Source organism: Dermacentor andersoni, chromosome 8 (genome assembly GCF_023375885.2).
Source record: "Dermacentor andersoni chromosome 8, qqDerAnde1_hic_scaffold, whole genome shotgun sequence".
In the NCBI taxonomy this organism is placed as follows: Eukaryota; Metazoa; Arthropoda; class Arachnida; order Ixodida; family Ixodidae; genus Dermacentor; species Dermacentor andersoni.
In genome coordinates, this window is record NC_092821.1 from 131,538,948 (window position 1) to 131,610,880 (window position 71,933).

The 71,933-nt window shown below is 47.7% G+C and overlaps 2 protein-coding genes and 1 long non-coding RNA gene across 4 annotated transcripts; 2 read left to right on the forward strand and 1 right to left on the reverse strand.

Annotated features, from left to right (window-relative positions):
* Window positions 1–14,041: 14,041 nt before the first annotated feature.
* On the reverse strand, window positions 14,042–15,631 carry LOC129383261 (uncharacterized). 2 transcript variants are annotated; one of them, XR_008611139.2, is made up of 3 exons: window positions 15,370–15,631; window positions 15,058–15,256; window positions 14,042–14,399 (listed from the first exon to the last, which is right to left on the reverse strand). It is a non-coding gene; the product is annotated as an uncharacterized lncRNA (long non-coding RNA). The 2 variants fall into 2 exon arrangements; XR_008611138.2 differs by having other exon boundaries at window positions 15,058–15,631.
* A 12,796-nt stretch (window positions 15,632–28,427) lies between these two features.
* Window positions 28,428–36,423, forward strand: LOC126525679 (uncharacterized). The gene is made up of 3 exons (XM_050173591.3): window positions 28,428–29,266; window positions 32,339–33,245; window positions 35,865–36,423. The coding sequence occupies exons 1-3, from the start codon at window positions 28,428–28,430 to the stop codon at window positions 36,273–36,275; spliced, it is 2,157 nt and encodes a 718-aa protein (XP_050029548.2). The 3' UTR covers window positions 36,276–36,423.
* A 7,162-nt stretch (window positions 36,424–43,585) lies between these two features.
* Window positions 43,586–59,179, forward strand: LOC129383262 (uncharacterized). Its single transcript, XM_055067638.1, has 4 exons — window positions 43,586–43,674; window positions 52,231–53,208; window positions 54,878–55,787; window positions 58,492–59,179. Exons 2-4 carry the CDS (start codon window positions 52,370–52,372, stop codon window positions 58,528–58,530), a joined length of 1,788 nt encoding a protein of 595 aa, XP_054923613.1. The 5' UTR covers window positions 43,586–43,674; window positions 52,231–52,369; the 3' UTR covers window positions 58,531–59,179.
* The last annotated feature ends 12,754 nt before the right edge of the window (window positions 59,180–71,933 follow it).

The window sequence follows — 71,933 nt, forward strand, 5'->3', positions numbered from 1 at the left end:
CCCACAAACCCGGATGTTTAGTGAAGGTACCCGGTCATGGCGGCTGCTTATTCCTAAAGTGTGAGCGGCGATGATGAGCGACGTCAGTGAATATTTGTATACTTTCCTGGGTATTCTCTCTCTGCGGGGCCTGACTTATGAAGAAAATATCGCAGAGTGTTCCATCAACTTTTCGAAGATAAGTCCTCGTAATATACGTCCGGCGAGTCCTAGTGAGGCACAACCTGGAAGTGTTGATTCTGAATAGCTAGAAAAGGTGCCATGTTTGATCAATCTCAAGAAGTGAAGCGGTAATCATTCTCTTGACATATTTTATTGTACTATTTCTCTAAAAAGTAGAAAATATAACGACGCCATTGTCCGTACATAAAAATACCTTCATTCCTCGGTTAGTGCACGCATGCGGGGATTGTTGTATAGGCACGCGCGCTTCCGCAACTTAGCCAAAGGCAGCACTGCTTCCAAGAAGATTGGTCGGTATGGGTAGCCAGTGGCGTAGTCAAAATTTTTCTCGGGGGATGCGGATGGGGAGGGAATGGGGTAATGGGCAAATCTTTACATTAAAACAGATTTCACGCAGGCTCACATGCCCGGTGGGCCAGTCGCGGACTTAGACACTGCGTGGAATAGCAACGTGTGTTATCTTCAGGTATGCGCGTACGCGGAGCCAGCAGTCTGCCGGCAAGTCCGAGAGGTGGGCCCTTTTGGGGCCGGGGTCAAGGCGCTCCACTTTCTCCTCGACCAAGCCGGTGAGCCTCATGTAGTCGGGAAGGCTGCAGTCCCGCACCCTCTCCATGGCTCGCTGGGCCGTGGCCTGGGCCTCGGCGTCGGTGACCGATGCTCGTTCCCGCACCAGTTTCAGCAACCGAGGATGGTTGTGCAGGGGTTCGACGACTCTTGAACCTTTGCAGACGTCCTCGCCCAAGACGAACCTGGCCGCCACACTTATACGAGCGGCGTTCTTGCGCGTGATTTGTTGCATATTCTGCGAGCGTTCAAAATTTTGTAGAGAAAGAGCAATGTACCTGAGGGCGAATAGCTTGCGTGAACAACGCCCCTCGCTTGGAAGGCTACCTCAATATTAACGGAGGCTGATCGCCAAAAAATATACTGTTGACGTACGCCTTGAAAGACATACGGCACAACATAGGACCATATTAACATGGATGTCATTACGCTATAACTATTCTTAAGAACATCGGCCAGCTGGCCGATGCCTTTACTTACATCATAACATATATATATGTCCAACATCACCACTAGTTGCGATGTTGGACATATATATGCGATCAGCAAGAAGAATGGCTCATGCCAAACTGCTCTTACTAACGAAGAGCTTTGCGCATTTCGGTTCTAGCTGCTCAGACACGCCCGCCATGACGTCAGTGGCCGCTTTCTTCCAGTGCACTGCAGTGTGGGGACATGGTTTTCTAGATAGAAGAAATTATCCTCTCGCACGAATTGGTTTACAGTAGCATTGCCTGGTGCCAAGGGAAAACGACAGACAAGACAGTAAGCTAGCTCTTCCATTGTTTGTTTCTGCAGGTGAATCCCAACGGTAAAGAATTTGTGTTCTTAGAGAGCACAGCTGGTATGTGCCCTGTGGATAGAATCTAAAAACATTTTTCAACTTGAAAAGCAAGCGCAATCTAGTGGCGATGTAGCGCGCCTCACACATCTGCATGAGGGATGTAAATGTGCAGACGCGTCCATACTTGCCTTCAATCTGATGCGGCCGAGACATAATATGTAGCAGCCAGATTACTACTGTTCTGTAATTATAACCGATGTGAGAGAGAGAGAGAGAGAGAGAGAGAGAGAGAGAGAGAGAGAGAGGAAAGGCAGGGAGGTCAACCAGACGAGCGTCCGGTTTGCTACCCATGACCGAGGTGAAATTGCACATTCAAGCTAAGAGCTGGAATTGACAGTAGAAAAATATTTTAATTTCCGGCGAATTGAGGCCTGTCACTATATTTTCGAGGATTCGGAGCTTCAAGACGTCTATATAACGCAAGTAAAGAGAGTAGTCCAAGATATACGGCATGTAAGTAGTCCGTTAAGCAGGTAAATTCTTGGGAAGTAGCTAATCGTATAGACACTAGTCTTGCCGAGTTGGAAAGTTGTACTTTTGCAATACCACAAACGTCAGCGTTTCAACCAGCAAAGCATCGGTAAGCCAAGAAAAAAAAAAGGTAAAATAATTAGAGACTACGGAAAAGTGCTCTCACTTGCTCCTCACGACGGGATGCTTTGCAGCAGAGTTTCCCACAAAACTCGCTAGAGCGAAGCTTTGTTGTCCAGCTGCCACGCAATTACGGGTCCAATTGTCTAATTACGGATAATTAGCCTAATCTATGTTCGTGGCTTCAGGCGTTCTTATGACTTGACTATCGTGCCTAATATTTATACATTTGCAAGCAGTTATAGCTTTTTAAACAAAGGCAAGTAATGCCTCTGCACGCATGAATAATCATTACGAATTGTTGCTTTGAGCGCGCACTATTTTCCGAAAATAATAAAATATATCACACGGCTGAGTGAAGCGAGACGGACCGAAACTAGTGCAAACCCACGCATTATACGCATCAGTCTCACGCCGACCGAACCAACGCGTCTGCAGCTTCCATGGACGCTACAGTCGGCGACACCCGAAGGATGCAGCCCAAGCTACACTCACGAAAGCGCAGAGTACCTGCCCCAGAAACAGAGCCCAGCCAGCTGGAGTCCACTCACTGCTTAGATTACTTTGCTCTGGTTATGTGGATGCTTGGCTAACCAGGCAATAAAAGCTGGTTGTTTCGAGCTGCAACATTGCTTTTCTGTGTGCCGATATCAATATCAACCACAAAGTTGGGCAACACATTCAGGTTTCATCCTAACATCAGTGATCCTAAGACTAATCCGTAGGCAGAAAATAATCGTTTTAAGCACGGGGAACAGGCCGACGTCACCAAAGTTAGCGAACATTGCTGGCTATCATTGCAAACTGAGCTTGAACTGGACAGCGTACCTTCTCCGGTTCTCACAGGCCATATATCGGCAGAATTCTCACTCGTAATTTTTGCAGGAAACAGCGTTTGGCGAGGTCTCCAAGAATGGCGACGCTCGTGTACCGTCACTACCGTTTCTATATACTGGCAATTCCATCATGGGAACATTCGCATATGTTTGCATTGCTTAATTTATTTCCCCGCGAAATAGATGGAGCCACACTGGTTGCTCCTTCCATGCCTGAGCCCTTGCACTCGGGACTGTTGCTGTGGCGCAGGCGTGTGAGGAGGCTTCGAACATTTGTTGTCACAATAAATAACATCGAAGAACGCGGTGGATCTTACCCTCATGGCGACCACGTAGGACTCCACGTCGCTCGTACTGCTGCCTGGGTCGATGTCCCTGCAAGTTGGAGCCAGGCTGATCCCGACGAGGTTCCGATGAGTGCAGGCGCAGTCAACGAGCATGTAGAGGTGCTTCGAGTTTACCTTGATACCAGCCAAGCTTACTCTAGCAATGTTGGCGTTACACGACAGCGCCCAGACCACCCAGTCGTACATGCGGACGCAGTCACCACAATAACTCGCTGTAACTGCGTCATCACAGGCGACAACTTCCACGTGCGTCAGTGTGGACTCCTTGGCTATCCAATTCAACAAGATGTCGAACGTGGGCTGATAAATAAACTTGCAAGAGACCTCGAGTTGAGGTGCCGCGGCGAGAGAGTGCCTCGCAAGATGCCTTCAAAAGATCCGGGTCCTGTTGGACACTGAAGTCGAAGCGGAGGTTCTTGAAGTTCAAGGTGGAAAGCCCCGCGGATGCCAGTATGTTGGGCTCGTTGTCAAATGTCACGAAAAGATGCAAGGCAAACGTGGTCGCCGAGCTTTAATTCCTGGATAATTTGGGAGAGGGCCGTCAGATGGGTGCTGCCTCCGCTATTCACTATCAGCGACACTTCCTGGAGTACCAAGTGCTTAAGTGTCTCGTTTTCAGCGACAGCTTGTAATAGAGTGCGACACTGCGGTTCTTCCATGCCCGGCAAATAGATGCCCAGCTCGTGCAACGTGGAAGTCGTTCTAAGTACCCAATTCCAGGGTACCAGCCACTGCGCCACGTTATATCCTCGCACTTCGTAGCGATTCAGAACTGGGCGCGGTAAGGTTGTGCTGGCCAAGGTAGCAGGATGTGTCGTAGGGTAGGGCAGCGAAGAACGACTTCCGCGAAGAGAGCGGTCACTTCAGTGCTGAAAAAACACCCATGAAAAGCGAAGCTTTAGAAGTTTGTGTGAACGCAAATCGAGTACCCTGTTGGCTTATGAACAAGGGAACATGAATTATACCGCTTACAGATTAGCTGTCATTTAGACGTCGGCTGAATAGATTCGCTTAGAAAGGCAAGCTCAACATGACTAGAAACTATTCAAGTAACTTTTGCAGATAGCTTCCAACGGGGCACTCATATTTGGCTGTATGGAAAGTGGTCATGATGTGCACCGTAGACAAACGCAAACTTAATTTCTCAACCATTTTGTGATGAAGTGCGCATGCAATTGCATGTCATTTTCATGTGCGCTTTAGAGTCGTAAGTAAAAGGGCGCGCTACTATGAATGAAGCTGCAAATTGCCCAAACCAGTGTCGCAGCCCGATGCTCCAACCGCAAAACTCGGGCAAAAGAGTTAGCATGAAGGCCTAGGGGGGGGGGGGGGGAGAGGGGGGAACGCACGGGGCAGGCTGTCCCGGGAACTATCCCTATACTCCATTCGTTCCATCGCTCGGGCCATATGCTTATATCAACACTCATCGTCAACGGTTTCTGCTTCTCCTCGTGCATACCAAATTGCTGCCCACCGCGTGGCTTCCGAGTGTCGGCTACGTTTTATAGATTCCGCCTTGTTTGTTTTGTTCCCGAAAAGCGCTAATCGATTCCGTGCTTGTTTAATTGCTTTGCATGTTTGAAGTTCACGTGCATTCAGAATAATACCAACCGCAGCTTCGATTTTACTCACTTACTTCAATAAACAGCGGTAATGTCGTATGCTATGCCACAAGTCTTCGCTCGTGGGTAAACGATTTGAAGTGCGGTAGAGCAACGCCCTTGTTTGGGAAGTGCCTCTTGTCCCTCCGCTATACATTTCTACCTACGCCCTCTCTGGACTCGCGCGTTAGTAGAAAGCTTAGCGTTGCAGTTGCTGCAGTGTTTTTGAAAGAGGTCACGAATAATTACAGCTGTCAAGAGGCTAATGTGGCGACGCCCAGTGAGCTCCGTAGCGCATTGTGCACATTTGAGGTGGACGGGCGGAGAGCCCGAATTGTGAGGAATGCTGTATTCCTTAGACGATAGAACACCTCTTGTGCTTCTGCCCGCGATTTGATGCACAGAGAAAATCCTTGACAGTCTTCGTGTCAAAATTTGCCGTTGGAACAATAACCGAAAACATTCTATTCGGACCTTCGCCTGATCATTGTCATAAGCCTCTCATAAGCCTCCATTGTCATCTGAAGGCTCCAAAAAAATTTTTTTTTTATGAGAGCGGACTGGACAAGAGGCTTTGAAGCGTCTTGGAGCGCACAAGATTCTCACCGTCATCTTCATAATCAACGTCTTCTCTATTCTTTCTACACCCTTGGCCTTTCCCCAACGCCGAGTAGCAGGCCAGGACATTGATTCACGCCGACCTTTCGCTTTTTGTATTATAATAAATACCTCCGATTCTCTCAACGCGGTTGAATTAAAACGAGTTTCTCGCGTCGCTTTTCTTCTGACTCGCTCCTGTCATGTATACACAAGCTTTGAACCACCCCCGACACAGTGTGCCAGACAGCAGCAGCCACAGCACCAGCAGTGGGGAAGTCGAAGAAAGAGGCCAAGAAAGTTTCGCTTTAAAAAAGCCGAGTGGTTACTTACAAGATTTCGCATCCGATGGACACGTCCAGAGTCAGTTCTTCCAATGCGGTCACTCTGCAGAGTGCCGCTATCAGCGTCTTCCAGAGAACTTGGTTATCGCAAATGGAGTGGTCGCTCAGCGTTAGCTTCTTCAGGGTGGCGGCACGCTTGGTTAGATAACAGGCAAATAGTTGCCCTGGTGCGCCGTCATCAAAAACAGCTCTGAACACGCAGCCTCCTACAGCTAGGTTGACTATGGTAGAATCTACTATGAGCCGACAGAAAAGTTCAGGCACATACTGGGGGTTCAGTTTCAGACCCCTCACATCAAGCGTCGCGAGATTTCTGTGAAATCCTGACAGAAGCACGCTGTAGAGAAATTGAACCCCTCACATCAAGCGTCGTGAGATTTCTGTGAAATCCTGACAGAAGCACGCTGTAGAGAAATTGAACCAGCGGGTTGGGCGGATCGCCCTCGGTTCTGAAGACGAGCTCTTCTAAAGATGTTAGAGACTTGATGAGTTTGCCGATGTCAGCGTGATTGTTATCCTGGCGAGAGGTGTGATTTAGGAAGTAGATAGTCAAGCTCTTCAAGTCGGGACAATTACTGAGTGCCTCTCGCACGTGGCGGGTGCAGCAAGCGGCAGAGTAGACTTTGAAAGAAGTAAAACAATGATGACAAGTGAGGAGATCAGTCGTGAGCTTGCACGCCGCGCTTTTCACCGGGTCGTCCGGTTGAGCACAGTGTTGGTAGTTGCAGGCGGAAACCTGAACCAGTGCGAGGCGGGCGCCACCGGCCTGTCGCATATCCTCGCAGAGTTCTAAGGCGGCACCAAGGAGCACTTTGTTGATGGCTTTTTGGTGCTCGAGCAAGTGGCATCTGACGTCGCCGTTCTTGGTGCAGGGGACACACTGGCTGCTGCGCGCCGTTCTCGTTTTGTCGTAGCGCGTGCAGATTTTTGTTCACGTAGAGCTTGTAGGTTGAACACTTGCCGCGTGAGGACGTCGTTGAAATCTTTAATCAGTGTCTCCTGCGCCGGAGAGAGAAAAAAGATTAACGGGTAAATTAACAGAGGGCAGTAAGAGCCTGTATTGTTTCAATTATGTCAGACCTAAAAGTTTTTACTCGGGCGGCCGCGCGCGCTATATGTCTTGAAATCATCTGCGACGAGGACAGAGTCCGCCGTGCGCTGTGGTTTCATGACTTTGTTCGCGTTGATGCGAGACCCAGCGGGAAGGTGAATTAGCTCACTGCAGGCGCGATTCCCCACTCCAGCGTTTTGAGAGCAAGTTTGTTGTCAACGAGCGAGAGGATTTCATACTTAGTTGTGCGCGCGTGATAGCATGCTCGTTAATTTAGACGGTATTCCCGTGTTTTCAAGCTCACAGGGCTAATAAAACAATTATGCTTACTTCATATGGCTGCCCACTAATTTGCTACTACAATCGATGCGTCGCCTTGCGGGCGCAGCTGCAACTTTATTTATAGAAACAAGTTGACGAACATTCCAACTATTACGAAGTACAGTTATTCACTATACAGTTTGAACCATTATCGATGAAGCGTTGCCACCTGGGTAGGCAATCGGATTACTCGCCCTGCTGACGTCAGATGGGCTACACGCGTCAGTTGATGTGGGGCGGCTGAAAACGGGGTAGCGGCTCCGCCCCGATTGGTAGATGTGCATTTGTAAGACCTGTGGGGTTGCGCGACCCTCGCGCCTCCCCTGATGTATTTCCCGCATAGCGCGTCTCCTGTAGTGCGGCTTCGCCGCACACGCGGCGGTCCGAGTGGTACAGGCGCAGTCCGAGAGATTGCGCTAGTGTTGCGCGGCTGCGGGGTTACCCTCGGCGGGAGAGACAAGGCGCGCTCTCTGGGGTTGGAGACAGCAAGCAGCATGGACGTGCCGTGCCGCGGGTGGAGCGACCCTTTTTCCCGGCGGGTCGGCGCGCGGCGGAGGACGTCTCCCGCGAGCGCGCGGCGACCGATGCATCTGCGAGACCGCCTCGCGTGGCCGCCTTGGAACGCGCCACGATTCGCGTGACTATACACGCGAACGACCAGGCGTTGGGATCCAGCATGGAGCGAACATATTCGCTCGCGAGGACGCGGTGAGTCGGACTTCTAGATTTGTCGCGCGCCTATCGGCATGTTTTGGGGATAGGAACTCGGCTAGCAGGCATTGATCTATGAAAGGTGCAATAAATGCCCTTGTGACTGTTTGCACTAATGTGTTGTCGTTCCTTTGTCCCCAAGAGTACGGAGGAGGAGAACCCCGTATCTCCCACAGACCTTATAACAAAATTACACGCTCTACGCGGAACAGTTAAACTCGTCTCTTAAGAGGAAGCTTTAGCGCGGGTGCTCTAAATACATGTAAAAGGAGAATTCGTTTTTCTTGGCAACCACTGCACCAGATTTTTGATTTAGGTTGTCAATATTTGAATAAAAATTTGTAAAGATCAAACCTTTTCAAAAAATGAAACTATCAAGTTTATAACCATGTAGCTCGACAAAAAAATGATAATGGACTTCCGCGAATTGCACCTAACAGTACATCTAAAGCGCACAAAATTGATATGTCACACATGAACATAAAAAAATTCAGCAATATGGAAATACAGCGTCTGCAGAACCCTTAGAAACGACGTAATAAATTCACGTAAGATATAAAATGACGTATGGAATTTGTCCGCTTTGAATGATCTAATGGATGCCGTTTACAGAACCGCGATATCTGTTCGTGATGCAGAACTATGAATTTCTAAACTTCACGCTTCTATTTTTTTTTTCAAACCGTCGAATATTTGAATATATCTTCAACAAAATTCAGGCCGTAAATCGAAATACCGCTTCCAACAGTCACTAGAATTTAACTTTATCGCTCAAATCCAACAAATTTCATTAAAATTGGTCCAGCGGTTATCCCAGAAATACGTTTTTGCGTTTTACATGTATTTGAATAGGCCGCGTCGGAGTTGGGCCCGAGCTAAAGCTTCCTCTTAATGATCACAAGGACCTATCATAACGACTAAGTACGTTTGTGCAATATCGACAAAATCGTTTCAGGCTTTTTCGCAATGCACATAAAACCCCTTTATAATTTCGAAGTAGCGACACTATTCCCTCGGCACTTTCCTCCTCTATCCTCCTCGCCCGCCGGCTGCGCACGGCACGCTTTTGCTCCTGGGCTCCCGTGTACGGGCCGCAGCATTCTATGGAGGCGCGTTATTTTGGGCAGTTGCGCACTCCAATGGTGTCGAAAATTTTTTTGAAATACTGACGGCAGCGTCGATAATGCTGAAGGCAACGTTTATGAAAAGGTTGATGTTTTCTTAAAGCCGTATGAACGGGATACGCTGATGTATTCGGGTAATGCTCGAATCATAGTCGTAGTTGCCAGAGGTGATTCTAGCTGTCCTATTCTGAAAGGCTTCCAATATACGGATTAGATAATCTTGATATGGTGGCCATGTGGATGAAGCGTATTCTAGTCATGGGCTACGCAAGTTTCTACGCCGGTAGCCGGGATTGAGAAGCTTTGTGGGAGACATTTGCTACAGGCGTTGTCCAGGATAAGTTCGATTAAAGGTAAACGCCGAGATATCGGTACGATGGGGCAGTCAAAACTACGGTATTATTAAACCAATAGCGAAACACTGAGTCAGTGCGCTTTCGACTCAACGAGATTAACTTGTATTTGGAGGCGTTAAGGGACAGTTGATGTGATCAATGCCAAATGAAGTAGAAGCTGATTCGTGACTTTGGCAGTGGTGGTGATTGGAGCCACGAAAGGGAAAGGTTGTTCAGGAACAAATGACACATCGGAACAATATTCCTGTGTGAAAACAGAGTCAAAAGATGCATTGAAAGCAACCGCAGAATCATCAGAAATTGTTTTGAATTGTGTATTGTAATGCGACTACTAGCCTTATTTTGCTAGACTTTTTTCAGGATTTTCGAATAAGTGAGGGTAAGTCCTGCTAATGTTTCTTCTTGGCTGCGCTTAATGCTTTACAGTAAACTGGTAAGCAATTCTTGTATTTATCACAGTAGGATGCCGAATTCTTACATTTCGCAGTATTGTAGAAACGTTTTTTTATTTCGTAATGTTCGAAGTTTAGTAAACTAAAGGTCAGTTTTATCGTTGGATTTAGAGATTATAGGGACATACTTGTCAACTATTTCGATATTTGTTGCTCATAAATACCCCAATTCTCATTCGCGGTCCGTGAGGCAGACGACGGCAGAAATGGTTCATTATAAAAATGTTCTAGCTCGATGCCGAGTCTATAGTAATTACCACGGTTAAATCCTGAATAGTTTTAGCCACTGAACCTGTAAAAGTTAAATGTAGAATAATTATAAAATTAAGAAGTTTGTGGTCGCTAAATCCTATGCAAGAAATCGGAGGAGTAGTCTCTCGTGCAGTCCTTAAAACCAGGTCGAATATGTTGGTACCGCGGGTGAACTGGTTAACAACTTGTGTTCAGTTGTAGTGAAGAGGCAAATCGAGAAAAACTGATGAGGCGCGACATGCGGTAGACATGGAAGATCAATCAATGAGCGGACAATTGAAATTGCCAATAAGGTATATTATGTCAGCTGAATATAGTTGTGTAGCTCGCCATATGTTATCGCGTAGTTCCCTAGAAAAAGAAGAGTCCGCGCCCGGTGGGCGATAACATGATCCTAAAAGGATTTTAGCGTGAGATGTGATGCCTACAGCTCAAGTAAGTTATTGCTACTGTAGGGTTATAATCGAGGGGAAACGATAAGAGTGTCTTTTTCACCGCTAATAACACGCCTATATACTCCTCCTCTAACAGCACGGTTTCTAACAGACACGCTTTTAACAGCATGGTTTAACAGCACACTGCGTTTTTCACCACTTTTAGAACACGCCGTCTCCTCTTTTGCCAACACGGCCACACCGATATATGTTACAGTTGCCCTTGTCTCAGAAGAGTTCATTAGTTACGTCTGGATAGAGCCAGGTCTCCGACAGCATTAATATGTCAGCATCACTATTATCTAAATAACACAACTCCTCCCTCTTGGGCAGTAGACTTGGAATGTTACGAAAAGACAGATAAGGATGGAGACTTTAAACGGCTCCGCTTACGCGTGTTAGCCTCCAGCTATCTCGTAGACAGCCCAACTACGTTGCTAGAATGATCAAAAACCTAGGTATTAGTATCAATGTGAAGCTTATCCACGGATAGCTTGAACGGTTTATTTTGGGCCTTATCGTATGCCAGAAGCTTGCGGCGCGCTTGTCGCGTTTTCGTAAAAAAACCTTCGCGTATGCAAAAAAGTGGACCCCTTAAGCTTACGTGCATTTGACAAAATTTTTTCTTTGTCCTTGAAAAAGGTAAACTTGGCAATGACAGGCCTATATTTATCCTTGATAAATCTGTCCAGCCTGTGCACTCGCTCTAATTGCGAACTTGTTACGGAAATGCCGAGGTGATGGGAACCCCTTGGGGTGATCATCTAGGCCAAAAAAGAAGGTTAGAGCGATGCAACCTCTGTGACGCATCATCGCATCTATTCGTAATTTTGGACAGCTGGTTCGTCACATCACGCAGAACATCAACCGAACCATAGTGCGGTCACAGACAAAGAAGCATTGGATTCTTCCAGGGAATTCAGCTCGGTACTTAAACTTCTAATTTCGTTGTCAGCCGCTTTCAATTTGTCAGACATGACACGAAGGGCGTCAGTATCCGCAGCAGCCCCGTCTGCAAGACGTGCAACATCGGCTTTGTCAAGCATTTCTACTTTGCGCTTCAGCCGTTTAATTTCGATCTCGGCGGAACCATGTTTAGAAAGTAAAGCTTCGCCACTTTTCTCGAGATCACGTATTTCACTAAGGGCAAGAGCTAATGCGTCGGCCTCCGACATTCGTAGGACCAAGATTCGACTCCGCAGCACCCGCTAGCATGAATAAAAGTTCGCGCATGGTACTACATACATACGCACAACACAAGACCCGCTGCAATGAATCCCTAAGCTCTGGCGGGCACGGCACCGCATGGTCGCTACCTCTTACACAAGAAGCATTATTCAAATGACCAACCTGAAAGAGCAAAGGCCGTAAACGTGGCATCCTTCCCGCGATGTCGACTCCGAACCGGCTAGTGACAGACTGGCACTTATACCCGGTACTGCGCAGGCCCTCTATCGTGACGGGAGAGGCATGTTGCCAGATGAGAAGCTTTAAAGTTTTAAAAAACAGCGGAAGGACAGCAGAGAGGACAGAAGCGTATCGGATCCCCCTTTCTTGTGGTAAATATTACGTCGGACAGACGGGCCACTGCATTAATGAAAGAGTGAAAGAGCACATGTACAATGTTGACAGCTTTAAACAGGGTTGGCTTTCTGCCCACTGCTGCACGTGCGGATGTAAGCCAAGATACAAAAAAAATGTAGCATCATTGCAAAACACAGTGATCGTGTCACGCGGGAGATAATCGAAGCGGGAAAAATTCTGTTTCAAAGATGGGTGGGTCAGCACCCGTTTTGTCGCGCTAACTGACAAGGAGGTCAGATACCTCGGACTGTCGATGTCACGTTGAATTTTGTATAGCTTTGTCACGGTGTTCTGCGCAAGGTTGGCATGCCAATGTGTGGATATAAAATTGCTATGCTTTCTGAAAAGAAAATAAACTGTTGGAAATAAGCGCTTCGTTCCCTCTTCTCTCCTCTTTGCTGTGTTTGCGCTATTTTTTCAAACTTTAAAGCATGTTTTACCAACAAGCCCAATCCCACACACTTCTTAATCAGATGAGGAGGTAATTTCCATCCAAGACTGAAATACCACTGGACGATAGACGCCCGCGTCTCGGTCGCGCGGGCATTGCTGAAGTGATTGCAAATAATTTCAACTTCCGTCTGTTGAGCACTGTTAAAAAATGGCCAAGCTATTTACATTGCTGCCTCTATTATATATAGTAGGGGACGTACTAGTAAAGTTGTGTGTGCATGTCGTGTTTGTGCTATGCGGTGATATATTTTATTTCCGCACAGTGTCGATGGAAGTCCGTTGTCACCAACAGAGACAACACGGATTTGTATCTAACATATTGTGGGAAACTGCAAAAAATGACATTAGCTAACACGCATCGTATGTGCGACGATTTTTTCCGGCGTCACATACGATGTCGTTTCCAATTACCTGCTCAGTGTCGCTTACATGGCTAGGCAGACGCTGCCCTTTCACCGCATTGCAGCCATGAAAATAATCGTCAAACTAAAGGAAAATAGAAGCGTGTACATTGTCCTTCAAATAAAACGTCCACGTAGGCACACACCGCGCGCGGTACGAAACGTGCCCAAACACGCGCAGTGCAAGAGGCAATCAAGGAGGCGTGAACGAGAGATGGGAGAGGCGTACACCCGCTAGTTGAATTTTGCCCCGCATGCGGCGCTCTTACGCCCGCGCGACAGCGCCGCTCGGCGGTGCCGTTCTTGTTTTTACACCGTTTTTTCATGGGTGCCACCCAAGGAGGATATATAAAACTTGCTGGAGTGGAAGCCGCCTATACGCGCCTATGGGCAAGGGTGAAGCCGCGCCGAACGGCCGGCGGCCATCTTACCAGAGGCAAAAGGCAACGGCGCAACCGCGCCTGTCCGCGCTTCTACTTTTTCGCGCTGCTCATGAAGGCGCTAGCATTCAGAAACCAATGAAAACAAGTGCTTCTGGTTGTAAACGGTTATCTCCCATCAACTGTAGCAGCCAACTGGCGTGAAGAAGGCTATTTAACTGCGGAAATATTAAGGAGAAAAGCATAGCGCAGCCGCGCTTTTTCGCGTTTACAAAGCAACGCTAACGAGCGGTTCTAGTATTAAACGTCTATTTTTCTTCAACCAGAGGGAAACTGGCATGTACAAGGCAGTTTGCCAGTTCAAATATTAAGCAGAAAAGCTTAGCACTGCCGCGCTTATGCTTTTCCGCGCTGCGGATGACGTTGCTCGCATTTACAGAGCAACAAAAACGAGTGGTTCTAGTTATATCCATTTATTTTCCATCAGCTAGCAGAACTGGCATGTAAAAGGCAGTGTAACTGTACAAATATTAAGGAGAAAAGCGTAATGCAGCTGCGCTCGCGCTTTTTCGCTTTGCTGATGCAGCTGCTCCCATTTAGAAAGGAATGCAAATCTGTGGTTCTAGTTGTAGTCGTTTATTTACCATCAACCAGCAGCCAACTGATACGCAGAAGGAAGTTCAAATGAGCAGATATTAAGGAGAAAGTCTCACTTAGAGTCAAGAACACCATGACAAACACCCTACTGGTGATTGAAAATAATCACCCTCGACAAAAGTGGTCTCACTTTGTTTTTGATCAGTTCACAGTTTCGTTCTTTCGTCATGTGGTGTATTCTCACTTTTATATATTCTTCAGCGATTTTCTTGCAAAAAATATAAATGTGGTTATCAAGTGGATCAAGATCAAGGATGTGGTCCTCCAGTTTCTGGAACCAGTCTTCATGCTTGCGGCCTGGACGCTTCCATTTCACCTGAAATAGACGCCATATGTACATCTGATATGAGTCTCAAGTCAGAGAAAAATAAGAGCAGTAGTAAAGCTATGCCTCGTTTGCTACCAAAACTTACTGCTTCATAAAGGTGGATGTATGTTATTTTCAAATTTTGCTTAAGCATCTTTTCAAATCATTAGCCTGTTTATTTTGTTTAGCATCTGAGCTTGCATATTAATTAATCTCTTTACGTCACCACCGACGCGCGCTTACTGAACAGATTTGCAGACTGGAGCCGCATCTGCAGCCTACGGTTATGAGTAGCAGTTTTCGTACTTTTTATCCTATGAAAATGAAAAAAAAAATTGAAGCTGTGCAAAATCTAGGCGCAATAGCGGTCTCTATCCAATGTCATGGTTACAGCTTAGCTGAGGCGACCCTGCCAGACGGCAAATTTGGTGTAATTTTCATAGAATGTCATTCAAAGGTAATATTAGCTGTGACAATGGTAAATTTAATGACATTAGTTGAAAACGACATCCGCGGTCTAATGAGCTCGAGAAACTCAGTCGCATTTCTCGCTTTTGCAGCTGGCAGGGCACACAGTGTTGATTTTTATCCGACTTATCACGGTCACTTCTTCTCAACGAAAACGAGACCGCCACAAATACATCGCGCGACGTTCTAACATACTCACGGGCTTCTGTAGATGCTCCGGAAACGCAGGGAACACAGAAGGAACACTACCCGCACGCAGTCGTGTTGTCTGTCCGGTGCGGTCGAAGCACTCCGGCGCGAAATGCACACAGCAAAGGCGATCTCCATCTTTCGCATGCCACCTTTCACGGCGAACAGCCCCCTCCCACAGGCTCCGCAGCTCCGGATCTTTTGGAAACCTGTCGGCAATTCCAGGACTATTAGTCGTTGCGCACACACACACAACTTATCAGTTGACATCCATCGGCAACGCGAGCGTAGTGGCTCAATGAACGTGTTCTCGTGTACTTACAGGTGAAACGTGAGGCCACAACGCTTCTTCAGCCTGTTCGCACATCCGTAGGCAACGCAAGAGGCAACCATAATCAAATCGATGGTGTTTACATGCCCCTCACATCAAATTGCACTGCATACCAACTCACGAAAACAGCAGCGAGAGCCGGTGCCGCCGGCGCCGAGCGCGCTTTCTGCCTCTGGTAAGATGGCGGACGGAGGCTTCAGTCGGAGCGCGCTCTCTCCACTCCAGCAATTTTTATATATCCTCCTTGGTGCCACCATATTGCTACGCAGTGGCGCCATCTATGGGCAGTCGGCATACTGACTTGGGCGAGCGTTCCGTTTTACCTTGCAGGTATACGTTCGGCGATAGTATCTGGTGTTTGTTTTTCGCGCTCGCATGATCTATTTAGCATGGCGTGCGTCTTCTACGCGCTAAATGGCTCTTTTAGACGTACTGAAGTGGGTTAAGTCGGTATGGCCGGACTTTCTGCTGGCGCTGAGGTGGACGGAGCACGTAGCGCGATGTGTGCGCGCACATATTTGAGCCCACAATCAGCCTCGGAGATGAATTGTGTATTTCTGAATGTTCTATCCCCTGATGTGACCTTATTGCAGTATTATCCACCAGTTCTGAGCTGCGGTTTAGGAGAAATGAAACATACGCGACGATCAAAACAGCGTGGGTACCGTTCTGCTACGATAGGAGCTGTGCTGTTATACTTTCACAAGCGTCCAAACTGTTCGCTGGAGGTTACATTGCGTGACTATACTTGGTTCGATGGATTAGGTTTCCACCAATTCATAAAATAGTTTGGGCTAGTAATAGCCACATGCCTTACAGTCTGAATTAAGCGTGTTCAGCAAAGCGACCGTTTACGAACTGCCCGAGCGTCCTAAGCAGTGGTAGGTGCTGGATTACCGATATCTTTGTTCTAAATAGCGCATGGCCCAAGCATAAGGCATCAAAGGTTATATATCGTTATATATATCAGTGGTCATAATAATAAACGTAGTGTGGCATGACTATGTGAGATCGTATTGCGGCGTTAGCCCGTTTACTCTTGCTTTTTTGAGAAAAAGGATGATAATCGAATTTTTTTTGCGATTGTGTTCTTTCCGTTCTCTACGACGCACTCACACGTATTACGAAAATTTTGTCCTCAAAAATAGCCATCACATTCTTTTTATACGAACCCTCTCATATATTAATGCTGTATAAAAGCCAAAAAGACAATTCCAAAGCACACAGCTTATATGTGTATCATGCTGGTTCACCAACCGCAGTGATCGCTGTGTTGAGCAGCGCCGTAGGCCTCATGCAAGAAGTCATAGTAATTTCAAACCTACTAGACTTGAAATGCGTGAGAATGATGCCAGTGTATCACAAATATTTGATAGCGCCTGCCGCTTAGATGTTTCGTAGTTGCCTCAGGCTGGCCGTGCACGATAATGCGCTCTTATGTTTTGTGTTTTACTCCCTACGCCAAGCTATCAGACAGTGAGCTGATTTACCAGTTAATGCTGGTAACACAGAGACACTGGTTTTCTTTGTTGAATTGAAATCGATATAAGCAAAATAGTTCACAACATATAGACACACCGCGACTGACAATGCGCGTACAGCGCGGCTGATTATGCGCGTCACATTTTTGCGCCCCCAACACATATTTGTGCCTACTGTAGTTACCCATGCACCGAAAGGCATCCCTGACGACTTTATATTAACGGACATGGCGTAAATTTCACAAAGTACGGTCTAAAACATTCTGAAATCGTTCCGCAGCACGCGGTAGCAATACTTTTAAGCAGCGCCGCGCGGGATCGCAGAAGTAAGAGAGGAGGAAAGGCTCGCCGCGCGCCCTATTCTCCTCGCCCGATGAAAAGGTCTATAGTGCCAAGAATTCTGCTCCAATTTTCTGGGGGGGGGGGGGGGGGGGTCACGGTTAACTACTCCATCAAGTGTACAGTGAGGCGACGCCAGGGATCTCTAGAGGGCATTGAGCGCATTCGACTCAGTGCAAAGGTCCAAACGAGTTTATCGCGTCACCTATCCTCTCTGCCGCGCACCTGGAATGCATGTGCATGCTCTGACTCCTCGCCCCGCCCCCACATGACGCGGCGTGCAAGGAAGCAGTGTGTCCCCTGTGAAGGAGGCGAAATTTCCGAGCAAACTGCCCCTATTTTCACTAGTGTGAATATTGCCATTACACAAAACAGGCTCTCTGTACTATTTTGCTCCCCGCTTTGGGTTTTCTTCAATTATGTTCCCACCTCGTTTCACCGTGCCTTCTTTCTGGCCGATGTTCTGGTGACAGCCATGGCAATGCGCTGACAGCGGAATTCTCTCTTTTTTTTTCTTTCTTTCTTTGGACAAGCACGAACGTAGTCGATTTTTTTTATCCGGGTCAGACGCCAGACATATAAAACGAACACTCCAAGTAGAAAGTCACGACTAAAGCGTAGCCCTTACGCATCCCTGCGCAGTCTCAACGACCTGTAGCCAAAGCTTCCTTGTAGGAATACGCAACATCCGCCCGACCCACCCCCACCATGGTTAGCATACGCACCACATGTGTCGACGAAAATTCCAAAGCCCTCTCAGTGTCGTAGTTAAGGTTAATGACTAATAATGGGAGGTGTTTAGTTAAGTTCTAGGTCGCGCCCAGTTCTGATGCCGCCTATTCAAATACACGTGAAACACAGAAGTGCTTTCCTCCGATAACCCTTGGGCCAATTTTAATGAAATTTATTGCACACTTGCGACGCACTTGGCGCCCGCGTCCCGTGCCAATTTCTGGACTCCTTTCCTCGTCAGAGCTCGTGCTTTGGGACGCTGCGTATGACGTCATATATTCGGGATCGGACCACGTTCCCCAGTACTTTAACCGTAGAAGGCAGCGCTACGTAGAAACAGTGCAACGGTGCTCGTAGTTCATTAACGGCCCATGTTAATCATGCCTCGACATTTCTTCGACGCGGTAACAATGTCGTCGTCGTACTCACATAGGCCACATGACATTACCTATAGTGCAATTGCGATTGTATAACACTTAGTCGCAGATCGCGTCACAATTCATGTTTTTCTTGCGGAAGCCCGGTTTAGTACCTGTGTAGAGCCCAACGATCGGCAGGTGTCCAGAGGGCCCCAGTAAAATTGAAGCCATCGTCTTCAAGGCTGTCGTCGGCGTACTGCCTTTTTCTCACACAGGAGCGCTGGCATCGCACAAACAACTAATCAATCTACACAAACGCATTAGTTCACCCGGTAACGCTTGGCGCAGCTCCAAATAATGCTGGATAGCAGGGTATCTACAGACTAACATTGATTCTGAAAATATATTCGAATAACATGACACCGATTCCCGCAGTGCGTTGGATCAGTGCAATTATTTATATTTTTCCGACCACCTTACACGTGTTTTTCTTTCGGCGTGTAGGAATCTTCATTTTTCTTTATTTGGTAGTTAGCAGAGGCCGGCTCCATGGTGCGGTCATTTCTTGGAATGACTGGCGCTAGTTATGCTACGCGTGTCTTCATTTCCACTTCGAACACTCTTTGTTCAGTGCCAGTATGTGTGTTCGACGCGTCTCCGAGTTTTGTCGGCTGCACTCGACGACATGTCTGCGAAACATTCCTGGCGTTCAGTTGTCTAGTTGCCTGCGCGGTGAGTCATCGCCCGTGACAAATACATCAGCACTCGACAAGGTCTAGGAGGCGACTTTAGATACATAGCTAAAAAGGAAATCTGCAGATGGGCTCCTCTCCCAACACCACGGAAAGGGGGACTATCGGAGCCGGAAGAGCATGCAGGCCACGTGACTATACGCCATGACGTCGGCCTGATTGGCACCGGTCGGTCACTCGCGCTGCCTCTGGGTGTGTGGTGGACCACTGGAGAGACCTGATTGCTACTCGCGGACATGACATTCTACCAGAAGGTGAGTGTTGAAATTTATTCTTCATTCTCTTTTTTACGTTGGATAAGAGATTATAAACGTTTATGTTGCATTTTATTGCGCTAGAAATAAAAAAATGAAATTGGATACCATGATTTATTTCCAGGCGACATATATCATCGTTCCCCAAACTGAGCTTCCATGCCAGGATTTTCTGTGCCAGAAGAATAATAATTCATTAGCTTTCTTTCTGTTTTGTTGACATCATTGATTGATATACTGATGCGAACTAATATGCTATACTCCAGAAGTAGGGCAACAAAGCTAGAGAGCGCAATGCGTACGTGATGCATTGTGCGCATTAACTTAAGAGCCACGTGTAGTTTTCATTACGACAATCAATTACAACGTTAGTAGCGCCTTCGCCACTGTTAGCGTTATGTAGATGATTTACCCTTCATGCTACGTCAGGCAAACGGCTTTCAGGGAAGTTCTTGCACCTTTAGACGAGCAAATGCACTTCCTTTACAGATGGGAGGAATCCATATCACTTGAATTTGAGCAGTGAAATATATTTTTCCTCTGGAACAGATGTATGAAACCATATTACAGTTCTTTTCGTGGAGCCAAAGCGGGGAACTGACCTCAATATCCTTTAGCAGAACTGATAGTTGGGCGAGTTGGTACGTATTCATAGTAAAATATTTTTGCGCGCACAATTGACAAGGACAAGTGTGTCCCCCTTCACTGTGTCCTTGTCAATTGTGCGCGCAAAAATATTTTACTATCAATATCCTTTAATTGTACATGTGTCAGTATTGGGCGTTATGGTATCTGAGGTCAGATCGGACGACACCCAAGAAGCGAACTTCGCTTCAGGGCCGAAGGCGTGCCCTTAGATACGATGACCGCGACGATAGCCGCACCACTACGCATCCCACCAATTTCCCTCTCGTGATATGGTTACTTCGATACGATGCGTGACTGAGCGTCGACGTTGAACAAAGAAAGCTAGAACTAGATTAAGATGGCATCAGTAAAACGGCCCCTGGCCCATCCTCTGACAAAGCCTAGATAGCCAAAAAACGAAATCAACAGCCTCGCAAGCGATTCCCAGATTTATTTTGTGGTGAGAAGATTTGCTCGTTTTCTCACTTGCGCTGTCTGCTGTGCTGTCTGCTGCGCTGTCTGCTTCACACTTGAGGGGCGATTCTGTTGCTTTTCCACCCACGCTCCAACCAGCCGCCGGTTACAAAGGACCATGGCTTCAAGATCAGCGGAGATCAATGCTAGTACAGAAACTTCCGGGAGTGGGCGGGTCGTTGACCTCGGTGATGGGGCGTGGTTTGGACTGTCGTGCGATACAACCCTTATCTCCTTTGCCGCATCAGCGTATATATTATGTTGAACAAGGAGTTTCAAGTGCGACATGTTACCGTGATGTTGCGAACGATTGTTCAGGAGAATGCCATACCGCAGGGCTGCATTTTACCTGCGACACTTCTTGTTGTGAAAATGAAATGATGGACTATGATCTCCTTGGTCTGCGGCGTACGACAGTCGACGAATGTTTGTACCTCAGCGGTAAAACATTCTTTGAGATTTGTCACCTTTTCCTTTCTTAGTTCTTCCCCTCCTTTCAACCTTCCATTTGCATGTTTCTGTCTCCTACTTCCTGAAGAACAAGCAGGCGCCGTGCCCCTTCAGGTGGCGGTTGCCAAACTGCTCCTCGCTTACTTTTTCCTGTCTAGTGTATATATATTTTCAAGACAAATAATAAGATTATGCAGATCCCACGAACTGTGGGAATTGGTGTGAACGATGATTTCCGTACTGGATGCTTTGATTGACGATAACTAGCTGTTGCGTTGGCGACAAAAGCTTAGTTTCTTCAACGTTTTGTCAAACACGAAAGTGGTGAGTTGATTTTAAACGTCACCTTGCGTGCACCGCTGCTGTTTGTCTGCGTAGTGCACAGAACACAGAGGGAGAAGTGTTTGCCTGGGGTGTTCTTGTGCGCCATAGTTCATAAGCCCCGAGAGGGTTGAGCGTCATCATTGCCTCACATTTGACATCGCATTGTGGTAGCAGTATTAAACTTGACTTCGATCATGGGACTGTACGTGTCAAACCCCCAATCGGATTATGAGGCACGCCATAGTGGCGATCTCCGGATTAATTTTGACACCACGGTGTCCTTCCATCATCTTTATCATCAGCTTATTTTATGTCTACTGCAGAACGAAGGTCTCTACCTGCGATCACCAATTACCCCTGTCCGGCGCCTACCGATTCCAACTAGCGCCTGCAAGTTTCCTAATTTCATCACCCCACCGAGCCTTCTGCCATTCTCGGTTGCGTTTCCCTTCTCTTGGCACCCATTTTGTAGCCCTAATGGTCCACTGGTTATCTAACCTACGAATTACATCACCTGCCAAGCTCCATTTCGTGCTCTTAATGTCAATTAGAATATCCGCTATCCCTGTTTGCTCCCTGATCCATACCGCTCTCTTCCTGTCTCTCAACGTTCTGCTTAACATTGTTCGTTTCATCGTTCTTCGCACAGTCCTTAACTTGTTCTCGAGCGTCTTAGTCGCTTTCCAGGTTTCTGCCCACTATGTCAGCACTGGCAGAATGCATTGACTGTACACCTTTCTTTTTAATTACAGTGGTAAGCTTCCAGTCACGATCTGAAAATGTCTGCCGAATGCGCTCCAACCCATTTTTATTTTTCTGTAAGTTTCCTTGTTATGATCAGGGTCCCCTGTGAGTAATCGACCTAGGTAAACGTACTCCTTCACAGACTGTAGAGGCTGACTGTTAGAGGCTGTAGAAGTGTTAGTGTGGGAGGTGTTGGTGGGTGAGGCTTTGGGGCATTGCCAGATAATATGATCGAGGTCAGCGCGGGCCTCGCACGCTTTGCAGAGTGGGGAGTATGCATCGGGGTAAATGCGGTTGTAAAGCACGGGGTTCGGAAAAGTTCGTGTCTGAAGGAGTCGCCAAGTGGTGGATTGGGATTTATTCAGTGTTTTGTGTGATGGGGGGTAGCGTAACCGCTCTCTGCGATAGTGCAGGAGAATTTCTCTGAACGTGACCATTCGCTCACGCGCGTGACCGCGATGCAGAACAGAGGGCTGGCCGGGATCGGAAGACTAACGTGAACTTTGTTTTTGTACGGCGCCGTTGTTTGTCCTTTCCTTGCTTTTCTTTCATCAATCTTCCAATCGCGTCTTACCAGTGGCGTAGCCAGAAATTTCCATATTGGGGGGGGGGGGGGGCGCACGCTGCATCTCGGCCTCCTCCTGATAGAATTTGTCCAAGAGTCAAATACAGGAATAATAACTGCATTGCCCTTCCGAAAGATGCTGCAAACGAATTCTTGAACGCTACGCACTGTCAAGACAGGTAAAATACGTATTTTTTCATAAAAGAATACACTCATATGTTCCAAAAATTGTGTCCGAAATAACTGACATCAGTGCTTGCATATTTTTTGTATATTTAGTAAGTCAAGAGAATATCACACGTACTTTGGAACTATATCAGTTCGAAATCAGCAAAGCAGTGTATGCCGCTGATAAGAAAAATGTAAAGGCCGTGACATGAACAAGTTGAGGACATACGTTTTAATGAACGTTCGTCAGTCAAGAACCTGGTCTACATTCTTGTACATATACAACGTCCAGGGGAAAATTTCAATGATGCTGTGATTTGTTCCAATGTATCGCTCAGGAGAAGCTGTAAGCGGTCGCGTATTTTGAGTAATTGCACCGAAATTATAGTCACAACAGAAAGCACATATAAAAAGCAGGAGTTCTGCAAAATATACGAGGGTGCGAGTCAAATAAAAATGAGGCAATGCGAATATATGACAAACGGGGTACTTTATGTAGAAGTAGTCTCCGTGAGCATTTAGACATTTGTCACACTGACTAACGAGTCGCGTGATTCCCGTCTCATAAAACTTCTTGGGCTGCTGCTTCAAAAAGTCCGTAACTGACTCTTTCACGTCATCGTCCGACACGAATCTGGTTCCCTTGAGCTGTATTTTCATTTGCACCAAAATGAGGAAGTCGCCAAGCGACAGGTCTGGGCTGTATGGCGAATGTTGCAGCGTACTCCCGCTCGAATTTTGTCAGTTTTGCTTTAACCACATCACCGACGTGGGCACGGGCAGTGTCGTGGGGCAAGATGAGCCCATTCGTCAATTTTCCACGTTGTTCGATCTTGACTGAGACACGCAGCCGATCTGGCTTTTCAAAATATCGGAAAAGAATGATAGTCGCTCTAGGTTTAGCAAATTTTATCACTATAGGACCCTGACAATCGAAAAAAAAAAAAGTCAACAACACCATTCCGGTGGAAATGACGGCCTTTGCTTTCTTTGGGGGTGGTGAATTCGAATGTTTCCACTGTAAGCTTTGCCGTCGTGCTTCAGGCTCCTAGTAGTGGCGCCATGGTTCGTTCCCGGTCACAATTGCAGACAAAAAGTCGTCACCCGTCCTTCACCCTCGTTGTGGTACCGGATCAGATGTGTCAAGGCAGCACCGAACCTCTCCGTGTTCTGGTGGCGATTCAAAAGTTTGGGCATCCACTGCGCACACAAGAGCCGATAGCCGAGATGTTAAGGAATTATGGTGTGAACCGAACCATGACTCATGTTCACACGCTCTGCCAGTTCATCGATGCTTATTCTCCGTTATTGTCTAATCATCGCATCAATATTTGCAATTGTGTTGGTGGTGATTGTACGGTGGCTTTCACCCGGCCTTGAGTCATTTTTGCAATTTCACGCCCTTGTTTGAAGCGCTTGCTCCAACGCTTCACAGTGGCCAATGAAATGCAATGTTCAACGTACACGGCAGCCATACGGCGACTAAATTCTTTATCGGAAGGACCTTCAGCTGTCAAAAACCTCACGACACCAGGCTGTTAAACTTTTGGTCACATTTGAGCATGGTCACGCAACCATGCTCAACCCAGCGTATTAGAGCATTAAAGACCTTCATCCTCACACCTGGGTGTCACTTTTGTAAATGCAAGATGTCTGTCTGCTACACGCATGCTTCGCAGCAACGTGAACAAAACCATCATTGCGCGGGGTTGGTTGGCTCGCTTTCACTTGACTCGTCCTCGTACATTAGAAATGCGAAGCTACAATGGAACATACAAATGCAAACAAACAGCTTGATAAAGGGCAGAAAAGTGTCACTGTCAACAAAATTCACTGCACATATACATAAACACTCGCTATAAGATATTGAAATATACGTATAAGTCTGCAATAAATGTACGTATCTAAGGAAAAGTCACGGCATATAATGCGTCAAACAAGGCAAATAAGCATGTTGCGTAATCGCAGATTCACAGATCACAGAAGCCAGAAGGCGTTCAAAACTCTCCTATAGGGGAAAATCCACTCGCCCAGAGAAAAAGGAACGCTCACCGAAGTGCGCCGCGCGGGGGTCGGGGCAACACGAGAAAAACACGCGCTGTGGCTGACTCTGGCAGTCCGCGGGTAGCGACAAGAAAATTGAAGAAGCTCAATGTGTTCTCGCTAATAAAAGTCATTGCACAAGAATAAATAACAACGTAGTTACCTTTGCTGGCTTCAGTGTCTTAGCATGAATGCTTTGGTGCAGGTGAAAAAATTTTGATGGTTTTTTTCGTGATATGACCACACAGATGTACCACCACAACGCTTCCTCTCATCGGACCTCGCTGCGTACTTTGTCAACTTCTCTGATAGTGTGTTGATTTCGCTTGTCTCGTTGTATGTTCCCATGTACGACTTTCGGAAAGTGACTGCACCTTTGGCGTCGAATGTTTATAACAACATTAAGGCCACAAATTTCCGAAATTTAAAATCTATAGCACGACTTTAGAACTGTCAATGTACCTTTCGCATCAAAAGTTTGAGAACTTTATACCCATGAAGTTTCGGAATTGAAATCCATGCGCTCCGTAGATTCCGCGGCCTCCGCGAGATGCAGCGACGAGCCCGCTCGCCATCGATGCGCCCTTGAAACTTTGTGCTTGGATGGGGCTCTTTGCGTTATGCGACTCCCGGTGCATGGGCGTTGCCGCAAAATTCAGCCTGAGTTCGCAATGTACGCGCTGAGATGTCTTTTCGAGCATGAAAAAGACATTTTAAACAAAATCCAGAATGATTTCCGGCGCCGGGTGTTGTTTTGGTCGGTAGTGCATAGACAGTACGAAAAAAATTCGTGCGGGGGGGGGGGGGAGGGGGGGGTCTTTCGGGGGTTTATTAATCAGCCTAACGGGAACCTCGTCTAGTCCTATGGCTGTGGGCTTCGGAATTTTCTGTTCGGCTTTCTTCCAGTTGAAATTTCTCAGCACCGGCTCCTTTTCCAACTGGTTCTCTTTCATGATCTTTTTTTATTCTGAACTACAATCTCGTCATTGCCTTAAAAAGATTCGGCTGTTATTTTTTTGATGTAATTTAATGCCACGTTCCCTTCAAGTTTTTTTTTTACATCTTTGTCTAGGATATGTTGTGTTGTTCCAGACTTCCTGCCTAATAATTTCATGTGGTTCCAAAATATTCTAGGTGCGGCCTTCTTTTTCTCACGTATTTCGGACAACCAACGTTCACTTTCACCTTTTATCTTTGCTTTCACAAGTATTTGAACGATAGATGTTTTCTCCCGCTGTATCTCCACTTTTCTGGCTACTTCATCCTGCGGCAACAGCGCTTTTTCTTTTTTTCGCCTGATACGGTTATAGTCACTCCCTATGCTGCTATACACTTCCTCGTCAATGACCATTTCTCTCAACTTATCATGAATTCCCTCTGTCATCAAACAGTAATCAATGGTCGATTGCCGGTTTCCCACTTCCCATGTGATCTGCAGTTAACACTTAAGCCATGTATTCAGGATAACGAGGTTATGTTGATCACAAAGATCTAGCATTGACTTCCCGTTGTTGTCGGTATAACCATCTATATCCTGTATGTGGGCATTCATGCCACCTGACAGGATAGTTTCGGCCTCATTCCCGAAACCCTTAATATCAGCACTTAGGCATTCCACTAAATCGTGATTCTTCTCTTTGCTATTATTCCTGGTCCACAAATACGTTACGCCCAGCCCAGTTGTCTTTCCACTCAATGGAAAGAATAACCAAAGATGATCTTGACATTTTGAATTCACTCTTTTCCATTTGGCTTCCTGATTGACGGGCACTCCGACTCCCCCTTCCTTTCTTTCCGATTTAGTTCTGTTGCACCCTTCCCAAACGTAATTCTCAATCACCGGAGGCACTTCCGAGTCTCCAAGGCGCGTTTCTGTAGCCGCATTTGCCCCTATTTGTTCTCTATTTAACTGCTCCTCTATCTCTACCCACTTTTCCTTTCTTCAGCCACCCTCCATGTTCATGCTGATTATTGCATGGCGAGCTCTCTTCCTTGCTTTTCCTCCTTTTTCTGTTTCCTGTTTTATGCTACAACCCATCGCCTAACACTGCCGACTCGCGGCACGCGGAGCAGTTCACCTCCTAGATAAATTTAAGATCACGAACAGCAGGTTGCCATTATCCCTCAAGAGAAAAGCTTATACCAGCTGTGTCTTATCCGTACTCACGTACGGGGCAGAAACCTGGAGGCTTACGAAAAGGGTTCTACTTAAATTGAGGACGACGCAGCGAGCTATGGAAAGAAGAATGATAGGTGTAACGCTAAGGGATAAGAAAAGAGCAGAATGGGTGAGCGAACAAACGCGAGTTAATGATATCTTAGTTGAAATCAAGAAAAAGAAATGGGCTTGGGCAGGACACGTAATGAGGAGGGAAGATAACCGATGGTCATTAAGAGTTACTGAATGGATTCCAAGGGAAGGAAAGAGTAGCAGAGGGCGGCAGAAAGTTAGGTGGGCGGATGAGATTAAGAAGTTTGCAGGCACGACATGGCCACAATTAGTACATGACCGGGGTAGTTGGAGAAGTGTGGGAGAGGCCTTTGCCCTGCAGTGGGCGTAACCAGGCTGATGATGATGACTGGACGCGCCGAACGGTGGATCGGCGCGTCCATTACGACCGCGTCCAGCGTGACCTACTGGTGGATCTAAAAGCACGAAAAGTAGAGAGAATGTGGCCGCCCGTTTGTTGGTAAGACACAGAGCTTGGAACCCATAATTCGATTGAGATGTTAGCCGAAATTCCACATGTCGCCATTCATATTTCAGGTCGCTACGGGCCTCTGAAATTCGCCAATTTGGCGAAAAGTAGCCACCAGTGGCAACCCTGCGCCGCGGCGCGACCGTCTGTGCGCATTGTGAATAACCCCGAAACGATTTTGTACGAATGTACCAGGTAGTTTTGGTAGGTACTTGTGATTATTAAGTGACGCGTTTAAGCCTTCAGAGTAAAGCGTGTAATTTTGCCATTCGCAGCGGCGTTACATCCCTTAAGTCTTCAGCAGCCCCACATCAATTAACTGATGCTTGCTGACCATCTGAAGTCAGCGAGGCGAGCTTTTTGATTGGCTACCCGGGTAGCAACACGTCATCGATAATGTTTCCAATTGCATGGTGAACAAATGTTGTTCGTAATAGTTGGAATGTTGGTTAATTCGTTTCTATAAATGAAGTCGCAGTATCGCCCGAAACGCGAAGCATCGATTGTAATAGCAAATTCGTGGGCAGCCATATGAAGTAAGCATAGTAGCTTTATTAGCCCTACGAGCTTGTAAGCACTGGAACACTGTCTAAGTTAACAAGCATGCTGCCACGCGCTGAGATGTAAACATGAAAACATCTCCCTTTGTTCAAAACGCTGGTGTGAGTAAGCGCGGCCACGGCGAGCTAATTTACCTTCCTGCTGCGTCTCGCATCAACGCGAACTAAGTCATGAAACCACAGCGCACGGCGGACTCTGTCCTCGTCGCAGATGGCTTTCAAGGCATAGCGACTCGGGTGAGCGCGCGGTTAAGCCTAACGTAAGTTAGGCCTAACGTAAGTGAAACAATACACCCTTTTAGTGCCCTCTCTTAATTTATTCATTAATCTTTTCTTCTCTCTCCGGCGCAGAAGACATCGATTCAAGATTTCAACCACGTCCTCGGGCGGGAAGCGCGGCCATCACGGCCTGCGTGTTTAGCTTCCACCTACAAGCTCTACGTGAACGAAAATCCGCAAGCACTACCACGAAACGAAAATGGCGCGCAGCAGCCAGTGTGTCCCCTGCACCAAGAACGGCGACGTCACATGCCACTTGCTCGAGCACCGAGAAGCCATCAACAAAGTGCTCCTTGGTGCCGGTTTAGAACTCTGCGAGGACACGCGACAGGCCGGTGGCGCCCGCCTCGCACTGGTTCAGGTTTCCGCCTGCAACTACCAACACTGTGCTCAACCAGACGACCCGGTCAAGAGTGCGGCGTTCAAGCTCACCACTGATCTCCTCACCTGTCATCATTGTTTTACTTCTTTGGAAATATACTCTGCCGCTTTCTGCACCCGCCACGTGCGAGAGGCACTCAGTAATTGTCCCGACTTGAAGAGCTTGACTATCTACTTCCTAAATCACACCTCTCGCCAAGATAACAATCACGCTGACATCGGCAGACTCATCAACTCCCTAACATCTTTAGAAGAGCTCGTCTTCAAAACAGAGAGCGGTCCGCCCTACCCGGCGGTTGAACTTGTCGATTGTTGGTTTCTAGCGCGAACTCTCAGAAATCTCACGACGCTTGATGTGAGAAATCTGAAACTGAATCCACAATATGTGCAACAGTTTGTCTGGGCGCTCACAGCAAACCGCACCATAGCCAACCTAGCTGTAGGAGGCTGCGTGTACAGTGCTGATCTCCACGGCCTACATGGACAATTATTTGCCTATTACCTGATGAAGCGTGCCGCCACCCTGAAGAAGCTAACGCTGAGCGACCACTACGTTTGCCATAACCAAGTTCTCTGGAAGAGGCTGATCTCAGCGTTCTGTCAAATGACGGCATTGGAAGAACTGACTTTGGATGTGTGCATCGGATTCAACATCTTGTAAGTAACGTTCCATTCCGCTTTATTACGCTTGACATTTACTTTAGAAGAGTCAACTGGTGGGCTAGTTGGTAATCTGACATAATCAACGAGCTTTGCAGCAACACCACACGCACAAGAAGGGAGGCAGCACCGGCGCTTTGTTGTTGACAACAGTAGCGCCCGTGTTGTCTCCTTTCTTGCGTGTGTGGTCATAGCGCAAAACTAGTTGAATACGTTTATTAACATTTACTGAATACCTGCTCTTTCATAGAACCCATCTCTCTGGACTGCCTATATTTCATCCTATATACTTCACAGCGTTTTCGCGGCTCTTTTTATGCGTCCTACCTTGCGGCTGTGGACGCAGAGCCCCCTATAGGCCCGAATGACCAGTGGGCTCTTCATATCTACATATCTACAGTGAACCCTTCATATCCAGCCTGGTTCACCAGCAGCGAATAGTCAAATGAAGCTGCTGCTCTCGTGGCCATGAACGCAGAGCTTGCCAACTCGGCAGACGAGAGGTCTACTTTGATAAGCTCTCCCAGGAAGCGAGGCACTTGGCTCAGCAGCAGCGAAGACACTGAGATTTACTCAGTCTTGGGCTATGACTCGTCGGACGACAGCTTTGTGTCGGTGATGACGCGAAAGGCCAAAATGAGGCTCATCAAGACGTCATCCCATAGGAGTACATCAACCCGGCAGGCAAATCATTAGCGCTGGCCGCACAACATCCTCTTCATACTTGCGGACTCTTCTATCAGCCTTCGAGGTATAAACAGGCAAGCTCTTCCCGTTTTGCTTAAATGAATAGCACCAAATGCAATTAAGGAGGCCCGACTAAACACGCGGAAGAATGTCTTGTCTTTTGACACGACCCGTGCAAATGCTGCAGACAAGCTCCGACAGATTACAGAATTGGGGAACATAATGCGCGGAAAGTTATGCCAATGGAAGGCACCTGTACTGCCGACGTCACCTATGACATTGACGTGACAATTATGAACTCAGACTTGAGTGCCCGACCATAGACATCCTACACCTAAGTTCTCTCTCTCTTTCACTCCCCATTCCCCTCCCCACGCGTAGGGTAGCCAACTAGATTCAGTCTAGTTAACCTCCCTGCCTTTCCTTCTCTCTCTCTCTCTCTCTCTCTCTCTCTCTCTCAGACCTGCCTATTCATATCAGACGGGCGTATGAAGGAGTGGTCATAATTCACAGCCGCTGCGTGAATATGTTCAAGGGCGACACCATCCCTTCGCATGTCAAAGTCGGTCATATCCGACACGTTGTTCGACCGTTTGTTCCCAAGCCGCTTCAATGTCACAAGTGTTTCGGGATCGTACATGTTAAGGGCGCCTGTGCGAAATCGATGTCCCCGATGCACGGAGTCGCACACTGCCGATACCGGCCGCGCAACAAATGTTAGATGTGGTAACTGTTATCGGTCTCATGAAGCAGCATCTAAATATTGCCCACGTATCGAAAAAGAAGTTGCTAGCCTGAAACAAATGGTTAGAGACAGCCAATCTCATAGTGAAGCTTCTGAAAAGATCCGGCGTCGACATGGTCATCGACGCAACCGTACAACGCAAAGTTCACGTCATGCACAGATTGTGCCAACGACATCAGCACCTATGTAGTGTAAGTAGACCCGAGATACCAAAGAGGCCTCAAATGGAAACGTCTTCCTCTGTAGGAGACTGGCCGGCGCTCCCGACACCCCACCTTCCAAGTAGCCTGCACGCTTGATGCTTCCTCCGAAGCATACTTCAATTGGTGACTTGCCAACGGTAGACCGCCAAATCAGTCCGATGCAGGAGACCCTTATCAATGCTAACAGAGTGATCCTGGCCAGCATCTAAACTCCATCCGCTCGAAGGGGACTACAAGTGCAGAGCTCGCTGAACCCAGTCCTCTGGCAACCCTCGAAGAACCATGGCCAACAGTCACCAGTGATATCGTAAGGAGGTCACAGATACATCGATTACTCAGTCAATCGCCAGAGGTCTAAGATCACGCATTGCTGATTTTCGCCAATTTGTGCATGATAACCGATTTCCAATCATCGTTATCTGCGAACCAAAGTTATCCCATCCGATACTATTATCCGGCTACGAGTCAGTTACATCCGCAAGCAACAAAGAAAGTAGCAAGGTCGTCATCCACCGTGAGCTTACTCGCGTCGTCCATCCTGTGATAACTAATGACGGCAATCAGTATGTCTGTGTAAGAGTCAAAAATAGAAAGCTCACCTTTATACTCGCAGGGGCTTACCTATCTCCATCGCGTCCGTTTACATCAAAAGACTACGAGACATAATAAAAGCATATACGGGACCTTTATTATCACAGTGGACTTTAACACTCATCATACCATTAGGGGAAGGTCAACAGTTAACGCAGCGGGCCCAAAGTGCAGCCGAGATTCGGAGGTCACGTGCTGGGCACTACACGTTAGGAATGAATAATATTCGACGACGATTGTGCATGTAAGCAAATAACTCGAACGAAAGAGCGAGCGAGCGATAGCCCCCACCTCGTGCTCGTCCATCCCCGCAAATATATAAAGTTGCGCTGAGCACAGGCGCCTACAGCCTCGCCCCCCCCCCTCTTCCCCCCCTCGCGACCCTCATCGTAACTCTCTTTCCCGAGTTAGTGTGTTCAGCGATTCAGCTTTTGCAGTTATGATATTCTGCTGCAACTTCGATTTCTCCTATGTCGAAGCATCAATCACATGAAGCGGAGCCCTTTACGTGCGATTCTAAAGTGCGGCACACATCAAAATGACATGCAAGTGCATGCGCCCTCCATCACCAAGTGGTTATGTAATTAAGCATGCCTTAGCCTCCCGCGCACATCATGGCCATTTTGCCCACTACCCAATACGACCGCGCCGTGGAAGCGTCATCTGCAATAGTTTTTAGTCCTCTTGAGCTTGCTTTTCTAGCTACTCTATCCTGCCCACGTTTAAATCTCTGGTAATAATTAAACTGTATAATTCATGTTCTGTTCCTCATATGCGAACAGTAGGCTTGACTTGCCTTCGCACAAACTTCTAAAGCCTTTCTTTTGATGCGTGTTTTTTCAGCACTGAAGTGACCGCTCTCTTCGCCGAAGTCGTTCTTCGCTGCCCTACCCTACGACAGCTCCTGCTACCTTGGCCAGCACAACCTTACCGCTCCCAGTTCCTGAATGGCTTCCAAGTGCCAGGATATAACGTGGCGCAGTGGCTGGAGCCCTGGATCACGGTACTGCGGACGACCTCCACATTGCACGGGCTGGGCATCTATTTGCCGGGCATGGAAGAACCGCAGTGTCGCACTCTATTACAAGCTGTCGCTAAAAACGAGACACTGAAGCAGTTGGCACTCCAGGAAGTGCCGCTGATAGTGAACAGCAGAGGCAGCACCGATCTGATGGCCCTCTCCCAAATTATCCAGGAGTTAAAGCTCGGCGACCGCGTTTGCTTCGCTAACCTTTTCGTGACATTTGAGAACGCGCCCAAGATACTGGCATCCGCGGGGCTTTCCACCTTGAACTTCAAGAACCTCCGCTTCGAGTTGAGCGCCCAACGCGACCCGGATCTTTTAAACGCATGCTGCGCGGCACTCTCTCGCCGCGGCACCTTTACGTCAATCGAGGTCTCTTGCAAGTTGATTTATCAGCCCGCGTTCGACATCTTGTTGAATTGGATAGCCAAGGAGTCCACACTGACGCACGTGGAAGTTGTCGCCTGTGATGACGCAGGGACAGCGAGTTATTGTGGTGAGTGCGTCCGCATGTACGACTGGGTGGTCTGGGCGCTGTCGTGTAACGCCAACATTGCTAGAGTAAGCTTGGCTGGTATCAAGGTAAACTCGAAGCACCTCTACATGCTCGTTGACTGCGCCTGCACTCATCGGAACCTCGTCGGAATCAGCCTGGCTCCAACTTGCAGGGGCATCGACCCGGGCAGCAGTACGAGCGACGTGGAGTCCTACGTGGTCGCCATGAGGGTAAGATCCACCGCGTTCTTTGATGTTATCTATTGCGACAACAAATGTTCGAAGCCTCCTCACACGCCTGCGCCACAGCAACAGTCCCGAGTGCAAGGGCTCAGGCATGGAAGGAGCAACCAGTGTGGCGCCATCTATTTCGCGGGGAAATAAATTAAGCAATGCAAATGAATGTTTCCGTGATGGAATTGCCAGTAGAAACCGCAGTTACGGTATACGAGTGTCGCCGTTCTCGGAGACCTCGCAAAGCGCACTTTCCTGCAAAAATTGCTCGTGGAAATTCTGCACCCGAAAAATGTCCGCTGTCCAACTCATGCTCAATTTGCAATGATAGCCAGCAATATTCGCTAACATTGGTGACATCCGGCAGTTCCTCGTGTTTAAAACGGCTATTTTCTCCATACGGATTAATTCTTAGGATCACTGATGTTAGGATGAAACCTGAATATGTTGGCCAATTTTGTGGCTGATCTTGACATCGACACGCAGAAAAGCAATGTTGCAGCTTGAAACAAGGAGCTTTCGCTGTCCTGTTAGCCAAGCATTCACATTGGCAAAGCAAAGGAATTTAGGCAGTGAATGAACTCCAGCTAGCTCGGCTCTCTTTCTAGGGCAGGTACTCTGCGTTTTCGTGGGTGCAGCTTGGGCTGAATCCTTCGCTTGTCGCCGACTGTAGTGTCTATGGAAGCTGCAGACGCGTTGGTTCGGTCGGTGTCAGAATGATGCGTAGGTCCATCTCGCTTCACTCGGCCGTTTGATATATTTTATCATTATCGAGAAATATTGCGCGATAAATGCAACAATTTGTAACCATTATTCATAGGTGCATATGCTTTACTTTGTTTCGTCTAGCAAGCTACAACTGCTTGAAAATGTATAAATATTTGGCACCATATTCAAGTCAGAAGAACGCCTGAAGCCACGAACACACAGATTAGACTAATCCATGCGTACCCCTAATTCCGTGGTAGCTGCACAACAAAGTTTCCTCTAGCGTGTTCCTTGGCAACTCTGGTGCAAAGCATTACGTCATGTGGAGCTAGGGAAGGCGCTTTTATGTAGTTTGTATTAGTTATTTTACTTTATTTCTTGGCTTACCAGTGCTTCGCTCGTTGGAACGCTGACGTTTGTGTTATTGCAGAAACACAACATTCCCACTCGGCAAGACTAGTGTGTCTAACGATTACCTACTTCCCAACAACTTACCTGCTTAACGGGCTACTAATATGCCGTATATTTTAGAATACTCACTTTTCTTTTTGCAATAAATGGCAGTCTTGAAGCACTATATATATAAACTATCGAAAAATAGTGGCAGGCCTCGGATCGCCCGAAATAATCTAATATAATTGCTTTTCTACTGTCAATTTCGGTTTCGTTTCACAGAAGGATAGTGCCTTGTGACGTCATCACACGGTATGTGTTCAACGTGGGGGCAGGACATTGCGACGCTTTGACGGCCAATTTGTGCTGCTATGTCGGCCCTCACAGTAAGTAGCAGAATTACAGACGACCAAGAGAATGGCACAGAGAGTCCAAGGGTGGCAATATCACTCGCAAACGTCGCCATGACGAAACGCCATGACGAAACGCCGCCTTCTGCATCATCAAGTTACAACACCGTAGAAGCAAACCTAGAACTGACTGTAGAAAAGCTCTTTTGATAAATCATTAGGGGTGCAGTATGCCTGACCACATCTTTTCCGCGTTTGGAAATAATCATGTCTTCAGTTGAAGCAAAATAAAAAAGATGTTCAGCAATATCTTGTCAGTAACTGTGTTAGCGATATATCGTGATCCGTGTAAGGTAAGGTCCATCTCTCAGCTTGAATGTGCAATCTTACCTCGGTCATAACTATAAAACGAAAAGTCTGGTTGCTACGGAATGTATGACTCGGCGGGATCAGATTGAAGGTAAGTATGGAAGCGTCTGAGCATGTATACATTCCTCATGCGCCTGTGTAAGGCACGCTTAATCAATTCTGGGAGTCACCTGCTTTTCAAGTTTAAAAAATTTTTAGATCATGTCCACACGGCATATTCCAACTCTGCTCCTTAGGAGAAAAGTCCTTTCCTTTGGGATTAGGCGTTATATATTCTGCACAAGGAAACGATGAAATAGTGAGCTATCTGTCTTGTCTGTCATTTTCTTTGTTGGCGCCGGGAGATACTAATGTCAAACCGACTCGTCCCAGAGTATATTTTTTTTTCAATCTCGAAAACCATTTTGCCGCACTGCTCTGGAAAAAAGCGCCCATTGACGTCATGACTGGCTTGTTTCAACAGCTAGGAGCGGAATGCACAAAGCATTTCATTAATAAGTGCTGTTTGGCGCGGGCCAACCGTTTCGCTTAACTTGTCCAACACGACAACTGACCGATACTTTTAACAATAATTCTAGCGTTATAACATTCCTGTTAATGTGGCCCTACGTTGGGCAGAATATGGCTTCCAAGGCGTCAACGGTATTTTACTGCACATGCAGCACGGCAGCTGCGTAGCCTTGCGATTGGCCTCCATTAATCTTGAGAGAGCCTTCACAGTGAGGTGCAATGTCGACGTGACCTACTCGCGCACACGTTCATTGCTCTTTCTCTACAAATTTTTGAACACTCGCAGGAGCTGCAGGAGATCATGCGCAAGAACGCCGCTCGGATAAGTGTGGCGGCCAGGTTCGTCTTGGGCGACGACATCCGCAAGGGTGCCAGACTCATCGAACGCCTGCACGAGCATCCACGGTTGCTGGAACTGGTGCGGCAAGGAGCATCGGTCACCGACGCCCAGGCCAAGGCGATGGCCCACGAAGCCATGGAGCGGGTGCGGTACTGCAGCTTTCGCGACTACTTGAGGCTGACCGGCGTGGTCAAGCAGAAAGTGCAGAGGCTCGACCCCGACTCCAACAGAGTCCACCTCTCGGACTTGCCGGCAGAGTGCTGGCTCCACGTACGTCAATACCTGAAGATAACGCACGTTGTTATCCCATGCGGAGTCGAAGACTGGGAGTGGCCTACCGGGCCCGTCCCCCCGTGAAATCTGTTTTGGTATAGAGCCTCCACCAAGCTCCCAATCCTCCAAGAAAATTTTGACTACGCCACTGGCTGCCCGTACCAACATATCTCCTTGCATGCACGTATAGCGCTGTGCTTGATTAATTCACCGAAGCGCGCACGGCTTTACAACAAAGCTCGCATGCATAAACTAAGCGAAAAATAAAAGTACAATTCTGTACAGACAATCGCGGCGGTATTTCTTTCTCCTTTTTTTATAGCAGCCTTATATGTATTATGTCACGCAAATGAATGCCGCTTCACTTTTCCTCAAAGATAAAAAATGGCAAGATTTCTCACTATTGAAAATTAATTGATAGCAAACACTTCCAGCATGTGGTTGACAAGGAGGACTCGCCGGTTGTAGATTACGGGGGATTTTCTCTTAAAAGCAGAAGGAACATGCCCCGATTTTTTGCCCTCAGTGAAGTCCGGTGCCGACAGGATATCTGGGAAACCATAGGTATACAGAGAACAATGCATATCTTTTACTGACGTCATTGAAAGGCATCGCTGTTAAACGACAAGAACGAAGGGGGGTGCGTTATGAGCAAGCCGACTGATTACAAGATGCGGTGGCTCTCTTAATAAAAACTGCAGCAGGAATGCGGGGGTGGGGGGGTGTCAAATGAAATCGCCAGTTTCACAACCGGAAGCACATGTGCAGTGAGCTTTCGCGATGGCAGCAGTGGCTTCAGCGTACGAAGGCGTTCCTATAAAAGCATCTCTCTGGATCGCTATGTCACAATCTGCGCTACACGCATATGGAAAAAGATTTTTCATTTTGCCCAGCCACGATATCTCCGCTGCAGGATAGCGGTTGCTGATAAACCCACACGTGTTCGATTCACTGTTGCGAGAGGATACGATAAAGATTGCTCGCGGTATAGCTTTGCTTCAAATATCCGTATAAATCCGTAGATTCTGTTATGCTGGCAGAAGAGGTCTTCGCAATGTCCCCAACCTATATGGGTGGTGCTCGTGCATGGGGAACCGAGATGGGTAGAATTGAGGCAGTCGTTCATGAATGTATGAATTGGTAAAGGGTCAAACAGGAATGCAAGGAACAGTTATGGCTAAAAGGGAAAGCAGCGGGGAAGCAGACACTCCTTGGCTTTGTATTCCTGTGGACAGGATCAAATGCCAAAGATGAAAAGAAAGTACACTGCCAGTTCCACGTAGTGAAATCTCAAAACAGTGAAGCTGGTGGTCGTGTTCTCAAGTCTCAACTCGTGTTCAGCGCAATTTTCACGAAAGTCTCGTCTGGTTGTGGTCGTTTTGCAAGGTTCGAGCTTCGGTTCCGGATTCCGTACACTCTTAATTCATTTGCGTGAGGCTGTGATCAATGCACAGTCTATCGCACACCTTACAGCTGTGGCCGCACTCACAGACGAGGAATTCTTTCTTTAACCATCCCTCGGCACCCTCAGTGGGAGGACTCTCTGCGCCAACGTTTCTGCTCGGTCTCCTATTCTCAAAGTTGGGGGTTGCGTGCCTCTTAATGGCGCTTGGCTTGGGTTGCCTTATATGAAAGTTGGAGTTGGCTTGCCTCCACCGGCTTGGCTTGCGTTTCCCGTTTCCGATCCTCGGCGGTAGCGGCTTCCCTTCGCTGAGGCTTTGCTTGCGCTTCTCGCTCTCGAAGCTCGGGATTTGCGCGACGTTTGCGCTGCAGCTCTCGTACGAGCTTCCGCTGCCGCTCGCGCCGAACGGAATCCACGGGGCGAAAAGGCGCGCTCCGGCGTAGCACCTGCTCCTATACCCCTCTCGTCCCCCTCCTATGGAATATCCCTCGTAGTGTGTTAATTGACGCCATTAACGTGGCCCTCTGCGTGACACCAAACGCCGGGTGGCGAAGGATCGACTTAGAAAAGCTCCGCTGTTAAAATGCTAGAATGCATAGGAAGTGACATTAATGAGCTAGGAGGAGGGTTCGAGATAATTTTACTATGATTCAAGAAGGCGCACATATGACAGAGGTGGACGGGTGCACAGACTCAGCAGGCAACATGCTGCTGGATATGTGTGAAAGGTGTGACCTTGTTGTATATAACAGTATACTCGAGAAGTGTGAAAGGCACATAACATGTGAGGAGCCTGCAGTCGACGGTATATTACGCACTAATATAACATAGCATGTGTGGACATAGATGAATATGGCTCCAGAAATCTAGGTATACTGTAAACATAAATGAGCCTGACTATAGCGGCCCAGTTATTCCCGTTTTCCGAGGAATTTTTCTTAGAGTGTATTTAATATATAGCCTGCTGGAATTAATCAGGTATGCCATAGATGTTTTTCATCACATCAATATTTATACACGTCCATAACGTTCTTTTTCTTCCTCGAGATAGGTCTGCCTTGTACTTCCACCTATGCAAATGCAACACAGCGTGCAACCTGGTGCAATAATATGGAAGTGCAATGCAAAGGGCGCAAGTATATACGCTATACGCGGCGCGCATCTCACATCGCAAGGCAGTTGGCACGATACGGTTTTATTCATGATTTATTGGCATCCACTTTGAAACGCGGAGTTGACATAGTCGCCTAGCCAGCACGATTTATTCCTGCACAGAATATATACATATAATTTTTTTCTTGCATTCTTGCACAGATCTCGTTAAACTTTTCTTTATTCCTCAGGCCATCGGTAACTTGCCTCGTACTACTACTGCTACATGGCGCTCGACCTGGCGTAATAATATGCAACTGGAATGCAAGCAAAATGACCCCGTATCGACGCTAGGCAGCGCGCATGTCACATCACGTGTCTACTCACGCGCGTGGATGCGTTTGTAGGGCACTTTTTCGCTGCATTCTAGCGCAGGCGTAGCTCACAAGTTTTTCTATATGCAAGTGATGTGATTGGCAAAATGTTACATAGAGATGTGTGTGACGTGGTGTTACCTGTGGTGCTATAGAGGTATTTGTACAGTACCGTACCACAAGAGGAAAGGATCTGCTTAAGCGTATCAAAAAGATGAAGGCACTTTATGTTGTTAAAACCTTTTGTTCAAATGAGTTAGCCTAAACGTTGAAGAAATTAAGCTTTAGCCGTCAACATCACCGGTAATTATCGGCAATGAAAGCATCCAGCACGGAAAGCTTCGCTTATATCGATTCCCACAGTGCGTGGGATCTGCATATTTAGTTTCTTTCATTCGTTCAACAAGTACAAATGTTTTTTTTTCTTTTTATACAGAATCGGATGCCAGACATCTAAGATGAACACTCCAAGCACAAAGTTACGACAAATACCTCATCCTGCCCGAACCGGGCGCAGTGCAAACGACGTGCAGCCAAAGCTTCCTTGCAGGAACACGAAACATCCGCCCGACCCAGCCACGGCAGCGTGGTTACACACACTCTAAAAAAAGTTTGTATCTGCTGTGTGTATCTGCCACACAACAATAATCGCCATCTGCCTTGCTTGTATTTCCTTTCTTGAAAACGCTGCGTCTGCTACTTTCCTGTCGGCAATGCTATGTCATGCTGATAACGTGCAAACGTGCATGCCGTTCATTACAGGGAAGTACCGGGCTCGCAGCTTCAAAGAAAGGAAATGCGGACAAGACAGATGACATTTATCGTCTTGTTGAAAGATACGACTAAAAGGGTGTAAACGTTTCTCAGAGGACACCACAGGTGTCGACAAACAATTACAACGCCCTCTCAGTATCATAGTTATGGCTACTGACTAATAATTATAGATGTTAAAAGGAAGCTTTAGCTCGCGCCCAGTTCTGATGCCGCCTATTCAAATACACGTGAAACACAGAAATGCTTTCCTGTGATAACCTTGGGCCGATTTTAAGGAAATTTGTGACACACTTATGACGCACTTGGCGCTGCGTCCCGTCCCACTTTCTGGACTCCTTTCCTCGTGAGAGCTCGCGCTTTGGGACGCTGCGTATGACGTCACATATCCGGCATCGGTCTACGTTCCTCAGTACTTTAACTGCAGGAGGCGACGCTACGTAAAAACAGCGCAACGGTGTACGGAGTTCATAAACGGCACACGTTAATCATGCCTCGACATTTCTTCGACGCGGTACCAATGTCGTCGTCATATTCACATAGACTACATGAGATTACCTATATAGGTAATTGCGATTGTGTAACACTTAGTCGCAGATCTCGTCGCAATCCGTGTTTTTCTTGGTGAAGTCCGATTTAGTACCTCTGTAGAGCCCAACAATGGCCATTTGTCCAGAGGGCCACAGTAGAAATCAAGCCATCGTCTTCAAGGCGGGCGTCGTCGTACGGCCATTTTTCCCACACAGGCACGCTCGCATCGCACAAACAACTAATCAATCTACACAAACGCGTTATTTCATCTGGTAACGCTTTGTGGAGCACCCAGCAACGCTGGATAGCAGGGTAGCGGCAGAATAACATTGATTCTGATAATATATTGGACTAACATGACACCGATTCCCGCAGTTTGTCGGATTAGTGCAATTATTGCACTAATCCAACAATCCAATTATTGCACTAATCCAAATAATTGCAATTAGATTGAGCACCATGTACACAGCAGCAGCCGAACACGGAGCTGGCTGGATGCGACTTTTCATGCACAATAGATTGGAAGGCACGGGCCTGTAAATTGGCCGGCTAGGTCACCTGACCTCCCTCCACTCGATTTCTTTCTTTGGGGTTATGTGAAAGATCGTGCCTACATGATCGAGACCGACATCAGATTAGCTCGAGACAAGGATAACGGATGTATGCCGTAGAATTCGAGCGTCGGTCATCAAGAAAGCCACTAAAGAAGTGATAAAGAGGACTCAGTACTGCGTATATGAAGGAGGCCTATTTGAACACGTCCTCTAGGCAGTAGCTGGTGCCCACCGGCGCTAAGCACACATAATAATAAGCACGCAGTGAAACCTGATGTGTTTGTTTTTTTTTTTTTGTGAAGGATTGCCAATGCGGCTCATTTAGAAGTGGTTATTTAGTTTCTTGAGCGTAATGGTCTTACTTTTTCTCAACACGTGGGTCGCCTCCCGGCCTCCTTATTTCGCTTTTATTTTTTGTCATGAACCTATTTTTGCATCACGTGTACACTCCCATGAAAACTAAAACCGTCACTTTAATTTGGCTTTCGTCCGAAGCAAGTTTCTAACGCGTAATATAGCTGCGCGTACTCTGTCGATGCGGTGCGAGCAAAGCCGAAATTTTTAAACATTTTATGCTTATTACATTGCTTTTCGCGTTTCGTGCATGGTCAGAGTGGAGTTTCGGCCGCGTTATCAAGGGGCTTTTGTTATCAATGTCATCAGTCAGACTTCAGAGACGGATAATAAGTGTGACGTAGAGCGGATAGAATAGCTGCAACGATTTTGACAAACAATTCCAACGCCCTCTCAGTACTATAGTTAAGGCTAATAACTGATAATCAGAGGTCTTTAGTTGAAGCTTCAGCTCGGGTCCGACTCCAATGGCACCTATTCAAGTACATTTAAAGTGCAGAAATTCTTTCCAGCGATAACCCTTGTGCCGATTTTAATGAAATTCGTTGCGCTATCACCATCATCAGCCTATTTTATGTCCACAGCAGGACGAATGCCTGTCCCTGTGATCTCCAACTATATACCCTGTCCTGTGCCAACCGATCCCAGGTAGCGCCTGCGAATTTCTTAATTTCATCACCCCACCTTGTCGTTGTCCCCTGTGAGTATTTCACCTAGGTAAATGTACTCCTTCACGGACTCTAGAGGCTGACTGGCGATCCTGAATTCTTGTTCCCTTGCCCGCCTATTGATCATTATCTTTGTTGTCTGCATAATAACCTTCAAGCCCACTCTTGCACTCTCTCTGTTAGGGTCCTCAATCATTTGTTCTAACTCGTACCCAGTCCAACACTATAGCCAATAAGCAACCAGCACGGGTCGCGAAGTGTTTGTCACAACGAAGCAAGCATGTTTACGACGTTGCACTCAAACTAAGTTAACAAATGATTATTTTACGCCATTGAAGTGAGCAAATACAGCTGTGGACGTTTTTCAACTGATTTGTAGCTTCATTACTTGAAGCATACCTTGCACCCCACAATTGTAAAGGTCGTGGCGAATCGGCAGGTAAGTTCTTTTTTCTCCGTTGACAAAGTTCCTCGAGCATATGCTGGTATAGTCGTTCGGGCTCGAATGTGAGAAGTCATCACCGCTGAAATATAGTAGAGACGAATCACCCGAGAATAAACAACGTGAACACTGAACAAATGAGCATTGTTGTTCACCTGGTAACGTTCTGCGGAGCTCCAAACAATGCTGGATAGCAAAGTACCTGCAGAGTAACATCGATTCTGATTATATATTCAAATAACATAACAGGGGCTCGACACCCTGGGAAGGATGCTATGCTTACGGCCTTTGCTCTTTCAGGTCATTGTTACCTGGGCCGTGTGCTGCAGGCTGCTGGGATCATTCTGCCTTGCTTCGGTTCCTGTGACTTGTTCCAGTCCAACATCATCGTGTTTGAAGCCTGATGTTCGCGCAGTGAATTGTTTCTCCTGACGGCGAAAGGGAAACGCCTCCTGGTTGACGGACTTTTCCTGTGCTGCGCACAGCGGAGCACCCGACTCGTTTTGGCTTGCACTCGATTCCCCGCCTCTGGACTTGCGGCCGTTGAAGCTTGCTAATCCAGCCTTGGATGGAACTGACCTTCTCATCTGATTAAGAAGGGTGTAGGACTGGGCTTGTTGATAAAACCTGCTTTAACGTTTAAAAAATAGCGCAAGGACAGCAGAGGGGGCAGAATAGAAAACAGAGCGCTTACTTCCAACAGTTTGTTTTCTTTTCAGAAAGCATGGCAAGTTTTATAGCCACGCATTGACACACCAACCATGCGCAGAACGCCGTGACAAAGCCATGCGAAATTCAGCGTGGCATCGATAGCCCGAGGTATCTGATCTCCTTGTCAGTTAGGGCGACAGAGGGGGTGCTGACCCACCCATCTTTTAAACACGGAATTTTTCCCGCTTCGATTATTTCACGCGTGACATGATCACTGTGTTTTGCACTGATGCTACATCTTTTTTATCTTGGCTTACATCCGCACGTGCAGCAGTGGGCAGAAAGCCAACCCTGTTTAGCGTGGTCATGACAGTACATGTGCTCTTTCACTCTTTCATTAACGCAGTGGCCCGTCTGTCCGACTTGATGTTTACCACAGGAAAGGGGGATCCGATACGCTTCTGTCCTCTCTGCTGTCTTTCCGCTGTTTTTCAAACTTTAAAGCTTCTCATCTGGCAACATGCCTCTCCCGTCACGATAGATGGTCTGCGCAGTACCGGGTATATAACTGTCACTCTGTCACTAACCGGGTGGGGCTCGACACCGCGGGAAGGAGGCCACGCTTACGGCCTTTGCTCTTTCAGGTTGGTCGCTTGAATAATGCTTCTTGTGTAAGAGGTAGCAACCGTGCGGTGCCGTGCCCGCCAGAGCTTAGGGATTCTTTGCAGCGAGTCTTGTGTTGTGCGTACGTATGTAGTACCATGCGCGAACTTTTATTCATGCTAGCGGGTGATGCGGAGTCGAATCTTGGTCCTACGAATATGTCGGAGGCCGACGCATCAGCTCTTGCCCTTAATGAAATACGTGATCTGCAGAAAAGTCGCGAAGCTTTACTTTCTAAACATGGTTCCACCGAGATCGAAATTAAACGGCTGAAGCACAAAGTAGAAATGCTTCACAAAGCCGATGTTGCACGTCTTGCCGACGGGGCTGGTGCGGATGCTGACGCCCTTCGCGTCATGTCGGACAAATTGAAAGCGGCTGACAACGAAATTAGAAGTTTAAGTACCGAGGTGAATTCCCTGGACGAAACCAATGCTTCTCTGTCTGTGACCGCACTATGGTTCGGCTGATGTTCTACGTCATGTGACTAACCAGCTGTCCAAAATTACGAATAGATGCGATGATGCGGCAGATAGGTTGCGTATCTCTAACCTTCTTTTTTGACCTAGATGATGACCCCAATGGGAATCGGGCAGTCTCGGAAGATAGTGTATCGTGAAGTTTTGTTCCCATCACCTCGGCATTTCCGTAACAACTTCGCAATTAGAGCGAGTGCACAGGCATGAACAGACTTAGCAAGGATAAATATAGGCCTGTCATTGCCAAGTTTACCTTTTTAAGGGACAAAGAACAGATTTTGTCAAATGCACGTAAGCTTAAGGGGTCCACTTTTTTGCATACCGAAGATTTTTTTTGTACGAAAACGCGACAAGCGCTCCGCAAGCTTCTGGATACGATAAGGCCGAAAATAAACCGTTCAAGCTATCCGTGGATAAGCTTCACATTGATACTAATACCTACGTTTTTTATCAGTTTGGCAACGTAGTTGTGCTGTCTACGAAATAGCATGAGACTAACACGCGCACGCGTAAGAGGAGACATTTGATAACATTCGAAGTCTATTGCTTAAGAGGGATGAGTTTTGTACTTTAGATTATAGTGATGCCGACATATTAATACTCACGGAAACATGGCTCTGTCCTGACGTAACTAATGACGAATTCTTCCCAGATAAGGACAACAATAACATATATCGGTGTGGTGTGTTTGCAAAAGAGGAGACGGCGTGTTCTAAAAGTGGTGAAAAACTCAGTCTTATAGTTTCCCCTTGACACTAACCCTGCTATAGAAATAACTTGGGCTGGATGCGTCGCATGTCACGCTAAAATACTTTTAGGATCATATGTTATCACCCACCGGGCGCGGATTGTTCTTATTCTAGGAAATACGCGATGACATAGAGCGAGCTACACAACTGTGTTTAACTGACATAATATACCTTCTTGGCGATTTCAATTATCCGCTCATTGATTGGTCTGCCACATGTCGCGCCTCATCAGTTTTGCAGCGAAGCAATATACCTCTACCGTCCGAGGAAACTTTCGTGTCGTTGGCGTGGTAAGCAAAATACTCCCCATACGTTAGCCGAACCTGAAGATAGTGGAATGCCAGGCCGACCCGTGACGGAGCTGTAGAAGGCGTTAAGCTCACCCCATACCTGGGCCGATACCGACGATAGGGCAGTACCGGCCCGACCCGCGACGGAGGTGAAGCAGGCTTTAAGCACTCCCCATGCGTGTGCCGACACCGAAGATAGGGCAATGCCGGGCCGACCCGCGGTGGAGGTGCAGTTCGCCATTAAGGGGCCCACATACACAGCTTCGCAGGTAATCTTTCACAGAATGAAAGGGCAGTTAGTTTTTTTCTCGATTTAACCAATTCACCCGTGGTACTAACGTATTAGACCTGGTTTTAACAACTGCACTAGACGTTTCTACAATGCTGCGAAACGTCAGGATTTTGCGTCCTACTGAGATGAATACAAGAACAGCTTACCAGTTTATTGTAAAGCATTAGGCGCAACCAAGAAGAAATATTCGCAGGACTTGCCCTCACTTATTACAAATCTTAAAAAATTCTACTACTACTAGTCTACTAATCTCATTACAATACACGATTCAAAACGATCTCTGCTTTCTGATTAATATTCTGCGGTTGCTTTCGATGCATACTTTGCGTCTGTTTTTACACAGCAAGATTGTTCCAATGTGTCCTTTGTTCCCGAACAACCTTTCCCTTTCACGGCTCCAATCATCACTGCCGAAGGTATCGCGTACCTCATCACGAATCGGTTTCTACTTCATATGGCATTGATCACATCAACTTTAATATACTGTAGAATACTATTTCCAGTCGCTTTCTGCGTCTCCTCTTTAACCACTCTTTACATTCAGGTAAGCTGCCTAAGGACTAGAAGATTGGTGAGGTAGTTCTTCTTTTTAAATGCGGTGTCAAGCACTCGCCCTGTAATTATCCAACCATTTCACTAAAATACATATGCTGCATATCATTTGAACATAGTTTAGCTTCTCAAATCTACGGTCACCCTGAATCAAATAACCTTTTTTTTTCTCTAATCAGCATTGCTTCAGTAAAGGCTGTACTCATGTGACACTGTGTTAATTGAATTCACGATTGACCTTCACTTTAACATGAACACTAACGATCAAGCCGATTGCTGCTTTCTTGATTTCGCTTAGGCGTTCGACACTGTACCTCATTGCCGGTTGATTTCCAAATTGTCCGCCATTTGTATTGATTCATTAACACTCTCTTCGCTACGTGACTTGTCTTTGCGTCAGCAATATACAGTGGTCAACATTTCGTCTAACCTTTGCGTCCATCACACTCCTTGTCCGCCATGGTAGTGTGCTAGGTCCATTACTCTTTTTAATATACATCAACGACTTGCCCGCTAGCCTTGCATCCTCAGTTCGGTCATTCACTGACGACTGCGTCATCTACCCCAATATTAGATGTTTCGATGAGTACATTACTCTCCGAAATGACCCTAACCTATAGATGGTGCGTAACATGGAAGATGTTCGTTAACGCCTCCAAATGCAAGTTAATCTCGTTTAGTCGAAAGCGCACTAACTCAGTGTTTCACTATGCGATTAATAATACCGTAGTTTCGACAGCCGCATCGTACAAACATCTCGGCGTTTATCTTTCATCGGACTTATCCTGGACACCGCCTGTAGCAACTGTCTCGTACAAAGCTTCTCAATCTCTCGGCTACCTGCGTAGAAACTTGCGCAATGCGCCTTCCAATGTACGAAATTAAGCATATCTCACTTATGTTCGCACACAACTAGAATGCGCTTCATCGACATGGTCACCTTAACAAGATTACATATTCCGTATGTTGGAAGCCATTCAGAATAGCTCAGCTAGATTCATCTCTGGCAACTCCGACTATCGTTTGAGCATTCTAACCGAATAAAACAAGTCCTTGCATTTCAATCATTAGAAAATCGCCGCGTTATTGCTCTTTTATGTCTGTTTGACAGGTACATTTATAGCAGCAACTTTCACTGTTTTGCCGCTTCATGTTCCTGTGCGCGCATCTCGACGCATTCACAACGCACTTAGTTTCATGCGCATCCCAGGTCAAACGCAGGCATTTAACTCATCACCATTGCCCTGAGCTATTACACATTGGAACGGGCTCCCGGAACTTATTGCATCTGTCTCCAATTGTGAAACATTCCGTGATAACCTGAATTTGTTGCGTGTTAATATTGTATAACGATGCTGCACTTTCCTATTTTTGTCATGCAATTGTTGCCCCCTTGCTCGATGCCCTTAAGTGGGCCTGTATGGTATGTGACTAAATAAATGCATAAGCATAACATCGATTCGAGAGGTGCCTTGGATGAGTAAGATTTTTTTTTTTGTACTTAACGTGTTTTTCTTTCGGCGCAGAGGTATCTTCCTTGCTCTATAGCTGGTAGTTAGCCCAGGCAGGCTCTCTGGTGCGGTCACGTGTTGGAATGACTGACGTTACTCATGCCATACCGCTGTCTTCATTTTCGCTTCCGAGACTCTTCGTTCAGAGCCAGTAGGCTGTTCAACACGTCTCCGATTGTTGACGGCTGCGACTGCACTCGACGACATTTCTGAGCAACATTCCTAGGGAGTGCCGTGTGTCGGTGCAAGGGCCCACGTCCAGTTGTCTGGTTGCATGAGCGGTGAACCATCGCCCGTAACGTATACGTCAGCACTCGGTAAGGAGTAGAAGGCGACCATCAATACATAGCTCAATGGGTCTTCAGATGGGCTCCTCTCCCAAAATCGTCGAAAGGGTGCGCGTGCAGGCCACGTGACTATATGCCGTGACGTCAACCTGATTTCCATTGGCCCATCACTCGCCCTGCGACTGCGCGTGTGGTGGACCACGGCTACCCGTGACATTCACATTCCACTAGAAGGTGAATTTTGAAATTAATTCTCCATTGCCCGTTTTATGTCGCTTAAGAGGTCGTTTACGTTGCATTTTATTGCACTCGAAATTTTAGAAAAGGCAGTTGCTACAAAAATAAAATAAAAAATAAATGGGGTGCCGTGTTTTACTTCAAAGCGACATACATATTCGTTCCCCAAGCTGGCCATCCATGCCAGGTATTGCGGTACCACAAGGGCAATATTTCATTGTTTTTTCTTTGTTTTCTGAGCATTACTGACTGACGTATTCATGAGAACTAATTTTCTATACTCCAGCAGTAGGGTAACAAAGCTAGCGGGCGCAATGCATACGTGATCCTTTGCGCGCACTACCCAACGAGCCACATGTAGTTCGTGTTCTGACAATCAATTACAATGTTAGTAGCACATTCGCCACTGTTAGCGTTGTGTAGATGATTTACCCCTTCTGCTATGTCAAGCAACTGGCTTTCAGGGACCTTCTTGCACCTTTGGACGAGCAGGTACACTTCCTCTACAGATGGGAACGTTCACTATCACTTGTAATTGAGCAACGCAATGTATGTTTCTTTTTTTTTTTTTTTTTTCATCTGGAACAAAACGGTGAAACCAGATTACAGTGGCCTTCGCGGAGCCAAAGTGCGAAGCTGACCTCAATATCATCAAATCGTACATGTGTCAGTACTGGACGTCATGGTAGCTGACTTAAGGTCGAGCGACACCCGAGAAGCGAACTTCGCTTTAGGTCCGAAAGCGTGTTCTTGGTTACGCTGACCGCGACGATAGCCGCGCCACTACGCATCCCACCAGTTTCCCTATCGTGATATGATTACGTCGATACAATGCGTGACTGAACGTTGGCGTCGAAAAAAGAAAGCTACAGCCAGATTAAGTCGCCATCAGTAAAACTTCTCCTGATCTATCCTGTGACGAAGCCGAGACACCTACAAAACGAAATCAACAGCCTTGCAAACGATTCTCGACTTTTATGTGTCGAAAATATTTGCTCGTTGTCTCACTCGCGCTGTCTGCCTGTACACTTGAGGTGCGATAAAGAAAAGCATAACTCTCCGGTTGATTTTCCACCCACACTCGAACCAGCCGCCGGTTACATAGGACCACGGCTTCAAGACTAGCGCAGTTCAATGGTAGTAGAGCAACTCCCGGGAGTGTTCGGGTCGTTGACCTCGGCGATGGGGCGCGTTTGGACTGTCGCGTACTACGACCGTTCTCTTTATTGCGGCATCAGCATATACTTTTTGTCGAACAAGGTATTTCAAGTGCGACTTCCTGTCGTGGTTTCGCGAACATTTGTTCAGGAGAACTGCGAAACGCAGGGCTGCATTTTATCTGCGACACTTTTAGTGGTGAACATGGACTGAGGAACTATCATCTCCTTCGCAGCTGTCGGGCAGGACACTAGACGAATGTTTGTGCCTCAGTGGTTGTGCATCTCGACACGATCAGACTCATCGCGCTCTCCTTACTTTTCTATAAGTTAGGTTCACGTTCGCAGCTTTTTCCTGTTCTTCAAATGGCAATATCTGACACTACGTCTTTTAACATTCTTCAGTAACTTAAGGTGCAGCGACCGGCCCTACTGTGAATGATGTGTGTGTGTGCTCTGTTCTCCGTTCCGTTCACCGCTCCGCCTCACCGTTCTTTCTTACCTCCCCTTCTTCGTACCTTCAATTTCTGTTTCTTCCTCCTCCCTGCTGAAGAATAGTAAAGCGTCGTACCCCCTCCGGTGACAGTTGCCAGCCTTTTCGCTTACTCTTTCCTGTCGAGTATATATATATATATATATATATATATATTGTGACTTTAAGCACCGCGCATGACTGCAACGTTCATTCGCAACCAACATGTTTGCGTACGCTTGCTGTTGGTATCGATATCTAGGCAGAGGCCGGTAATCTTCGCTCTATTAGCGAATGTTTTCAAACAACCTTTCTGCGGTCTTGTTCAGTAGAGAAACTCTTTCCATTGATCGAACACGAGCCGCAATCATTTCAACAATGCGCCTTGATTACGACGGTGGAACAATCATGATTGTGGCCATGATGTGGTAATACAGAGAATATTCAGCAGGCAGTAATGTTTGGCACTGCAACGTATTTCACCCTAGTCCGCCCTCATCCTCCTTCATCGATCTTAATTCTCCTTAATACACTTTAATACGATCTCTAAGTAACCATTAACTTTGCTAAGCAGCAATCATCTCCTATACACGGCTGGACATGCTCTCGTTCGCTTCCGGCCTTCCTTGGGTCACATGATATTTTGTATACTTCACAACGCGATCTTGAAACAACTACCTAAGGTGTTCGCTTAATAAGCCACGCGAAGAGCGATGTGCCAACAGAAATACTAGATCAGACGCACAAAGTAAAGCATCTCATCATGTGGCAGAAAAATCGTATGGAGTATAGATCTCTCCTCAAAGTCCATTTACATCAGTACAAAACCCGTTCATACGGCTTTGAGAAAAAAAAAAAACCTCCTCATAATCGTTGCCTTCAGCTTTATCGACGCTGTTAACATTTGCCAAAATTTTCAGCACCACTGGGGTGCGCGACTGCCCAAAATAACGCGCCTCCATAGCATGCTGTGGGCCGTCCGCTGGAGCCCAGCAGAAAAAGCGTGCCGTGCGCAGTCGGCGGGGGAGGTGAATCGAGGAGGAAACTACCGAGGGAAAAGAGTGTCGCTAGTTTCAAATTTTATAGTTTTTATGTGCATTGCGATCGAATAAGCCTGAAACAATTTTCGCGATTTCGTACAAACGTACTGAGTCGTTATGGTGGGTCCTGATGATCATTAAGTGAGGCATTCCGCGGAAAGCGTGTAATTTTGTTATAAGGTCTTACAAATGCACATCTACCAATAGGAGCGGAGCCGCTACCCGCAGTTTTCAGCCGCCCCACATCAACTGACGGCTATACACCATATGACGACACCCCAGGCCGAGCTACCCAGGTGGCAACGCGTCATCGATAACGTTTCAAACTGTTTAGTGAACAACTGTTGCTCGTAATAGTTGGAATGTTGCTTAATTTGTTTCTATAAATGAAGTCGCAGCTTCGCCCGAAACGGGAAGCATCGATTGCGACTAAATATGAGTGGACATATAGGAAGTCAGCACAGTTGTTTACCTTGATGCTGAGTCTCGCAAAAAACTTGAAGGGGTACAGCGAAAAGCGCTGAGATACATATATAATAAACACTCCATCACAGACTCACCAACATCATTACTGAAACGGGCAGAACTTCTAACCATGCATAACAGAGCCAAGCTTGCTAGACTGAAAATCATGTATCAGTTAATACACAATCAACTTAAACTCCCTATTATGAAATACATATCAACGTCATCGAATAGAATAACTCGTCGTAAACACACACACAAATTAAGCGAATTTCCATTCCGCACTGATATTTTCAAATACTCTTTTTTTCCAAGGGCAACACGCGAATGGAATAATCTTAGCACAAGTATCACTGACAGCTCATCCTTAGATACGTTTGGTACCCTGATTGCGGATCAACTATACGCATTGCAGCAATAATTCTTCACATTATTTACGTAGTTCCTTGTTGCCTTGTTATTTTAACGGTGTTTGTGCTTGACTATAATTACGGCAATGATGCATTACATTTCTTTTCTTGTTGGCATTATTGTAACCTTGATAGTTGCGTGACTGTTATTACCTCAATACTGACCTTGTAACTGGTTTCTGTAACTGCAATTATCTTTGTCATAACCTCTCCGTTCTATTTATTCTCTTGTATAATCACGTAATCAAATTGTTATATGCCCAAGTTTTTTATTGTATAAGATTTAGTAAGTAACACCTTATACCATGTTCCTATGTATAACATACAGCCCTTCCTGTTACAATCCCTGATGGGATTCACAGTATCAATAAATAAATAAATAAATAAAATAAACACGAACAAAGTCCAGAAAACACAGCACACGGCGGACTCTGTGCCCGTTACAGATGACTTTCTAGATACAGCGATTCGGGTGGGCGCGCGCGGCCGCCCGGAGTAGAAACTTTTAGGTCTAACGTAATTGAAACAATGCACCCTTCTACTGTACGTCTTCTATTAATTTGCTCGTTGATCTTTTTCTTTTCTCTCTGGCGCAGAAAACACCGATTCGCGAATTCGGCGACGCCGAGGCGGGAAGCACACCTATTACGGCCTGCATGTTTAGCTTCCACCTACGTGAACGAAAGACGTGAACGACGTGAACGAAAAATCGGCACGCGCTACAACGAAACTGAAATGGCGCGCAGCCACCAGTGTGTCCCCTGCACCATGGGCAGCGGCGTCAGATGCCTCTTGCTCGAGCACGAAGATGCCATTAACAAAGTGCTTCTAGGTGCCGGTTTAGAACTCTGCGAGGACACGCGACATGCCGGTGGCGCCCGCCTGGCATTGACTCAGATTTCCACCTGCAACTACCCACTCTGGGATCAACCGCACGACGCGGTGAAAAGCGCGGCGTTCATGCTCGCCAAGGATCTCCTCGCATGTCATCGCTGCTTCACTTCTTTGGAAGTATACGCTTCCGCATGCTGCACCCGCCACGTGCGAGAAGCCCTTGGCAACTGTCCCACCTTGAAGAGCTTGACTGTTTACTTTCCACATCGCAACCCTCTGCGGGATAACAATCACGTTGACGTCGGCAAGCTCATCGACTCTCTGGCATCACTAGAAGAGCTGGTCTTCAAAACCGAGAGCCATTTGCCCTACCCGACGGTTGAAATTCTCGATGGCCAACTTCTGGCACGCGCTCTCATAGATCTCACTACGCTTGATGTGAAGGTTCTGAAACTGAATCCAGAATACGTGCCTCAGTTTGTCTGGGCACTCATAGGAAACAGCACCATAGCCGACCTAGCTGTAGGAGGCTGTGTGTACAAGGCTGGCCTCCACGGTGCGCCTGGGCAACTATTTGCCTATTACCTGAACAAGCGTGCCCCTACCCTGAAGAAGCTAACGCTGAGTGACGACTGTGTTTGCGATAACAGAGTTCTCTGGCAGACCCTGATCACTGCACTCTGCAGGGCGACCCCTTTGGAAGAACTCACTCTTGAAGTGTCCATCGGATGCGAAATCTTGTAAGTAACCACTCGTATTTTTACAGCGAAGCTTTCTTGACCTCTTCATTCAACTTTTCCACTGCTGGTGCTGTGGCTGCTGCTGTCTGGCACACAATGTCGGGGGGTGGTTCAAAGCGTGTGGATTATACATGGCAGCAGCGATTCAGAGAAAAAAACGCGACGCGAGAAGCTCGTTCTAACCCAATCGCGTTGAGAGAGACGGAGGTATTTATTATAATAGAAAAGCTGAAAGACGGCCTGAATCAATGTTCTAGCCTGCTACTCGGCGTTGAGGCAAAGGGTGTCGAAAGAATAGACGACGTTGATTATAAGGATGAAGGTAGTTGTGAGAATCTTGCACGCTCCAAGGCTCTTCAGTCTCTTGTCCAGTTCACTCTCATACAAAAAATTTTGAGCCTTCAGACTATCAGGCTGATGACAATGATTAGGCGAAGGTCCCAATAGAATCTTTTCAGTTGATGTTCCTACGACAAATCGACAAGATGTATGTCAAGGATTTTCTCTGTACAACAAATCGCGGGCAGAGGCAAAAGAGGTGTTCTATCGTCTAACGAATGTCGCATTCCTCACCATTCGGACTCTCCGCCCGGGCACGTCGAATGTGCACAATGCCCTATGGAGCTCACTGGGCGTCGCCACATTAGCCTCTTAGCTGCAATTATCCGTAACCCCCTTCGAATGCATTGCGCGAACTGCAACGCTACGCTTACTGCTAACGTGCGATTCCGGAGAGGGCGCAGATAGACCTGTATAGAGGAGGGAGAAGAGACAGTTTCCATATAAGGGCATTCCTCTAGCGCACTTCATATCGCTTGCCCTCGAGCAAAGAGCTGTGGCATAACATGACATTACCGCTGTTTATTGAAATCGGTGAGTAAAATCGAAGCTGTGGTTAGTATTATGCTGAATGCACGTCAAAGCACAAGTACGGAATCAATTAGCGCTTTCCGGGAACAAAACAAACAGGGCGGCGTCCATAAAGCGTAGTCGAGACGCGGGGGCCACATGGTGGACAGTAATTTGGTATGCACGAAGGGAAGAAATCATGCAGAAACCGTCGACGATGATCGTTAATATAAGCATATGGCCCGAGCAATGGAACGAATGAAATATAGCATGTGACAGTTCCCACGTCATTCTTGCGTTGGTTGTGCAAGAACGGTTGCGCTGAGCACAGGCGGGACAGCCTGCCCCGGGCCCTACCCATCCCCTCCCCTGGCCTTCATCCTAACTCTTACGCCCGAGTTTTGCGGTTGCAGCATCGGGCTGCGACTTTGATTTGGGCAATTTGCAGCTTTATTCATAGTAACACACCCCTTTACTTATGACTCTAAAGCGCGCATGAAAATGACACGAAATTGAATGCGCCCTTCATCACAAAATGGTTGAGAAATTACATCTGCCTTTATCTACGGTGCACATCATTACCACTTTCCACACAGCCAAATACGAGTGCCCCTTTGGAAGCGTCATCTGTAAAATTTGCATGAATAGTTTCTAGCCATGTTGAGCTTGCCTTTCTAAGCGAATCTATTCAGCCGACGTCTAAATGTCAGTTAATCTGCAGGCGGTATAATTCATGTTCGCTTCTTCATAAGCCAACATGGTACTTGACTTGGGCTCGCACAACCTTCTCAAGCTTCGCTTTTCATGCGTGTTTTTTCAGCACTGAAGTGACCGCTCTCTTCGCCGAAGTCGTTCTTGGCTGCCCTACCCTACGACGCCTCCTACTACCTTGGCCATCCCAACCTTACCGCGCCCAGTTCCTGAATGGCTCCCCACTGCCAGGATATAATGTGGCGCAGTGGCTATTACCCTGGAGCAGGGTACTTCGGACGACTTCCACATTGCACGAGTTGGGCCTCTATTTGCCGGGCATGGAAGAAGTGCACTGTCGCACTCTATTACAAGATGTCGCCAGCAACATGACACTGAAGCAGTTGCTACTCCAGGAAGTGCCGCTAATCGTGAGTAGCACGGGCAGGTCTGATCTGGCGTTCCTCTGCAAAAGTATTCAGGAATTAAACCTCGGCAACCGCGTTTGCCTCATGAACCTTTTTGTGACATCTGAGAACGCGCTCAACATATATATACTGGCCTCCGCGGGGCTTTCCACCTTGAACTTCAAGAACCTCCGCTTCGAGTTGAGCGCCCAACGCGACCCGAATCTTTTAAACGCATGCTGCGAGGCACTCTCTCGCCGCGGCACCTTTACGTCAATCCAGGTCTGCTGCGGGATGATTTCTCAGCCCGCGTTCCGCACCTTGTTGAATTGGATAGCGAAGTCTTCGACATTGACGCACGTGGAAATGGTGACCTGTGATCCCGCAGTGACAACGAGTTCTTGTGGTGACTGCGCCCGAATGTACGATTTGGTGATCTGGGCGCTGTCGAGGAACGGCAACATTGCTAGAGTAAGGTTGGCTGGCTTCAAGTTAAGCCAGAAACACCTCCACATGCTCATTGACTGCGCCTGCACTCACCGGAACCTCCTCGGGATCATCCTGGCTCCACCTCGCAGGGATGTCGACACGGGCAGCAATGCGAACGACGCGGAGTCCGTGGCCGCCATGAGGGTAAGATCCACCGTTCTTCGATTTTCTTTATTGCGACATCAAATCTTCGGAACCTCCTCACGCGCTTGCGCCGCGGCCACGCTCCTGAGTGCAAGCCCTAAGGCATGGAAGCGGCAACCAGTGTGGCTTCGTTTATTTCGCGAGAAAATAAATTAAACAGCGCTAATAAATGCGAATGTTCCCGTGATGGAATTTCCAGTAGAAACCTCAGTGATGATACGAGTGTCGCCGTTCTCGGAGACCTCTCAAAGCGCAGTTTCTTGCAAAAATTACTATAGTGGGTATTCTGCCGCTATATATGGTCCGTGAGAACCTGAAGACGTATGCTCTCCGATTCGAGCTCAATTTTCAAAGGCAGCCAATTACCTTCGCTTACTTTGGTGACGTCAGGTGGTTCCGCGTGCTTGAAGCGGCCGTTTCTCCGTATACGGATTACTCTGAGGATGACTGATTTTACTATTACACCTGAATGTGTTGGCCAACTTTGTGGCTGATCTTGATATCAGCAGACAGAAAAGCAATGTTCCAGCTTGAAACAGCGAGCTTTCATTGTCTAGTTTTCCGAGCATCCACTTTATCAAAGCAAAGTAACTCAAGCAGTGAGTGGACACCAGCTACCACCGCTCTTTCAAGGTCAGGTACTCCATGTTTTCGTGGGTGCAGCTTGGTCGGTTTTCACTGCAGTGGGTTGTCGCCGACTGCCGTGTCTACAGAAGCTGCAAGCACGTTGCTTCGGTCACAGTCAGAATGCGTATAGTGCATAGGTTTGCACTACTTTTGGACCATCTCGCTTCTCGGCTGTGCGATATGTTTGATCACTCCCGAAAAATAATGCGGGATAAATGCAACAATTCGTAATGATTATTCATGCATGTAGAGGCCTTACTTTCCTTTGCTTAGCAAGATGTATAACTGCCACAAAATGTATATGTATTAGGCACGATAATCAAGTCAGAAGAACGCCGCAAGCCACGAAATACAGATTACACTAATCCGTGGGTACCCATAATTCCGTGGTAGCTGGACGACAAAGCTTCGCTCTAGCGAGTTTTGTGGGCAACTCTACCATAATGCATCCCGTCCTGAGGAACAAGTGAGGGAACTCTTCTCTAGTCTGCATTAATTATTTTACCTTCATTATTGTTTTACGAATTCTTCACTCGTTGAAACATTGACGTTTCTTGTATTGCAAAAGTACGACTTTCCAACTCCGCAATTTGTCTAATCATTAGCTACTTCCCAGCAACTTGCCTTCTTGACGGGCTACTGACATGCCTTATAATTATGAATGCACAATCGTTTTTTTTTTTTCTTTGCATTAAATGCGGGTTCTTAAGCTCTGCACCCTCGAAGATATATTCACAAGCCTCAGGTTGCTGTTAATAATTTTCGAAACATTGTTTTCTACTGTCGATTTTGGTTTGCTTTCCCACAAAGATAGCGTCTTGTGACGTTATGACACAGTACTTGGTCACGGGGGAGCCGGACATTGCGACGCTTTGACGGCTGCCCCGACTCGCTCAGTCGTCCGCTGTGCTGCTACGACGGCGCTCGCTGCGAGTAGCTGCATTACGGACGACCAAGAGAGCCGGATCGAGTGTCGAAACGTCGCACTGTCACTAGCAAACGTCGGCGCGACGAAACGTCGCTCTACCGCCTTCTCCGTCATAAAGTCTCAACACCGCCGAAACGAAACCAGAACTGACTGCAGAAAAGCTTTTGCGATAAATCATTAGGAATGCAGTAAGCACGACCACATCTTTTCCGCGTTTGAAAATTCTCGTGCCTTCAGTTGACGCAAAATAAAAAATAGACTTCGAAATATCAGGTCAGTAACCGTGTTGGCGATATGTCGTGATCCGTGTAAGGTAAGGTTCATCTCTTAACCTGAATGTTCAATTGCACCTCGGTCATAATTAAAGAACAGAAGTAGTCGGACAGCTACATATTATGTGCATCTGCTGGATCGTATTGAATATGAGTATGAACTCGTCTGTACATTTACATCCCTCGTGCAGATGTACGAGGCACGATACATTACCACAGGAAGGCGCCTGCTTTTCAAGTTGAAAAATGGTTTTAGATTCTATCCACGAGGCACATACCAGCTGTGCTGTTTCCGAGAAAATTATTTACCTTTGGGAACTACCTGCAGAAACGAACAATGATAGAGCGAGCTTTCCGTCTTGTATGTCGTTTTCGCTTCTTGGCGCCAGAAAATGCTAATGTCAAACAAATCCGTGCGAGAGAATATTTTCTTTTATCTAGAAAACCGTGTTCCCACACTGCACTGGAAGAAAGCGGCCACTGACGTCATGGCCGGCGTGTTTGAACAGCTTGCAGCTAAATGCACAAAGCTCTTCCTTCGTTAGGAAGTGCAGTTTCGCGTGAGACGTTCTTGCTGATCGTGTATGCATATATATATATGTATGTGTATATATATATATATATGTATGTATGTATATATGTGTATATAGTTATAGCGTAATAACATTCCCGTTAATATACGGACCCACGTTGGGACGAATATGTCTTCCAAAGCGTCAACAGTATCTTAGCGCACACGCAGCACAGCCACCATGTAGCCTCAGAGATCAGCCTCCGTTCATATTGAGGTAGCCTTCCGAGCGAGGTGCGTTGTTGACGCGAGCTATTCGAGCGCAAGCTCACTGCTGTTTCTCTACGAAATTTTGAACCCTCGCAGAGGCTGCAGGAGATCATGCGCCAGAACGCCGCTCGGTAAGGGTGGCGGCCAGGTTCGTCTTGGGCGAGGACATCCGCAAGTGGGCAAGAGTCGTCGAACACCTGCACAACCGTCCTCGGTTGCTGAAACTTTTGCGGGAGCGAGCATCGGTCACCGACGCCGAGGCCCAGGCCACGGCCCAGCGAGCCATGGAGAGGGTGCGGGACTGCAGCCTTCCCGACTACATGAGGCTCACCGGCGTGGTCAAGGAGAAAGTGGAGCGCCTTGACTCCGGCCCCAAAAGGGCCCACCTCTCGGACTTGCCAGCAGACTGCTGGCTCCGCGTACGCAGAGACCTGAAGATAACACACATTGCTATTCCACGCAGTGTCTAAGTCCGCGACTGGCCCACTGGGCCTGTGAGCCTCCGTGAAATCTGTTTTAATGTAAAGACCTGCCCATTACCCCATTCCCTCCCCACCCGCATGCCGTGAGAAAAATTTTAACTACGCCACTGGCTGCCTATACTGACCAACCTTCTTGGAAGCAGTGGTGTCCTTGGCTAAGTTGCAGGAGCGCGCGTGCCTATACAACAAACGCCGCATGCATGCACTAACCGACGAATGAAGGTATTTTTATGTACAGACAATGGCATCGTTATATTCTACTTTTTAGAGAAATCGTACAATAAAATATGTCAAGAGAATGATTGCCGCTTCACTTCTTGAGATTGATCAAACATGGCACCTTTTCAAGCTATTCAGAATCAACACTTCCAGGTTGTGCCTCACTAGGACTCGCCGGACGTATATTACGGGGACTTATCTTCAAAAAATTGATCGACACGCTGCGATATTTTTCGTAAATCAGGCCCAGCACAGATAATACCCAGGAAGGAAGGAAGGAAAAAGTGGAGAAGGAAGGCAGGGAGGTTAACCAGTTTTGCCTAACCGGTTTGCTACCCTACACATGGGAGGGGGATGGGGGGGATGAAAGATGGGGAGAAGAGATAGAGGGCACATAACACGGCACACACATCGTTGGTTACAGTCTGTCACTCTTGTGTGGTACGTGACAACACTGTCACAGTCGCTTGTCCAAGCCCGTATCCTTCATAAACCGAAGTAGTCCCTTCGTCGCCTTCAGCTGCGATGTCTTCAGTCGGCGATATGTGAAAATGGTTGCAACTGACAATGGTCTACTGTCAAGGTGCGCTAGAACGGACGCCATGGACTGTCTCTGAACATTATATTCAGGACAGTCGCACAGAATGTGTTCCAGCGTCTCCTCGCAAAGACAGGCATTGCAGAGAGCGTTGTCGGCCATTCCAATGCGAAACGAGTAAGATTTCGTGAAGGCCACCCCTAGCCATAAGCGATAAAGCAGGGTGGCCTCACTTCGGCGGAGTCCGGTTGGCATACAGAGATGCATCAAGGAGGGCAGGTCGTGTTGATGATCGCTGCGGTTGGTCTGGCTGCTTGGTGTGCACCATAGAGAGAGCGTGATCTCCTGTGCAAGCACTTGAAGTCTGCTGGCTGCGTCGGAACGTGAAAGTGGTATGGCCTCTTCCTGTGTGTCTTCAAGAGCTGTCCGAGCGGCTTTATCGGCGTCTTCATTTCCGATGACGCCGCAGTGACTTGGCAGCCACTGAAATGTCACGTGATGTCCTTTCTCATGTGATGTATGAAGTAGGCATCTAATATCGAATACGAGCTGTTCAGATGGCCCGCGACGCAGAGCTGATAGTACAGATTGTAGGGCTGCCTTTGAGTCGCTGAAAATTGACCATTGTCGAGGTGGTTCCCGATTGACAAAACAAAGTGCAGCTCGAAGAGCAGCTAGTTCCGCAGATGTAGATGTCGTTGGGTGGTCAGTCCTAAAGCTGATGGTAATACCTCTTTCTGGGACGACTGCAGCACCGGACGAACACTGGATGTTTGTGGAACCGTCAGTATAAATATGTGCACTGTCTGCGTACCTCTCGTGCAGAAGAAGCAGAGACAGTTGTTTCAGCACAGGCGACGACAGCTCAGACTTTTTCCCGATTCCTGGCACGTTGAGATGGACTGTGGGGCTGACAAGGCACCAAGGGGGCATCGATGGTTTAGATGCAGCGGTGAAGCCCGAGGGAAGTTTGTCGTTGTACTTGACAATAGTTTTTGAGAATGATGCTTGGTGCCTGTCTGAAGGTAGTGTTGCAAGGTGGTGATAGGGGGCCCGTGCCAAATGTCTGATATGCGTTCTCAGGGTTTCCACCGTGATGTGAGTCTGCATTGGATGGTCCCGAGCAATCGCAATAGTTGCCTCAGTTGACGTGCATCTCGGCAAACCAAGACAAACTCTGAGTGCTTGAGCTTGCGCTGCTTGCAGAACACGAATATTTGTCTTGCAGGTGTTGTTCAGTACAGGTAGACTGTATCTTAAAAAACCGAGAAAGAGAGCTCTGTAGAGTCTCAGCATTGCGTCTACTGACATCCCCCACGTCTTTCCTGTCAGGTATTTAAACAACTGGGAGGTTGCTGTTAGGCGTCGTTTCATGTAAGCCACGTGCGGGCTCCAACAGAGGTCTCGGTCGATAATTACGCCTAGAAATCTGTAGGTTCTGACATAGGAAATGGTCCGCCCGTTGATTGAGATGACATAAGGCGTCATTGGTTTGCGAGTAAACGCCACTAGGGCGCATTTTTCTGGCGATATGCTGAGACCTTGTTCACACAAGTAGCTCGCTGTCAAAGTAGCCGCTCTCTGAAGCCGTGCACGTATCTGAGGACGTGTGACTGCCGAAGTCCAGAGACAGATGTCGTCTGCGTATACTGAAATTTTGGTGGTAGTTGGCAAGTGTTCAGCAAGCCCAATAAGAGCGAGGTTGAATAGCGTCGGGCTGAGAGCACCGCCTTGAGGAACGCCCTTGTTGGTATAGCGTCGCGTAGTTGGGCCATCGTCAGTTAATACATAGAATGATCTTGCAGATAGGTAACTTGCAATCCATAAAAATACTCGGCCACCTAGGCCAACCGTCACAAGAGCGTCGAGAATAGCCTCATGCAATACGTTATCGTATGCCCCTTTCACATCTAAGAATAAAGCTGCAGATAAACGTTTACGGGACCTTTCGTGCTGGACATATGAAACGAGATCAACTACATTGTCGATGGAAGAGCGGTCACGTCGGAAACCAGCCATGGAACTCGGATAAATCTTGTAGTGTTCAAGGTACCATTCCAGGCGGCCAAGGATCATCCGTTCCATTATCTTTCCTACACAGCTGGCCAACGCTATCGGGCGGTAAGAGCTGAGCTCTAGTGGGGATTTGCCCTGCTTCAATATTGGCACCAGGCGGCTCACTTTCCATTCGTCAGGAACATTTCCCTCCTGCCATGAGGTGTTGTAGAGACTCAATAGTGCTGTCCGTGCGGATTCTCCGAGATAGCACAAGGCTCGGTATGATATACCATCTGGACCCGGAGATGATGAGCGCCTGCAGAGAGCTAGTGCCGCCTCGAGCTCCTCCATTGTAAAAGGAAGGTCCATGCGGCAATCTCGGGAATGGGGGACATCATCTCGGGCTGGAGGATCTGGGCGTGTCGCTTGGTCTGCCATTCGCACACAAAAGTCTTCTGCGACATCGATGTCTTGCCGCCCTTGGAAAAGCGCGAGTGCCTTGAATGGAAAACGCTGTTCCGGAAGGCAACGCAGACCTTGCACCGTTTTCCAAATGTGAGACAGCGGCTTGCGGGGGTCGAGTGTTTGGCAAAACGTTGCCCAACGTTCCGACGCTAATCTATTCATTCGACGCTGAATCTTCTTTTGTATCCTCCTGGCTGCCCTAAGGTCAAGGATTGATCTTGTACGCCGATATCGACGTTCCGCCCGGCGACGAAGTGCGCGAAGTCGCTCCAATTCTATGTCGAAGTCGTTTCGCGTGTGAGAGATCGTCAGTATGCGAGTGGCGTTCCGCATCGTATTTTTAATTGTTTGTTCTAACCCAGAGGGCAGGCCCTCGCTGCAGGCATCTTCCATATCAGATTTGAAGTTGGCCCATTGAATCGTCCGAATGGTATTCCGTGGGCCAGATCTAGACATCAAGCCTTTGATGTTCAGATAGGTGGGAATGTGATCACTCCCATGGGTCTCAATATCTGGAAACCACTTCACATATCTGGCGAGAGAGTTGGAGACAAAAGCAAGGTCGAGGCAGCTGCCGTATGTCACGCCTCGAAGAAAGGTGGGGCTACCATCGTTCAAGAGAGTAAGGCCATAGTTGTAGGCGATGCTTGATAATCTTCGTCCTCTTGCATTTGTCTTTGTACTTCCCCATGCTGGATGGTGTGCATTGAAATCTCCTATGATGACCCATGGAGCGGGGCAAACACTCAAGATATCCGCTAATCTTTTAGTGTCGAAATTGTTGGAAGGCGATATATACACGCCTATGAGAGTAAACAAGAGTTTGTTCTTTTTAACTGTGACGCATATATACTGATTGTCGTCGTGGGGCGCAATCGGTTGCAAAACATAGGTGAGTTCCCGACGAACAAAAATGATGATTTTGCTGCATGCACTATTTGTTGATGACATGAAACATTCGTACCCTGACAGTCTGATTGGTTTCGACAAGTTGGGCTCACAAATGACGATGAGTGGAAACACATTGGTGTACACATACTGACGGAAATCTGAAATTCGTGATTTTAGCCCTCTGGCGTTCCACTGCATGACGGACGCTGCCTTGACTTCTTTTCGGAAGGATGGGGTATGGGTAGCCATCTTTCTAGTTGAGGGATTCAAGCACTGGGCTTAAGGCGTCCAGCACTTTAAGTGCGCTTCGAGCAGACGGTGTCCCCATCTCAACTAAAATCGTTCGGATGGCCTCCATGAGGGAACGTAGCACCGAGATGACTTGATCTGTTTTAGGTGAATCATCAATGGCCGGAGAAGGCTCCGGTGGCGCCGTGACCTTCTGAGGTTCCTTAGCAAGGGAGCGGCTCGGTAGCGTAGGCCATTCCTCTAAAGAAAGAGTCTTATCTGATGCCCTCGTGGAAGTGGTGGGCCCTATCGCGTCGCGACTAAGTGGTGCCGTAGTGGAGCGGGTACTATCGCTTCGCTCATGCGCCTTCTTTGAAGACTTACGACGGTGCCGACGTCGACGCCGACGCCGGACTACTTCGGCTGCCTCCCTGTGGGCCGAATTGTCTCTAGCCATTTGCTTCAGAACCGCGCGCTCCCTCTTGATGCGGGGGCAGTCTTTCGACGAGGCTGCGTGAGGGCCGCTACAGTTGGCGCACTTCAGAACTGTGGCACCGCAGGTCACTTCTGCATGAGGTTCAGCGCAACGGGGACACAGAAGCGAGTTCGGACACACGCCCTTTACGTGTCCTAGCCTGAAGCACTGATGGCATTGAAGCGGCTTCTGGATGAATGGTCGAACTGGATGTCGAAAATGTCCGACTTTAACGTGGGAGGGTATGCAATCCCCCTTGAAGATTACTTTTACGCAGCGCGTATTCCCAAGACGGCGCACTTGCGTAATGATCGTGCCCTCGTTTGCCGGCTTGATGAGGCTAGGTAAATCTTCATTGGGAATGGCAATGTCAATGTCGTAAATTACACCGGCTATCGATGTGTCGTCGATCGGGATGAAGGGGCGCATTTTGATTCCGCCAAGCTCCGTGATTTCTTGAAGTGTTCCAAGCGCACTCGCGTTGTACACGTCTATGGCGAGTATATTCTTGCGTGGGTTTATTCTGATGTCTTTAATTTGATCCGGCACCGCACGTTCCAGAAAAATGGATAGGGCTTGCCTGTTCAGCAACCGTAGGTTGCTTGACGGTTCTTCCGGCATAAAGATGATGACGTGTGGCCAGCGCGCAGGCCTTGACTTCATAGTCGTAGTGCTCGCAGGAGGTGACGGCGCTGTGTTGGCGATCTTTCTCTTCGCCCTCTTACTCCGGACGGGTATGAAGCCGTCGTCGGATGAGTCGTCTTCCGACATAGAGTACAGCTCGGTGTCCTCGGTGTCGCTGGGGGAGCCAACTCGCTTCCTTGCGGTTGACAGCCGTGATGACTTCTGGCCAGGAGGGCCTGTGGCATGCTCCGCGTCCATGGTCGCAAGACGGGGAGGTAAGGCACCCCGAAAGGCAAAGAGTTCACCAAAAATGCAGAGAGCACAGAAACAAGCGTTCTGTCAAGAAGACACTTCGTCGTCTTCATCATAATACCCAGGAAACTATACATATCATTCAATGCCGTCGCTCATCATCGCCGCTCACACTTTCGGGATAAGCAGCCGCCGTCACCGGGTATCTTCACTAAATACCCGGGTCCTTGGGTTACGCGCAGTACTGGAGGGCTATTCTGTAAGTGTTCACCTAATGTACATGACCATTTAGTCTGCTGCTGACGGTACCAGTTTGCTTCTGACGTGCAGCCTTGCCCAGCCAATCAGAACCTCAGCAGCAGACGGAATGGATATGTCCACTGCGTGGACATTTGCAGAGTACAACCCCCCTCCCGGTCCCATAGTACTTGCATTTTGCGGTGTTTCTTTTGTCTTCCTGCCACGATCAATAACGATTTAAGTGATATTCAGCTGTCAAAACAAAGCCAAGAATTTCGTCGAGATAGACATATGCAAGAAAGCAGGCATTGGTTTGCTTCCATGGCTTTGCCAAAAGAACACGTGGCAGTATCATTACTAAAGCAAACAAAGGTTCTCGAACACAGAAAATTTCAAGCATCCCCGCTGAGCGCTCTTGGGGCAGTGAATCGCCATAATGTAGACAGTTGTTGTACCACCGTTTGCAATCGTGTCCGCGATGTTCTCTGGAGAATTAGTAACGCCAATCCAATATTCGCAGGAAATGCGAGTGGCTGCTTTTAGTTCTAACTTCCAAAAGCATGGCGAAGTAATTGGCCGAGATATATTGATCTTGGTCAACTACTGCCCAATATAAATATTGGCGAGTGGTTGACTCTGCTAGTCTACTACTTCACTTTACTACTAGTTGACTCTAAATAAAGCATTTTAGAAAAAATTATGGTTCGTTGCCTGGTTATAGGGAAAGGGCTGACACCTGGTCATGGACAGTACGTTTTCATTACTACCAGGGAGTCTACCACTTTTTTTTGTTCGAGCAGTCAACTTATGTCTCGCATGCCCTCACATGCATAAGGACCAACTAAGAGGGGCCTCGAGTACCCTCTGCAGTTTTCCGGACTCGGGAGTTGGGGGGGGGGGGGGGGGGGGACGCTGAAGTCCACCTCCCTGCGCTCCCCTTTATTATTGGCAGGCCTCGGTCACCCACATATGACGTGTTTTTTTTTTTTTTAGATTATTCGCAACTTCTCACTTGTTCCTTTCTTTAAATTAACTTCAATCTTGCTATAATATTGTTTCTATAAGAGCACTGTAGTATTTTTTCAAATACAATTTTAATTTCGCGCAAATGCTGATGATCCACGGAAAATTGCATTAAAGAAGAATTCACCAAACTAATCTTCATTTCTAATGATATATGGGCAGCTTCCACATAGAGCATGAATAGTTTGCTAAGCGTTCGTATCTTCAACATTGCGCTGCAAGTATTTAGGGCAAACTAGTGCGACTAGGACCACTCGAAAACGGTATATGCTTGTTTTGATGGTGCCCTGAAGAACCATGTGATTAACGCAATTTATATTTAGGGCTTATAATGTGCTGGTAAAGTAGTTAGTGATTCAGGACTTAGTTATTGGAGCGCAGTTGAAAAAAAAAAACGTGGACACACGCAAAGAAGCGCTGAATTTGTGTCCGTGTTTTTTCAGTTCACTTCATGCCAAGGCACGCATCGCCTCGCCGGCCTGCAGAAAGTGCGGTGACGCCAAGACCCTCAGTACCTACTCTGCACCTGTCCTGCATTAGCCCAGGAGCGCGCTGAAGTCTCTGCCACCTAAACGGTGCGGACTCCCAGCTACCTCAGAAACACACCTGCTCTTCTCGGCCCGTTACCACCGTCCAGCACTGGCAAGCCTAACGGGCTCCTAAACCGCGACTAGATTTCGGCCTCTTATGGGCCTCTGCCTCGCTCGCCGGCCATTGCCCCTGGACGATGCTGACCGTATGCTGCCTGACACCCTACTCTCCCTTTCGCCCTCTATCCACTCATATTTCATTCCCCGCCCCCATCACCAATACGCTGCGCCATGCTGCCATATGGTCTGCACAATTAAGCGTACTTTCCCACTCCGAAACGACGAAGAAACCCCCACTACTATACGACAACTGTTGGGCGAGGACACAGGATAAGCATAACTTCAAGGTACGGTACAGTACGTTGCTGCTATGTCTGAAAAATAAACGTCATGCAAATATGTCAAGCGGGCAACTTACGCGGGGCGCGCAGAAGCAGAGGCGCACTAATTAAAGCGCACCGCAGGGTCTAGGAAACACTTCGGAAGCAGTCGACCGTCAAATCAACAGTTCTATTGCCGCAGCGTTAGCTTTATGGCTATGGCATTGCTAGAGGTCGTGCTTTTGATCGCCACTGCGGCAGCTGCATTTCGACGCGGGCGAAATAGAAAACGCACGTGCACTTAGATTTGGGGATACGTTAAAGGACATCATGGCGTCAAAATTAATCCGGAGTCCGCCACTACAGTGTGCCTCATAGGCCGAGTGTGGTTTTGGCACGCAAAGCCCGATAATCCAATTCAAGTTTAATACTTCTGCCACAATGCGATGTGGCATGTGAGGCGATGACAATGCTCAACCCTCAACTCTTTAAAGTTCAGTTGCAGTCTTTTACGCTACCTACTCTTTCAGCACCGCACCGACGTCGCCCTACCAGTAGAGGTTGAACGCGGTACACGGCACGAGTGTTTGCAGCAGCGAGTGTCGAAACGCATTTTTTTTTTCGGGGGACTTTCCGGGACGGCGGCCACCTGCGCGACCCTTCCAGAACGTTTCGGGACTAGTCCGCTAAGGAATGCCGCATGCGCCATCATGCCATGAAGAAATGCGGAAATCGTCACATCCTGTAGCTCGTTTTGTTTGTTCTTACTGTTTTTTTTTCTCCCCAGTTCACCTCCACTCTCGACCTCATGTGCGCGCCGAAAGCATTCCCCCGCTCGTCTCCGCGGTGGCAGGAACCCGTTCTGGGAGAAAGCTAAAAACGCGTGACGTCCTCCAACATTGTTCGCCCTAACGCTGTTCGTTCAGCGCAGTGCAGCAGTAACCGCGTCTGGAAGGGTTCCCGGCTATTGCTGTGCTCGACAAGTTTCCTCAGAAACATTCCTGCGGAGAGCCTTGTTTCGGCGTACGTGCTTCCCGTTGGCGTTCGGCTGGCTGGCTGCATGCGGGATAAGTCCTCGTCCGTGACAAACACGTCAGCACGTCTTGACAAGACCAGCTCGATACACAGCTCGATAGGAGGCCTTCAGATAGGCACCCCTCCTTCCAGTGTCAAAAGGGGGACAATCAGGACCTGGTGCGCAAGCAGGCCACGTGACTATCTGCCATGACGTCAACCTGACTGCCACTCGTGCATCACTCGCCTTGCGTCTGCGTGTGTGTGTGGTAGACCACTGGATAGACCTGATCGCTACTCGTGAAAGGTGAGTGTTGAAATTCATTCTCTATTGTGTTTTTCTATGTCCCATAAAAGATCATAAACGTTTGTGTTGTATTTTATTGCACTCGGAAATCAAAAATAAAGGAGTAGTTTTCCAAAAAATTTGGATGCAATGCCTTACTTCACAGCGACACATACCTTTGTGCCCCATACAGCGCATCCATGCGGGGTTATGTGGCACCACAAGAACAATATTTCATTAGCTTTTCTTTCTTGGTATTATTGCCTGACATATTGCCGAGAGGACGCAATGTGTGATTGATGTTTATCACGCATTAGCCGGCGAGCCACGTGTAATTTCCGTTATGAGACAGAACAACAATCGTGTTCACCAAAAGGAGTTTAAGGGAGGGTTTTAAACCTTTTCACGTGCAATACCCTTCCTTTATAGAAGGGAAGAGCCGCTAACATTTCCCATTGTGCGGCGAAGTTTATTTTTTCCGTCTGGAATGAAAATGCGAGTCTGGATGACAGCCGTTTACGCGGCGGGAAAGCGAGGAGCTGACCTCAATATCATTTCATTGTATATGTATCAGTATGTGACGTTGTCGTATCCGAGGGCGGTCCAGGGACAACCGAGAAGAGAGCTTCGCTCTGGGCTGCGCCGGGCGCTTAGTTGCGACGACCGCAGTGATAGCCTCACCAACACCCATCCCACGAATTTCCCTACTGTGGGCTGAATAGTTCTACAAGACACGTGACTAAGGATCGTTACAGCGCAACACAAGACAAGCACGAAAGAAGGTTTAAAATGATGACACGGCGCTGACTCTCAACTGATCAGTTGAGAGTCAGCGCCGTGTCGTCGTTTTATACCTTCTTGTGTCCTTGTATTGTGTTGCGCTGTAACGAACCTCACTATGAATCCCAACCAACTGGCCCAACTTGCCGTCTTGAAACGTGACGAAGCATTGACTCCTAAATGTAGCTATAGCCAGATGAAGACGCATTTCGTAATACGGCACTTGTTCTATCCTCCGACGAAGCCGAGAGACGCCGACATAGCTAAAAAAGGAAATCAGCCGCCACGCAAACGAGTGCCAGCTCGTTTGGGTGATGAAAATATTTGCTCGTTCTCTCACTCGCCCAACCTGCGGCGGCGCAGTTCACGCTCGCCCACTTGAGGTGAAAAAAAAAACATATATGTTCGGTTGCTTTTCCACCCACACTAAAACGAGCCGCCGGTTACGAAAGACCACGGCTTCATGGCTAGCGGAGACACGGCAGCTGCCATGCCGCGCTGCCACAGGGACAATGCTAGTAGAGAAAATTCCGGGAACGCGCGGGTCGTTGTCGTCGGCGATGTGGTGCCTTTCCGACTGACGCGTACTATGACCCCTCTCTTAAGAAGCAGGCGCTCTTTGCCGCTTCAGCACAATGGCTTTGGTCGCGAAAAGTGACTCACCCACCCCACACCTTACCTTTCGCGAGCAAAGAGACCCGCGGAAGCGGCATGGGCGCTGCCTGGTCTCCGCCAGCCTTGAAGCCGCGGAACACTGCTAGTCATCCTCGTGCGGACTGAATGACGAGTTGTCTGTTCGATCCAGACAGTCTGTCTCCTCAAAACTGGCAGCAAGCCAAGGGAGAAGCTTGAAACCCGCATTTTGGAATCGTTGTCATGTCCATTGACGGCTCGAGCGACAATTCTTCGCTTAACGCTGTATTCGTTGCCTACGTACGTGACGTGTGTGTCTCCTGTTCCAAACCGAACCAAGCTTATCTTGGAGAGGGTCCTCTTTCGTTCCCTCTGGAAAGGGACAATGGGCAGGTCATTAAGTAGCTGGGCAGTAGCTGGGCAGGTCATTAAGGTGCCCAATAATAAGGGAGGACTCGGAATTCCCGACGTGGGTACCATGCCTACTGCACTTACACGTCAGGTTGACCCAGGTCGCTCTTAACTCAGATATCCTCCTGACTCGAAGCTTTACTTTCTTTTCCGGACTACCCGAATCCGTTTGTTTTCGCAAAGCACATTTTCCGACTGTGTGCTTCACTCAGGTTCCTCGTCCGCCATTTATGCGGCGGCTGCCAACTCTGGTATGCCTCCGCAAGGTTCACCCCGGAATCGACGTAGTTTTCAACTCCAATCCAAGAACTAGTCGATATCCTCCTCCCCCCCCCCCCATGTCTCCCCCCGCATTGCCAAAGGTATGATCTCTCCATCCACGAGCCAAGCTGGAAGCTCATTACGGCCACTTTCCTCGACGCTAGGCGAGCTATGTTCATGTACCGCCTCGCGCGAGGGTGCCTGCCGTTGAGTTGCAGGCCCTCAACAACCATCCCGGCTCGTGGAGTGTGCCCTTGTTGTGGCAGTCGTGAGGATTGGGTTCATGTCTTTACGCAGTGTTTGCTTCCCGCAGCTCTTCTCCAACGAATTGCTAGCTTTTTTAGTCTCCCAGGTGTCCCATATCGGCCTGTTCGATTTTTGCACCCTTTGCCTAAGCAGGCGATCAACCAGTTCGTGCTTCTTGTCGAGTGCTCACACCAAGTTTGGTTGGCACGCTGTGATGCGGTTTTCGGTGGGCGGGGCCGGGCCTTCACGAAGTACTTGCGAAAGCACGGAAGGAGGTCTGGTCCCATCTCACCCGGGAACGGCCTCATGGGGTGACAAGAAATTTTTCGAAGTGTGGGCTCGCCCTGCCGTGATTTTTGATGAGTCAGGTGGAAAGCCAAAAAATTAAATTAAATTATGGGGTTTTACGTGCCAAAACCACTTCCTGATTATGAGGCACGCCGTAGTGGAGGACTCCGGAAATTTCGACCACCTGGGGTTCTTTAACGTGCACTTAAATGTAAGTACAACGAGTGTTTTCGCATTTCGGCCCCATCGAAATGCGGCCGCCGTGGCCGGGATTCGATCCCGCGACCTCGTGGAAAGCTCTTCATTAAGTTATGATGCATGCTCCTAGGGTCGCTCGATTTAGTCGTGTGTTCCATTTGGTCCACGGGGTTTTGTTTGTCTTAGTGGAACCCAGAGCCGGAACCGGTCGTGGCACAACCCCTGTGGTCGCGTTGCTCCGCGGACGGCTTCGGTGGTCTATGCATGGTCGTATGCCTTGGCCTCTTTTCTGTTAAGGCAATCCAAGGGTTTGTCAGGCTCGTCTCCTGTAAGACCGACATGGCTGTTTGTGTGTCGAGTGCAGTAGCTCAGCGGTGCTGCACCACAGCAGCCCCCTTGTTCGGGAAGGACCGTTTACCCGAACCAAAGGCCCCTGCCCAGTCAAACCGGGTAGAGGGGGACTGCCGGGGTCATTGTGCTGAATGGTGTTGGGTTTATGAGTACACGTTAGCTCTGGGACGCGGCACCTCCGGGTGCCAAGTACTCTTGCCATTTGACAACGTCACCGAGTAACATTGGCCACCATTGTCGATGGGCAAGGATTGAATTGAAGCTAAACATTTTTACATAATTGCCTGTCTGGTTGGGTTATTAATTATTACTTTCGCGTGTGTCCAAACCAAAATTTATACAGATACCACGCACTGTGGGAATTGAGGAGAGAAGCTTTCTGTGCTGCTTGCTTTCATTGACGATCATTAGCGATATTGAAGCAGCGCACTTACATCTGACACGCACACACAGAAAGGACAGGCACTGGAATGCAACTACTTCTTTATTGCTCAGACTCGCCGTTTGTAGTGTCCCTTGAGAAGCGTACGTGCACTGACGGCAGTGAAGTGTGTACAAGACCCAGAGTAAAACAAAAAAACAAACAAAGATGACATTTTTTTAAATTCCCCCTCGAAGAATAATCCAAGTCCAAGATAGCGGCGCGCTTTGTCAGAGAATGATACCGAGGGGCAACTGATACACCTGTCTTCCCATTTGTCAATTTCTATTGCTTCAATAATTTC

Bases quoted from the DNA above. Each gene is read 5' to 3' on its own strand.
- LOC126525679 (XM_050173591.3), top strand. From the start codon at position 28,428: ATGGCGCGCAGCAGCCAGTGTGTCCCCTGCACCAAGAACGGCGACGTC. The intron at 29,267-32,338 runs GTAAGTAACGTT...GTGTTTTTTCAG, and splicing joins TGCATCGGATTCAACATCTT to CACTGAAGTGACCGCTCTCT. The intron at 33,246-35,864 runs GTAAGATCCACC...GAACACTCGCAG, and splicing joins CCTACGTGGTCGCCATGAGG to GAGCTGCAGGAGATCATGCG.
- LOC129383262 (XM_055067638.1), top strand. From the start codon at position 52,370: ATGGCGCGCAGCCACCAGTGTGTCCCCTGCACCATGGGCAGCGGCGTC. The intron at 53,209-54,877 runs GTAAGTAACCAC...GTGTTTTTTCAG, and splicing joins TCCATCGGATGCGAAATCTT to CACTGAAGTGACCGCTCTCT. The intron at 55,788-58,491 runs GTAAGATCCACC...GAACCCTCGCAG, and splicing joins AGTCCGTGGCCGCCATGAGG to AGGCTGCAGGAGATCATGCG.